The sequence below is a fragment of the Gossypium hirsutum genome, chromosome D13 (assembly GCF_007990345.1).
Source record: "Gossypium hirsutum isolate 1008001.06 chromosome D13, Gossypium_hirsutum_v2.1, whole genome shotgun sequence".
Taxonomy (NCBI): domain Eukaryota; kingdom Viridiplantae; phylum Streptophyta; class Magnoliopsida; order Malvales; family Malvaceae; genus Gossypium; species Gossypium hirsutum.
This window is the reverse complement of record NC_053449.1, coordinates 25,789,925-25,862,013: the sequence shown is the minus strand read 5'-3', so window position 1 is coordinate 25,862,013 and position 72,089 is coordinate 25,789,925. Positions and strand designations below refer to the sequence as shown.

At 34.8% G+C, this 72,089-nt stretch overlaps 1 protein-coding gene and 1 non-coding gene across 2 annotated transcripts; one reads left to right on the top strand and one right to left on the bottom strand.

Moving 5' to 3' along the window:
- Window positions 1-39,951: 39,951 nt before the first annotated feature.
- LOC121225842 (small nucleolar RNA R71) lies at window positions 39,952-40,058 on the bottom strand. Its single transcript, XR_005923746.1, has one exon. It is a non-coding gene; the product is annotated as a small nucleolar RNA R71 (small nucleolar RNA).
- Window positions 40,059-58,192: 18,134 nt separating this feature from the next.
- Window positions 58,193-60,900, top strand: LOC107920595 (lipid phosphate phosphatase gamma). Its single transcript, XM_016850381.2, has 2 exons — window positions 58,193-59,076; window positions 60,588-60,900. The coding sequence occupies exon 1, from the start codon at window positions 58,369-58,371 to the stop codon at window positions 59,056-59,058; it is 690 nt and encodes a 229-aa protein (XP_016705870.2). The 5' UTR covers window positions 58,193-58,368; the 3' UTR covers window positions 59,059-59,076; window positions 60,588-60,900.
- The last annotated feature ends 11,189 nt before the right edge of the window (window positions 60,901-72,089 follow it).

The window sequence follows — 72,089 nt, the reverse complement described above, 5'->3', positions numbered from 1 at the left end:
CCACTCCTACTATTTTTAGTGATTTTTCAATCTCATGACACTGCTGCTGCCAGCATCTGTTACGAAAGTAACTAGGTCCATTTCATGCCTACCCTCGATCCAACTCAATCGAACATTCGTGCCATTTTCGCATGGCTTAAAGTTTACATGCCATAATTCAAACACAACGTACTAGCTTATACATGCCAAAATGATCTTCTAAGCACACTAAGAAGAAAGTACCAAAACTAGCTATCTGGTGTGATGACTTCGTTGACGGCCCGACCCCGTAAAAATTGATGAGTCCAAGCAACCTATAATGGGTGACAAGGAAACACCGGGTGAGTTTATAACTCAGTAAGTCATAAGCAATGCTCTACTATACATCAATAACATTATCACAAGAGGAATAAAATGGAATGAGACAATTTACTCCATCCATACCGAACCATACCATAGTTCCACCAACCTACCGATTCAATTTCATATCAATTCATGCCTTCACAATTCATATACTCATCAATAGGACATTGAAGCATTTTCATAAATCAATTTATTTTCGTTACAATCAAACCACAAAACGGCCTTTCACCCATCCTACGATAAATTTTTATGTACGTGACTTCAAGTATAGTTGTCACATAGGTTCAACTTACCGAGCTCAACACCAAGTATACGCATAGCATATATTAGCCGTGTCCTCAAGACACTTACCCGATCCGCTGTCCGCGATCAGCTCAATAGTGTCGCACACATAGTGTCCATAATGATTCACGAATGTATATTGAGCCCGCACACTCAGTGCTATATAATCAACTCGCACATTTAGTGCCACGTAATCAAATCGCACACTTAGTGCTACATAGTCAAACCCGCACACTTAGTGCCGCATGGTCAATTCGCACACTTAGTGCATCATATTCATTTCGCACACTTAGTGCAACAAAGTAGAATCGCACACTTAGTGCTGTACAATTTAATCCCGCGCACTTAGCACCAATCTCATGGTCATAAATGGTTATCCCGCACATTTAGTGCCGAGATCAACAACTCATTACATCTCACCTCATTTATTTCATTCAACAATTTCATCATCACATACGTACATGCATATATATATGTACATTTATTCATTCCATTCAGCATCAATACACAACATTATGACCATTGAAATAATACCAACTACATGCTTAATGACTTACCTCGTGTTGGGTAAGACGGTTCCAACTCGGCTACTCGATAACCTTTTCTTTGCCTTTGCTCGATTCACCTCCTTTAGCTCCTTGAGCTATATCAATAATTTAACTAGTTTAACCACCTTGCTAAATATTTACAATCCAGTCTCACATGTACATGTATGTTAGTATATTCGGCTAATAATCTCATGCAACTACCAAAGCCGAATCAACTAAATATACTTATGTATACACACATATATCATCATCGAAATCACCTAAGCTTAGACATCGATTTTTAATTTCAAGTAAGTTGCCGAATGCAACCTTACTAAATTCTCATGGATTCAATATACCATTACCATGAAATCAACAACCAAATTCATAGACAATTTAGGAAAATCACATTACAATTCTCATATTCAAGCAAAGACCATGGCCGAATGCACATATGACCTCATAACAAAAATATTGAACCTTTGGTTGCCCAATTAGCTTAACATCCATCAAATTTTTAAATCAAGAAGCTCACCTCATCTATAATCAACTCTCAATGCCCTAAGGCATCAAAAACAACATCAAAGAAATACAACCATCCATGGCCGAATGTCCTAGCCGAATTGTTTTAACCATGAGTAACATAACAAGCATAGATCGTGTTTATGGATATACCGTGGCCGATTCAAGCTAATCACCTCCAAAATCATCAACCATTTTCGTTGCATATAACATATATAAACATGAATAAGTTTCATATAATCCCTTAACACATTAATTTCTTTCATCAACAACCTTTTCCTTGAACACTTTCTCATGACCGATTGCTCATGTTATCAACAAGATTCAAAGTTTAAACATGGGCTATTTAAAACATGCATGCATCTCAAAGACAACATCAAACATACCTTAGTCTAACCACCACCATAGCCGATTTTTCTCAAGCCTTTTTCCCCTTCCTTTCTTTCCTCTATTCGGCCAAGGATGTTTAAGAATGAACTCTTTTTTTTTTTGTTTTCTTTCTTCAATTCACGGCAACAAGGGGGGGGTGAGACCATGTACTTTTTTTTTTTTCTCCATCACCCTTCTTTCATTATTTAATCACCATGCTTATTATTTTATTATTCTTAACATGCATCACTAGCATAACATGTTGGAGACATGTTTCCACCTATAGCATGGCCGGCCACTACATATTAGGGAGGGGGAATTTGACATGCAAGTCCCCTTTTTCTTCCACATGCACTAATAGGTCCTCATGCATTGACCTATCACATTTTAAAATTTTCTCATATAAGTCCTATTGACTAAATTCACATGCAATCGACTAAATCGAAGCTTGAAATTTTTACACATTCATGATTACATATTCTAGACAATAAACATCACATTCAAACCTTTCGGTGACTCGGTTTAGCGGTCCCGAAACCACTTCCCGGCTAGGGTCAATTTTGGGCTGTCACAAATTTCATTTATGGGAAGATGAACCAACCGCCAAACACGCAGAGAAACAGAAGATCATATGATAAAGCTGATGAAAGCTCCGACGAAGAGGACGATCCTAATGAGGCGGACTTATGGAAAAAAAGAAGTATTTTTTTCAAGTTGCCTTATTGGGAGCATCACCTTTTACGACACAATCTTGATGTTATGCACATTGAGAAAAATGTCTGCGAGAACATTGTGGGTACAATTTTGAATGTCGACAGAAAATCGAAAGACAATCTTCAGAGTCGACTTGATTTAGTCCAAATGGGAATCCGACCTGATCTTCATCCCAATCCACTCCCGAATGGGAAATATTGGTTGCCGCCTTCTATTTTTTCAATTCCAAGATGGAGAAAGAAGTGTTCTACACGATGTTGAAGGATATGAAGGTTCCAGATGCGTATGCATCAAATATATCTCGATGTGTTAGTGTTAAAGATCGAAGATTATATTCGCTAAAATCACATGACTATCACATCTTGATGCAAGATTTACTGCCAGTGGCTCTACGATGTTGTATGTCCAAGAAGGTGACGTCTTGTATAATTGAACTATCCAACATAATGAAAGCCATTTGTGGCAAAGTTTTGGATGTTCAAGAACTTCAGAAGGCACAGGATAGAGCTGCTCTGACTTTATGCAACATGGAGAGAATCTTCCCACCCTCCTTCTTCACCATTATGGTTCACTTGATAATCCATCTCCCGCACGAAGCAATTCTTGGCGGACCCGTTTTCTATCGATGGATGTATCCCATTGAAAGGTGTTAATTAAAATTTTTAAAATTTTCACTCATTCACCTCTATGCCTTTAGTTTCAATAATTAAGAAATGTTGTATACTGTGTTTAGGTTCCTATCCAAATTAAAGTCTTACTGCCGCAACAAGCGATATCCAGAAGGATCGATTGCTGAAGGCTACTTGGCAGAGGAATGTATGACCTTCTACTCAAGATATTTGGAAGATGTTGAAACAAGGTTAAACAGACCAAATAGGAATGCTGGACTCACGGACCATAACTTAGCCGATACTTATTTGTTCCAAAGTTTTGGAGAACCAATCGGCAAAGTTGAAATTGCAGAATTAGATCATTTATCGTGGGTACAAGCACATCGATATGTTCTGTTTCACCACGAATCATTGGAACCTTTACGGAAGTAAGTTCTACAACTTTGGTAAATATTTATCAAACTAATAACTATTTATCTTCTAACGCGGTGAACATTTTTTTAAAATAGTGAGTACAAACAAATATTGAGATCTCGTGCGCGCTCCCGAAGAACACAACATCGAGATATCAATAAGATGTTTACAGAATCTTTTTATGAATGGATAAGCCAAATGGTATGCAGTTGGAGCTTCCGCTTACAAATAATAATGTTTTCTCATAACATTTTGAATTACTCAGTTTCCTTTCCGTTCAATAGGTTTGGAGTGGAAAGAACGTAAACGACGAAGTTAAATGGCTCTCCCAAGGTCCAAATCGAGTGGTTAAAAGATACAGTGCGTTCCTCATCAACGGATTCAGATTTCATACAAAATATCGCAAGAGGTTGAGGAGAACGCAAAATTGTGGAATAGTTGTCAATTCTGCAATTACAAGTTATGCTAGTGCTAGGGACAATAATCCTGTCGAGGGAAATGTGGAATATTTCGGACAACTTACTGACATAATTGAGTTGGATTACTACGGCAAATGGAAAGTTGTCTAATTTCGAGGTGATTGGGCCGATGTTAATACAGCTCATGGAATTAAGCAAGATCAATTTGGTTTTACAATGGTGAATTTTGACCGATTGATTCACACAGGACAAAAACTGATAGATGAGCCGTATGTATTCTCATCTCAAGTCAAACAAGTTTTTTACTCTAAAGATCCAACTGATGAGGGTTGGTACGTTGTACTCCGTAACATCCCTAGAGACTTGTTTGACATGGGCAGTGGAAGTAGAGATAACATCGACGACAGATCAGAAACTTTGCCCTTTCCAGCACAAAACTTAAACGACAATATCCCTAGTACTAGTGCACACTTTCAATGGGTTCGTCAGGATACCGATGAAGATATTTATGAATAATGATGTAGTAAGATTTTACGGTTGTTTATTTATATGTATTATATTATAATTTATATCTTGGTCTTATTATATATTTCAACTGTTTTATATGTGCTGATATTGTTGTAATTAGTTATTAAGTTGTCAACTATTTTATGTGTATTGCAGATAAAATACCTAGAAGAAAAATTCTAAAGGGAAGCATTGTTCAACATGATCCTAACTCGACAGACACAAATAGTACTGAACAGTAGACAACAATTGGATCTTCGAATGTTCCGAATACAGTTGAGGATCCTACAGAAGTTCAAAGTAACTTTACGTTTAATTTACATGCGTGTTTCTGTTATAGTTGATTTATTTTTCTAATTCTTATATTATAATATACCATTTGTAGCTGAAAATGGTGGGACGCGCAGAGGTCGAGGACGTACGCTACTTAGAGAACTGTACGAGTTAGATCCAGTCGAGCGTGTCAAAGTTGGATGAAACAGTTTTGGTCAGCCTGTTGGATCAAAAGCTCGACTTTTAGCAGGATACATGGGCATTTTAGCACGAAATCCGAATATGTTGCCTATCAACTATGAGTCATGGCGTGAAATGCCCGATAGCAACAAAAACCAAGCCCTCGATAATATTAAGGTAAGAAAATGTTAATGCCATCTGTAATGCTTGGGAAATTGTTTCATTTATACTTACTTTATTAACTTCTGTTTTTTGTTTTCTGTAGGCGAGTTTTGCTTTAGAGGTCTCCGATGCTTACGTAAAGAAGGCATTGGGAAAAAGATGGAGAGACAATAAAAGTACTTTGAAGAAAAATTATTATAAAACAAAAACAACCCTCGATGAGAAATTGCAAAATGTCCCGCCGGGTATGTTGAGGTACCAATGGGAAGATGCGATTAGATTTTGGCATTCGAAGAAAGGCGAGGTATGATGTACTTCCAAAGTATTGTAATTATTTTGATTTATAGTATTTTCTATTTACGTACTAAAAATTTCATAACGTAGGATCGTGAACAAGTTGGAAAAACCAGCAGGCAGAAACAAAAATTCACCCACACAGCCGGGTCAAGAAGTTTTGCATGTGTAGCTGAGGCGGAGGTATTTTTAATTTTTTTAATATTGTCGAATATGTATAACTTTCTATTAAATAATATTTATACTACCATATTGTAGGAATTGTCGTCCGGTCAAAAAGTTGGACGTCTTCAACTTTTTGAAATTACACATAGGAAGAAAGATGGATCTCCCATGACTCCTGAAGCTGGTGAAATAATGGTACGTTTACTTAATACGATTTGACTTATTTTAGTTATTTTTAGTGTTTATTTTCTAATGGTTTAATTCAGTGCTTGTAATGCGACTATTGTTATGTTGCATATGTTTTTTAATATATAAATTGCGTTCCTAACTATGTGATTTATTTATTAGGAAAAACTGAAGGATAAAAAGGCGGAGTACGAAGCGATTGCTTCTAGCGATTGCTTGTATGGTCGGGTTCGATTTCAAGGATCTTTTGTTAGCCCGACCCAATATTTTGGATCCAGCTCCAACCAATACATGGCTTTGAGGAGTCAAGCTCAAGCTGAAGTTCAGAAGTTGAAAGACCAGATGGCTGAGATGCAAGCGACCACAGTTGAGGTCCAAAAGAAATATGAAGAACTTCGGCAACAACTTAAAGCAGAGGCTGCAGCGAGAGAAGCAGAAGCTGCAGCAAGAGAAGCAGAGCACGCCAAAAAGTACGACGAACTCCAGCAACAGCTTCAGGCTGTGATGAAGATGTTTCAGTCGCCACTTCCGCCTTGATAGTGTATGACATAAATATTTTTATCATTTTAACATTTAACATTTTTGCAAAAATACTATGAATTCACTTTTATTTATTGATATTAATATTATTTTTTTCGTTTCATTTGAAATATTATATAAATTTATTGCTTTTGGCTGGTTTAAATCTGGTTGTTTCTGATTTATTGCTACAGGAGGGCTGAAAAAAATTAAAAATTTAATATAAAAAAATTTCAAAAATAGTGGCGTTTTTACAAAAACGCCGCTAAAGAACATCTTTAGCGGCGCTTAAGAATAAACGCCGCTAAAAGAGCATTGTCTTTAGCGTCGTTTCTTTTTAAAGCGCCACTAAAGAACATTTTTTTAGCGGCATTTCTTTTCTAAGCGCCGCTAAAGAACATGTTCTTTAGCGGCGTTTTGTTCTAAGCGCTGCTAAAGAACATGGTCTTTAGCGGCGCTTTTATTTGAAAACGCTGAAAATGTTTGTGACGTTTTCCTTAGCGGCCTTTTTTGCGGTGCTTTTGGAAGCGCCGCAAATACCTTTAGTGGCGTTACGAAGCGCCGCTAAAGGCCTAAAAAAACGCCGCTAAAGACCTGTTTTGGTGTAGTGTAAGTATGAGTACAACAATTTTCTTTTTAGATATCATTTGAAATGAAATTTTTGCCAAGTTTTGTTTAAAATTATTTTTATTCAAAACATAATATTTTTCATATCAAAATAATTTACAAGTAAAGCTTGGTTCAACAAAAAAAATTGGTAAATTAGGTTTTGAATAAGTTTGCTCCCCCTTTCTAAAAATCATTTTCAAATTAAGACTTAGAAAAAAATTTAGTTCATTATCAAAATTTGGCATTCATTTATAAATTGGTCATTCATTTTCAGTTAAAGACATCTTGAAAACTTGGTCATTAAATTTGCAATTTGGCACAAGCACAAATAATTAATCATTAACCAAAATTAAATTTAGCTTTCTCTTCTTCCCTTTTTTTATATCAAAAGACAACAAGTAAATTTTAAGAGAAAGATATTGTTAGTTCAAGGATAAAGATCAAAAATTGAGAATAAAGAACTAATATTTTCAAAATAAGCATTCAGGTATGTTAAAATACCAAAGAAACATTAAGGTGCAATCACATAGAAATAGGAAAATAAAAATAACTCAAATTATACAATTATATTGGCCATTTCTAATGATTTCATACACCTAATTGTATAGAATTAAAGCGTGATGTATATGAATCATAAAAGAACACAAAATATGCAAAATTGAACATTTACATCAAATAAAGTCTAATTTAGCATACAAAAATGCATCCAAAAATTTGTATACTAGACCAACTAGTTCAAAATAAATTAAACATGCAACATTAACTCCCCCTAACTAATTGCATATAAGAGACATAGAAATTATTTGATCATGCTTTTTCAATCAATTTTAAGTCATAAAACATTTTGAACACAAAATCAAGGAAAGGTAGTAATACTTAGTTCTTTGTTAAGTGTCTCAAATCTTTCATTATCTAATGGTTTAATAAAAATATCAACTAGTTGGTGCAAAGTGTCGATAAATTCTAGAACTACATCTCCTAGTTGGACATGATATTTAATGAAATGTTGTCTAATTTCAATGTGCTTAGTTCTACAGTGTTGGATGGGATTTTTAGTGAGACAAACAGCACTAGTACTGTCACACTTGATAGGAATGGTATCTACATCAATTCCATAGTCTATAAGTTGTTGTTTCATCCATAAAACTTGAGCACAACAACTACTGGTGGAAATGTATTCCACTTCGGTGGTGGATAATGCAAGACTATTTTGTTTCTTTGAAAACCATGATATGAGCATGTTGCATAGGAATTGACAAGTACTAGAGGTGTTTTTCCTATCTAATTTGCAACCTTTAAAATCCGTATCTCAGAATTCATGCAAGCTAAAGAATGAGTCTTTAGGATACCAAAGACCTAAGTTTGGAGTTTCTATAAGGTATCTAAAGATTCTCTTAAGTGCTTGTAAATGTGATTCCTTAGGACATGATTGATATCTAGCACACAAGCAAGCATTAAACATAATATCGGGCCTACTCGTGGTAAGATAAAGCAAAGAGCCAATAATAGACTTATTTAACTTTAAATCTACACATTTATCTTCCTCATATTTGTCAAGTTTTGTAAAAGGGCTCATATGTGTAGCTTGTGGTTTGAGAGTGTTCACCTCAAACTTCTTGAGCATATCCTTTGTGTACTTAGCTTGATTGATGAAGATGACATCATTTCTTTGCTTGATTCTGCTTGATTTAGAGTCCCAGAAAGAAATTTAGTTCTCCCATCATGCTCATCTCAAACTCACTGTAACACCAATACCGTTGCCAGAGTCGAGCTCGAGGCATTACTTTACTTAACTTAAAAATTTGGGGCATAAAATTTTACTTTTGAAATTAATTTCACTATTCACAATAATGTTGTCCACCTGCGCAGCAGTTACTAATTTAGTTATAACTTGAGCTAAAAAATTCAAAATTTAAATCTGTAAATTTTATATGAAACTAGACTCATATTTATTCTTACCATAAATTTTTCAGAAATTTTTGGTTTAGCACCACTTGACTATCCTGACCTCTTGTCACTAAAAATAATCTTTCTCATTGTAGGACTTTCATATGGTGTTCTCACTTGTTTCTACTGAAAATGGACTCAATAAGGAATCTAGAAATATAAACTACAACTCATAACCATTTTTTTAAAATTTTTAATGATTTTCTAAACTCAAAACAGAGGACTCCAAAAATAGTTCTAACCCTATCATACTAAAATTCATATATCTTAAAATATAAAATTCATTTTGCTACACCATTATTTTTTTTTCTAAAAGTAGACTCAATAAGATTTAATTATATATATCATTCACCTTCTAATTCATTTTATACTATCCTAGGTCATTTTTCAAAGTCACGTCACTGTTGCTGCTTGAAATCTATTTCTTTACAAATTTTACTCTTTCATGATTTCTATGCATGATTTATTACCTAAACATTTGTAACAAGAAACACCTTCATACTTAGCCATTTTAACAAAAATTCATCATCAAATACTTACTTATCATTCTTGAGCAAAATCATAAATACAAAAATTCAAAATAACTAAGTCCCTATACATGCCATAACCCAAACATGGTTCATCATAAAATACCGAGTTGTTGTCGTTGATAGTGAGGACGATCTCCGACGTCTTTAAGTTCCCGAAACTAGCTTTACAATACTATAAGAGAAAGAAAAATAAAAGAAGTAAGCATAAGCTTAGTAAGTTTACTAGCAAATAAATAACAACATTTAACACAAATAATTAAACTCAAATGTCAAGATCTCTACTTTACTCTTTATTTAATCTCATTCTCGTTCTCTTGCTGGTTTACTTAGTTAACTCATGATCGTAACTTATTCTTCTCTTGCTGAAACATTGAGTATCAATTGATAATATAGTAAGTTCTTAACTCTTTTAACTCATCTGAGCTTGTCATTTATGCTTTTAAATGAACTTTCATTAACATGATTCGTTTACTAGCCCGTTGAGCCACGTTGGAATAATAAGGATACTTGGGTCTTTTCTGATAATAACATGCCAAAGCCATGTCCCAGACATGGTCTTACATGGGATGTCCTCATCTCGGTGCCAACGCCATGTCCCAGACATGGTCTTACATGGGACCTCTCATCTCGGTGCCAACGCCATGCCCCAGACATGGTCTTACATGGGACCTCTCATCTCGGTGCCAACGACATGTCCCAGACATGGTCTTACATGGGACCTCTCATCTCGGTGCCAACGCCACGTCCCAGACATGGTCTTACATGGGATCTCTTTACCCAAATGTCATGACATTTTTATCCAATACCTTCATTATGTTTCAACGAGGCTTTTTAACACCGATTCTCTGTCATCTCATACTTGAGTCAACATTAAATAAATTCATAAAGTAAATGTATAATTTCTGGAAAATAAAAATATTAATAATAATTATTGAAATATTGTATTTATTTACCGTAAACTTACCTCGGTACAAAATATGATCAAATCTAGGACTTTAGTCCTCAACCTTTTTCTTTCCCCGGTCTAACTCTGAATTTTGTTCTTCTAAATCTATAATAGAAAATTTATCTCATTTAATACTCACATTTATCAAAATAGCCCTCGACTCTAGCTTTGTAAATTTACAATTTTGCCCCTAAACTTTTACATAATTATGCTTTGGCCCCAAAGTTCAGAAATTAAACTTCATCTCATATTCTTATGTTATATAACATGCTGAACATTTTTCTCTTCTATGACAACATCAAATTCTCACTCTAACACTTACTTATGTACATTAGGGATTTTTACCGATTATGTCAACTTACTCGTTTTTGCTTAAAATCGGCTACCAAAAGTTGTTTAACATAATTTCTAGCTTCATATTCTATCATAAAACATCAAAATAAACACTTTTCACCTATGGTATTTTTCCAAATATAAACCCTAGGTTAAATTATTGCTAGAATGAGCTAAATTAAGCTACAGGGATCTCAAAAACGTAAAAAACATTAAAAACGGGACTTGGGATCACATACTATGGAGCTTGGAAGCTTGAAAACCCTTACTATGGCTTCTCCCCTTGATAAATTCGGCCTAATGAAGAAGATGATAAAAAATTGGCTTTTAATTTTGTTTTTAATTCATTTTAATAACTAAATGACTAAAATGCCCTTAATGAAAAACTTTGGAAACATGCCTAACCATGTCCATTTTTGTCAACCAACTTAACCAATGGTCTAATTACCATATAAAGACCTCAAATTTAAAATTTCATAACAATTGGACACCTCTAACATATAGAACTCAACTTTTTTACTTTTTACAATTTAGTCCTTTTGACTAAATTGAGTACCCAAACGTAAAAAATTTTGAACGAAATTTTCACGAGATATTTCCGTGAAATTGTAGGCAATAGAAATATAATAAAAATAAATTTTTCCTTATCGGATTTGTGGTCCCGAAACCACTGTTCCGACTAGGCCCAAAATCAGGATGTTACACTCACCTTGCATTAGCTAAAGGGTAATTATACCAAATTTAGGAGGCCAACTTACTTTTTTCTTCACAACACCATCCATGCACGTAAATATTTCCTACTTCTACTACGACTAGCGTATCCTAAGAACACCAAAACACTAACTGCTTATAAATTAAGCCATTTCTATTAGAAATTTTATATTTTGTTAAAAAGCAAAACTCTCTCAGCTTTTTCATCAATTATTCTGTTATCAAGTTCTAAAGAACCTAAAACTTAGCTCCTAGGATCTAAGGTAAGACTCTATTTTTCCATTGTATGTGGTTTAGAAGGTTTCGTAACAAAGGAAACTAAGTTAGCCAAAATCTTAGCATGTGCGATCCTAGGTTCACTTGTGTTCATGTATGAGTTCTTATGTGCTTTTTCTGTTAGTGACTTGTGTATATTTGTGAAATTGCAAACTTAACAGAACCGTCAACAAGCAAAGATAAGGGAAAAGTGAAACTTGTCTAAAATTTTTCAGCAAATTGGTGAGTGTTCAGGGATCATTACATGTATGCGTGAACCATAATGTCAATCAAAAGCTTAGGGTTTTAACGTAAGTTCTAAGAGTAAGACTTCTCTAAAAACATTTTTTTTGTGATTGTGTTCTGAATATTTGTTTTTATGAACAGTGACATGCGAGCTCTTTATTGTGAGCTTAATATGAACAGTGCTCTGTGAGCTCCTCATGATTTGCGAGCTCTATGTTTTAAGTAAATGTTTTATCAATAAACTTTTGAATTGTTGGAGATAATGACATGCCATAGGATTGTGAGTACTCATACTCATGTTTTTTGTTTTGGGCGAAAAGCCCTAGGATAGGTTGGAGAGATTAGGGAGTGTCGAGCTAAGCTCCACTCAATGGGACATGTTGGTGAGTTGGAAAGTGTTTAACTTTATAATACACTTACGAGACATGTTAAGACTCATAGAGTCATTCTGAGGTGTTCTAAGAAGATCCGCTTATCCAACAGTAAAAGAACATATGAATAAGAAAATATTTTTTGAAATATTTTGTTTTACATTTTTAAGCTAACTGATAGCAAGTATTGGCAAACTAGGTTCCGCAAAAGTATGGTGAACCCAGTTCGCAAGTTTTGAGACTTCGCTAAAGTTTTTGCTTAAACTTATGTTTTGTGCGTGCTTTGTGGTTATTCTTTCATGTATATTCACTAAGTTTGCAAGAACTCAAACATTCATTTTCATTCACTACAGATAGTTAGATCGTAAGGTGAGCAGCAACGAGGCAAGTGATCCAAGCGAAGCATAAATACTAAAAAAGAGTTACAAACAAACTTTGGATTGAAAGCAATGTGGGAATACTATTTGGGTTTAGAAATGTAATTCTATTGACTTCGCCAATTTTTTAGGACTTAGTTACTTATACGTTTTCTTACGTTTTTCTTTATGATTTTATTTGCGAACCAATAATACTTTATAAACACATCTGAATTTCAAATGTATAAATATTATCCCAATTTGATTGATGTTCTCTTAAGTTTACAAGTTCACTCTTAAGTATCAATTCATTACATAGTGTTTGCCATAAGTAATAATAAGAATTATTTAACTTGATAAAACTATACAGAGTTCGCCAAAGTTACTGCGAAGTGACAGTGTGCTAAGTGTGAACCCTAGCGATTGTCGATCTACTAACCATGAACCTTTAATAGATTTCGATATGTGCTATAAGAGAAACCCTGTGAACCATGTTCACAATATCCAAGTGCATAGAGGTAGTTTGCGATACTTACCCCGTTTAAAGAAACTTATCCACGAAAGTCTTAAATTGTGCGAGCTGTAGGGGTGTGCACCCCTATATCTAATAGACAAACAACTGTCTTCTGTAAGGTACACTATTTTTCAAAACTTAGAGCTTGCATGTTCTTAATTCCTTTCTTCAAATACTTATGACTCCAAGAAAAGAGTAAGTTAAATGAAGTAGGTTCGCATGTTATTGCCGCTACATATTATGAAGCAAGCGAAGTGAGCTTGTGAGCTTGTATTTTTCTTAAATCTATTCATGTTTCATGTTTTAATTTGTGGCATGATGGAGGTTAGGTTGGGTGTTAATGGAGAGTCACTTAGGTGGCTAATGTGGCGTTCCATTGCTTGGGTTCAGCGACCGGACCAGGTATGGGGTGTTACAAATGCCTAATATTCATCATTTATTACTTCTTTGATATTTTTTGGCTCAACAATGCATGAGATAAATGCAACATAATTACAAGTATTTCTAAGGTAAGATCCAGTAGTTACCCCTTTGGATGGATTTCCTAAAATCTTACCATCCTTCACATAGTTGCACTCCCTTGAATGATTAACTTCCATTTCTTTTAGAGTAAGCTCCTTTAAAGTATCTTGAGTTTGTTCTTAGATCCTTTTATTTGATGATCGATCAATTTTATCAACATTGTTCTATATTTCTACATCATCATCATCATCATCATCATCATCATCATCATCATCATCACCATCATCACAAGAATCCTTTTTAGGATGGAATTTAGAATATTGAAAACAACATGTATGGACTCTTCAACTACTAAAGATCTTTTATTAAAGATTCAATAAGCTTTAGAGTTTAAGGAATAACCAAGAAAAAAAAATCCTTCATCACTTTTTGCATCAAATTTGCGAAGATTATCTTTTCCATTATTTAAAACAAAACACTTACATCTAAAAGGATAAAAATAGCTAATGTTAGGCTTTTTATTTTTGAAAAGTTCATATAGAGTATTCTTTAAAATGACCTAATCATTACTCGATTTACAATATAGCATGTAGTGTTTGTGGCTTTCGACCAAAAATACTTTGGCAAATTGTTTTCACAAAGCATGGTTCTAGCCATTTGTTCTAAAGTTCTATTTTCCTTTCAAAAGCTCAATTTTGTTGAGGGCTTCTAGGAGTAAAAATATTATGGTTAATACCATTTGAGTTGCAAAAATTATCAAAACCAAGATTATGAAATTTGATTCCATGGTCACTTCTAACACTAAAGATAGAGTAACATTTTTCATTTTGATTAATTTTTGGAAATGTGATGATTTTTTCTAAAATTTCATCTTTAGTACTTAAGAAAAGAACCTAAGTAAATCTAGAGTAATCATCTACAAACACAAAAGCATATTGGTTTCCACCCAAGCTAGTAGTCCTATTTGGTCCAAAAAGATCAATGTGAATTAATTATAGAACTTTACTTGTAGATACATCAACTATAGGTTTAAAAGAAACTCTCTTATGTTTGCCTTTAACACATGAATCAAAAACTTTATCTAAGTCAAAAACAATTTTTGGCAAATCTCTTTCTAAGTCATTTTTGGTTAATTTATGCAATATGCTCATATTAGCATGTCCTAATTTTCTATGCCACAACAAAGAATTATTTTCATTTTTAATCATGAGGCAAATGTTTGAATTATGCAAGTCCTCTAAATGCACCATTGACGCAATTGTAAACTAACGAAATATCTGACTAAGGTAAGTGCACCTATCCATTAATAGTATAGCTACGGTGAGCAAAGATATCATTCCCACGAGGACTAAAATTATTAGTAATTACTATCTTTGCATTATTTAACTGAAAACTTGGAGAGATTGATTAAAACTAAAACTAATTAAATTAATTCACTAAAGAACACAACAAAGAACAAATTAGGAAAACAAATGATTAACAACTAAGAACGAAAACAATACCAAGGAAAGAATCCACCTAGACTTCATCTTTCCTTATCAATCTAAATAACGCAATTTCTTCACTTAGTATCTTGATCCATAGAAATCCCTAAATTATGCTAATATCTTTCTTCAAGACTAACAGCAACTAACTCTAGGTTGATTAATGAAATTTCTTTCTAATTAAAACCCATATTATTGCATTAACTTGATCTATGGATCCTTCTATTATATTTGACTGTAATCCAATAGATTTATATCGTTCTATTTCTAGGATTGCATGCAACTCCACTCAATTACACTAGTTCTACTGTTTAAACAGGGTTTATTCCTCCTTTGATTTAAGCACATCAAACATGGATTAATAGTCTAGAAATATCAAACCAAGAATTAAGCACACATAATTGAGAACAAGATCCAAGTATTTATTGCATAAAAATCAAAAGGCAAAATCCATCATAGGGTTCATCCCCCTAGGTATTTGGGAAATTAGTTCATAATTACAAATAAAAACATCTCAAAGATAGTATAACCACAAGAAATAAAGAAACTTATAATAAACTTCAAAGAATTCAAAAGGAGATCTTCAATCTTGGTGGAAATCTACTCCACAATTGGCTTCAATGGTGTTTTTCGAGTTGTTTTCTTCAATATTCTCTGACGGCTCTTTCCCCTTTTCTTATAATTAGTATATATAGGTCTTAGAATGCCCGAAAAACCTAAAAATTACGTTTTTCCAAATTTCCAGAGTGCAATTCTTTATTTCCACATGGTCTGGCACATGGCTGTGTGCCAGATAGTGTGGCTCACATGACTGTGTGCCTATCCCGTATGGGACAGTCTAACCCGTTGGCCCTTGTAGCTTGCTCTAATTTTTTTATTTTTACTCATTTTTCAGTCCTTTTGCTCCCAAATGCTCTCCTAAATATAGAAACATGAATTTAAAGGTTTAGGAGCAAAAAAATTCACCATTTTACATCAAATATCATCCAAAATGCATTAAGAATGAGATTAAAACATGTTACTTTTAGCACTTATCAAATATCCACACACTTAAGCGTTTGTTTGTCCTCAAGCAAAATCCTCAACCCACATTCAAGTTAAATTTCTCAATTTTTCATTTTCATCAATGTATCAAGATAATTCGCAAATAATCATGCATTGGAAATTCAACCAAAAGGGCACTAAAGATTCAAACAGTCCAAGCTAAAAAATTTCAAAGCACAAAAACATAGGTGTCTCCCCTTATCTAAATAATTACCTTAAATTCAAAATCAACAAGAATTGACATCTTCACTAATGATTCACTAAAAGCACTCAAAGTTTTTAAGGCACAAGTAATATTCACTCAATAGTCAAATAAGAAATGTCATTACCATAGGCTTGCTTAAAAATCAAATTACCACCACTATAAAATGAGATAACACACCAATCAAGAGGACTTTAAAAGGTTGTAACGGGAATTAGGTTAAGGGTATAGAAAAAGGTTAGAAAAGTCAGTTATAATCAAGATCGAGTTGATAAGTTACCAAACTAGAAAAATAATTAGTTTCTGAATTAACAAAATTTACATTAACAAGACTAACCAAGAACAAAAACGAGCTTTTCAACAGAATATGCAACTAACGATTCAAGCTCAATCAAAGTTTTGTTTTCATTTTCATTTATTTTTTTATTTTCTTTCTCTTTTTTTAGAACATAAATAAAATTCAACAATTCAAAAAATGAAACATAGTTAGGCAACTAACCAAATCAAATCTCGACAAAAAGGGAGTCAATAACAAGGACAATTTTACAATATAAATATGGGTTATGGGTTAACATTAACGAGTTAGAAAAAAAATGTGTTAGGATCAAATGGGTTTACTAGGGGTTAATTTAATAGGTAAGCTTTTTACATGTTAAATGGGTTAAATCCTAAGTGCCTTTATCATCTCAGTATATCAAATTAATAGTGTGGTCTTGACATGCATAATCGAAGTAAGTTCTAGAATAACAAATCAATTTGACATACTCACAACCAAAAATAAAAATGAGCATGAAAAATATATGCTCTATAGGGTCAAAAGCTCACAAAAAATAATGGTTTTGGCGTCAAACTTGTAAATTTAAAATTTCAAGATAATTCTTCAATTCAAGGAGACAACCTAAAACATTTATTTCTAAAAAAAAACTACTTATCATGCTTGACTCTCTCGTGTCTTAAAGTATAAGTCACATAATGCACAAAAATCCACAAATTATTCCAAAACCGAATCAATAAAAACTCCAAATTAAAAGAAATTACTTCAATGTTAGGTTCAAGAAAATTACTTAAAAGTTGTTTGAACATCTTATAAGGCATAACATTTATACTAACCCTCAAATCAGCCAACACTCTTTCAACATTTAAACTACCAATGAGACAAGGAAAAGTACTTTAAGTTTATTTGGTAGTTTGTTTTGGAGAATGGCCGAGCAAATTGCATTGAGCTCCACAGTCGACAAGTCGTCTAACTTTATTTTATTTGTTAACAGCTCCTTTAAAAATTTTACGTACTTTGGCATCTATGAAATGGCTTTAACAAATGGTAAGTTAATGTGCAATTTTTTTAAGAGTTCAAGAAATTTACCATATTGTTCTTTTATGTGGTCTCTCTTTAATGCTGCTGGACATGGAACTCAGGGTTTGTAGTTTGTAATTACTGGCTTATCTCTTTCTTACTTTCCTCAACCTCATCAATTTTCACAATAGCTTCTAGCTTCAATTTCTTTTCAAGCTCAACTAACCCTTCCACACTTCGAACAATGATTGCGTGGATTTTCTCCTTTGGGTTAGTTTCAGTGTTGGTAGGTAAGCTACCATGTGGTCTTTCCGAAATAAGTTTGGCAAGTTGTCTAATATAATGTTCAAGCCCTTGAATTGATGCTTTCTAATTTTTCAAAGTTGTCTCATTGTTTTGAAATCGAGTTTCTGCACAGAAATAAATTTAGCCAACATCTCCTCAAGGTTCGGTTTCTTCTCTTGCTGATAGGTTGCTGAAAACCCGAAGGGGGTTGTGACATTTGATTTTCTTGACCTCCCCAATAAAAATTTGGATGGTTCATCCAACCTGGATTATAGTTATTACTATAGTGGTTATTTTAAGGTCTGGAATTGTTACCCATAAAGTTAACTTGCTCATGCCCCATGCTAGAACCGAAGGGTAAACATTCTCAATTAATTATCCCCGCTCCATTCTCTCACTGCCGGATTCACTTGCTTAGAAAAATTCAAACAATTTATTTTCTTACCAAGAGCTTCAACTTGAGTTGCTAACATAGAAACTGCATAAATATTAAAAACACTGGTTGCTTTAATTGATTTTATTCTCATGACTTCCACTAATTGTAATGCCCCAAATTTTGGCCTAGATGGAAATAGGTTTTGAGCGTGGGATCGCATAAAAATTTATACGTGCAAGGAAATGACATAAATGAATGTCTACTTCAGTGGTTAAGTGATTTAGGAAGAGTTGGAGTGTTGGAGAAGTCCTGGGTTCAAACTTGGGCTTTAGCAACATTTTTTATTTTTACTGTTAAGTGAATCTTGGCCTTAGCTTAAAGGCTTTATAAATATTTTTTTGTTAAATCAAAACACAAGATGAGCTTGTAGTCCAGTGGTAGTGGCGTGATTAAGGTGGCAAGGGAGCTTGAGTTTGAGTCTCCTGTTACGCAAGGGAGTATTTATTTTACTTCCTTGCTGCATGAGAAGTGGACTTTGACTAGAACTCTGTAGGTTGGAATTTGAATGAGTCATGGAGAAATTCGAGTTGGAAAAATGGGAGATTTTGATGGTGATTGGTGTGGATTTGGTGGAAAGAAATTGGGAGAAAATAAGGGATTTGATGTTGGAAGTTGTGCAACCAAATTGAAACTCTAATCTTCCATTAGTTTAGATTGAAGGGAAAGTTGGGATCTTTTAGGAGTGGGCAAAGTACCGACTGCTCTTTGTTCATATTCGACATTCTATTGTGTTTTTTTGGGATTATGGTCTCTCGCCTCTTCTTTTCTCTTCTGGACGATTTTGTTGTCTTTTTTTCTTCTTTGGCTGAATAGGCATTTTTATTCTTAGCCCTACTTTGTTTCAATCCCTTTATGTGCCAAAGCTGAACTTTGCTCCTCCTCTTTCTACCTGAGCCTTAATCGTATACTCTTTGAGTGTTCTTAATCTCTCCACATTCTCTGGCCAAATATTTACTCTTCTCTTCTCCTTTCCTCTATTCTACTTCTCCTCTCCTTTCAATAGTTTCTTACATTTTTATTCTCTAACCCTTGTCGAATACTGGACTCTATTCTTTGTCCTTCTCTTTTGGGATACATGGCTGAATATTCTCTTGCTCTCTTAGTGGTATTATCGTATCGGTTTACAAAAGTCTTCTAATAAAAAGGGTAAGTGCTCGTGGTTTTTTCTTCTGGTTTCTCCTTAACGTTAAGGGCCCTTTCTTCTTCTAACATCATATGTTTTCTGCCATTCTCAAATAGAAGTATCGTTGCCCCATTTTATCCCCATCATTCTTAGTACTTTTAGTTTCGGCCCTTAAAGGGGGTGTAGGTCGATTATTTTTTCTGTCTTCAACTATTGACATTGCGTTATCGGTAAGTGAGCACTCGTTTAGCTTAAACTTTTTGCTTGAATGGGTGTTTGATAAGATTTGATTCTTATGCAGGGTTTCCCTAAGGCCTAGTGAATAATCTTTGGCAACGGAATAGGAGTGTGGCCTTTTGTTGATTTATCAAGGTTAGAGCACTTGAGAAACTTGGAGCGGTTGCTTAAACAGGTGTGTACACACACTACTCCAATTGTAGATCGGCAAATGCCAAAATCCCGTAATGTCGAAAAGCTGAAAAGCCAAAAAGCTGAAAGTATGGCTACGGCTATCACACGAGCGCATGAACACGGGTGTGGATAAGTCGATACAATGACAGAGGTCACCACGAGCGATCTCGTGGTCTTAGGCCATTTTTGGGCCAAATGGATCGAACTGGGCTGAGTGGGCCCAATGGGCCCATGGGACCTACACGAGTAAATTTTCTTGGATGGATAGGAAATAATGAGCCGACCATGACGATCGCATGGTCAAGGGCAATTTTGGGCCTCGTTGGGCTGAAATGGGTCATGTGGGCCTAATGGGCTCGTGAGCCCCACACAAATAAAATTCACGTTAAGTGGCAAATTCTGGATTAGGCTATGTGGTTTGTATAGTCATGATTGAAATTGGGCTAAATGGGCCACACGAGCGTGTGGGCCCACTTGGGCCAAATATGGGCCTTAGGCCCATTTGCACCGTTATGACCATTTAGGTTATCTCTAATGCTCGAGGCAACTATAGACCTTCAGAAAGGTTGTTGAATGACCAAAATACCCCTGTAAGGTAAAATGATCGTAATGCCCCTAGAGGGTAAATGATTGATTTGTGCTATGGTACGATTGACTTAACTGTGAACGATATGACTGCTTTTGAGCATGACATACTGCATACACGACATACTACATGGGGTTGGGATCTTGTATTGGAAGAAGTGATTGATATGTGAGGGTCACACGGGTCCCATGAGACGACTGTGGACCCACCGATGGCTTTAAGCAGATTATGTGATTGGCAGCTCTGCTGCAATATTGGTTAGTGCCACAACCGGTGCTACATGAGTGTAGGGATGGGTGGGACGATTTAATCCCCACAAGAGTGTAGGATTGGACAAGAGATGGAGTGTAGGGTTGGTATGGGTATTTATGCATTGCATATATTGTTTCTGATATTGAGATTGTAACACCCCGAACCCGAGACCGTCACCGGAGTCGAATACGAGGTGCTGACAGACTTTTTTTTTTTTTTTAAATTTTCCAGACACTGCCCAGTCTGAGTACTAGTCGCTTCAAAAATCATATCTTGAGTTTCACAACTCGAAAATTAGTTTTGTGATTTTTCCCTGAAACTAGACTCATGTCCCCACCTATGTAATTTTTTTCTAGAATTTTTGGTCGGGCCAATTAGTACAGTTTATTAGTCAAAGTCTCCCATGTTACAGGGGTCGACTACACTGACCTTTTCCCATTACGACTGGGATATCTCTCTGCACAGAGCTTCAATACTAATGCCGTTTGTTTCTATGGAAACTAGACTCAGAGAGGAATCCATACATATATGGTATGACCCCTAATTATCTCTGGTAAATTTATAGTGAATTTCCAAAGGCGGAACAGTGAATCCAGAAACTGTTCTGGCCCTGTTCCACAAGAACCCGAATATCTCTTTCTGTACTGTTCCTATAATTGTTTCGTTACTTCCATATGAAAGTAGATTCATCAAGGTTCGATTACATAATTTATTCACTATTTAATTCCACTCCTACGAATTTATGTGATTTTTCAATTCTACACCACTGTTGCTGTCAAAATCTGTTTTCAAGATAAACTTTACCTATTTTGTGGTTACCATGGACCAACTAGGGTTTGCCATACATAGGTCCACATGTGATCATATTTAGCCATTCCAATGGCTGATCATTAGCCCAACACTTCCATTTCAAACCATAGTCACATCGTGAAACCATATATATACATACATAAACACAAATGGTCTAATGCCATACTCCACTTTTACAAGCCATTTTCGCATGGCTTTACACACATACATCACAAAAGAACTTAAACAACAGGGGGTAGTCCTATACATGCCATATCCAGAGTTCAACTAAAAGAGTACCAAAAGAGCTTGATAGTGTAGATGACTTCGACTTCGCTGACCCCGAATCCGATAGCTAACGAACAAAATCTATAAAACAGAGAGCCAAAGCAACCGGGTAAGCATTTTAAGCTTAGTAAGTCTCAAGTAATGAAATCGGCTTTGACTACAGTATTACATTCACATAGCTAACTAAATCACTTTATTAACACACATTCTCATAATCATACTTACTTCACACTTCATCAACATAGATACACAAGGTATCAACCTTTCTAAAAGCCGAAGATTCGTTAGCCGATCGCACGAATACTATTTAAAACGAACCGACTTTTCCAATGCACATACAAACATACCTTATCATTCGGGTTGGTCAAGCATAATTATTAAATTAGTTACAGCACAAAACGCTCACATTCAAACCCAAGTTTCTTCGGTATTTAACCGAATACAGCCGCACACACATTTGCCTTCGGGTCTTAACCCGGACATATCAACTCGCATAATTGCCTTCGGGTCTTAGCCCGGATATATCATCTCGCATAATTGCCTTCGGGTCACAGCCCGGATATATCAACTCGCATAATTGCCTTCGGGTCTTAGCCCGGATATATCAACTCGCATAATTGCCTTCGGGTCTTAGCCCGGATATATCAACTCGCATAATTGCCTTCGGGTCTTAGCCCGGATATAATCCAATGCTCATGCACACATATATCAATAATCATAACACATCCATATCATTTCTTCGTTACTAAGGCTCAAACACAAAACATTTATTAAACCTTTTAATTTTCGGCTCAGTAGCCACACACAAAGAGCATGATTTCAATTGGCTTTATAAGATAGTCTCTAAGCACATTCGATAATCCGTCATAGTATGACTATTCATTTCAATATAATTCAAGTAGGGTCATTACTCGAAGACTTACCTCAAATGTCGTCGAACGACTTCAACGGCTATTCAATTACTTTTTCCTTCCCTTTATCGGATCTAGTTCCCCTTTGCTCTTGAGCTTAAGTTCAACAAAATTTAAAATAGTCATTAATCGACTATTCAAGTATTACTTTCAGAATAATATATATATATTGATCCGACTTTCACACACATTGATTTTATTAAATAACTTATCAATTTAGCTATTCGATTTAATACATGTATACCATACAATTAAGTACAAATGATGTTATTAACTAGATATTAAACATCATACATATGCTCTACTCATGTTCCAACGAACATAATACTAGCTTAATACCATGCATAATCGAATTTATTTAACATCATTTAGTTTCATATAAATACACATATCGTCCCAAATCGACACAAGAGTCAAATTCATCACTCAAACATTCACACCAATTTATTTTAATATTTTGGCCGAAACCCTCAATTGGCTATCATAGCCTTAATAATTCAATATAAATATGTATACATATATATACAATCTAAATCCCTCACTTAACACATAATCTACTAACTTGGAAATTATTTTCTAACAAATTTTAACTTACACTAAAGCCGAGTGTTACTCAAGCTTTAAGCTCATGTTCTTTCATTATTAAGCAAGTGTTATAACACAAGGATTCATGGCCGAAACCTATGCATAACATTATTCAAGATTTAAACTCTTAAATTAATTTACAAAGCCGAACCTTTTGATTTATATATATAAAATAATCTCTAATTATTTTATTCAAGCACCCAATGGCATTTTCTTTAATTTAACCCTAAGATAAACAAAAGATTTATTCATGCAACTTAATAAGTTCAAGTTCATCTCTTTCACATATAAATACCAACAATTAAGTATTTACTAGTTCAAACTCCATTAAACCGTTAGAACATCAATCTATCCCTTACCATATCTCCCAAAAAAAACGAATGCACAAATATATATAAATGAAAAATAATGTTAAATGTCATTAACAAATAAAGCCATACACACACAACTTATAAGTAAATTCCATCATTGCAAAGCCTATAGTTCACTCGGCCACTCAACCCACAACCTATCGAAACTTCAATTCAAACTCATTAGCCGAATATACATATACTTATAATAAGCACATATGACATCTTCTTCAAGACACATTCGGCTATGGCATAATTTCCTTATAAAACCCAATTAATCAATCCACCATCACATGTATCATTACAAAGCTTCACACTTAGCATGCTAATGACATCAAAACAATCCACCTTAACCGAAACTTAACTCATACAAAACCTATCTTCAAACCATAAAATAGGTAGAAGTTAAACTAATCATCCAAATGGTGCATAAGTTTTCCAAGAATGACATTGAACTTACCTTACTTTAGGTATCCACCTTAGCCGAATTTTCTTCCCCAAAGACTTTTCTTCCTCTTCTTTCTCTAGTTACGGCAATGGAGGAGAAAACATAGGCTAACTTTGGTTTCTCCTCCCACTAACTTGTATTTTATTAACCTTATTCATTATTTCATTTTGTAACATAAACTATTAGCATAAAATAGTTATAATATTCTTTAATCCATAACATGGCCGGCCACTATCTAAAATTTGGCTAATTTGACATGCAAGTACATTTTTTTGACATCATGCACTATTAGATCACTTTTACCTTTGTCTAGCACATTTCTAAATTTTCTCATATAAGTCCTATTTAATAAAATTCACTTACAATTAACAAAATTCAAACATGAAATTTTCACACATGCATATATACATATAATAAGCATCAAATATGACGGTTAATTATTTTTACGACTCGGTTTTTTTTTTTGTGGTCCCGAAACCACTTTCCGACTAGGGTCAACTTTGGGCCGTCACAACTCTCCCCCACTTAAGAAATTTTCGTCCCCGGAAATCTTACCGGTAAATAGGTTTGGGTATCGTTCTTTCATCGAGCTCTCGGTCTCCCAAGTAGCTTCCTCGATCCCGTGTTTGAGCCATAACACCTTTACTAGCGGAACTCTTTTGTTTCGCAACTCCTTTACTTCACGAGCTAGGATACGCATCGGTTCTTCTTCATAGCTCATGTCGACTTGAATTTAACCTCCGATGGGCTAATTATGTGCGATGGATCAGATCGATAGCGTCGAAGCATCGAAACATGAAAGACGTCATGAATCTTTTCAAGCTCTGGGGGCAAAATCAATCTATACGCAACCGGGCCAACTCGTTCGGAGATTTCGTACGGCCCAATGAATCTTGGGCTCAACTTGCCCTTACGGCCGAACCTGAGTATCTTTTTCCAAGGTGAAACCTTAAGGAACACTTTGTCTCCCACCTGATACTCCATGTCTTTTCGTTTCAAATCTGCGTACGATTTCTGACGGTCCGTGGCTATCTTCAGACTTTCACGGATTACCTTTACTTTCTGTTCAGCATCTCTAATCAAATCAACTCCGAAAATTTTACTTTCACCGAGCTCGGTCCAAAACAATGGTGTACGGCATTTACGACCGTACAAAGCCTCGTAGGGTGCCATCTTAATACTTGACTGAAAACTATTGTTGTAAGCGAATTCAATCAAAGGTAAGTACCGTTCCCATGAACTACTGAACTCGAGGATGCAACATCTCAACATATCCTCAAGTATCTGAATTACCCGCTCGGATTGACCATCTGTTTGTGGATGAAAAGCGGTGCTAAAATGCAGCTTGGTACCCAAAGCTTCTTGCAATTTCTTCCAAAATCGCGAGGTGAATCTCAGATCTCTATCCGACACAATAGAAATCGGTACCCCGTGTAATCTCACAATCTGAGAAACATACAATTCAGCTAGTTTATCCAATGAAAAATCCGTACGCACGGGGATAAAGTGAGCCGACTTAGTTAGTCTATCGACAACAACCCATATCGCATCCTTCTTACTTGCTGACAAAGGCAGTCCAGACACAAAGTCCATTGTGACTCGATCCCATTTCCACTCGGGTATCATGATCGGCTGGAGTAATCCTGAAGGCACTTGATGTTCCGCTTTCACTTGTTGACATATTAAACATCTCGAAACAAAGTCGGAGATGTCCCGTTTCATACCATGCCACCAAAATTGACGTTTCAAATCGTTGTACATTTTCGTACTCCCCGGGTGAATTGACATTCGGCTACAATGGGCTTCGTTCAGAATCATCGAAATGAGTTCCGAATTCCTTGGAACACACAAACGATTTTTGAACCTCAAACAATCATCGTCATCAATTTGAAACTCTGATCCCTCGTTCGGAAAACACTTAGCCCGTTTTGCAACCAATTCATCATCGACTTTCTGAGCTTCACGAATTTGGTGAGTCAATAATGGTTTAGCTTTTAATTCAGCTACTAACACACTGTCTGGTAGAATAGACAAATGCACGTTCATCGCTCGTAAAGCAAACAATGACTTCCGGCTTAAGGCGTCCGCAACCACGTTAGCCTTTCCCGGGTGGTAATCAATGACAAGCTCGTAATCTTTCAACAACTCAAGCCAACGTCTTTGTCGCAAATTCAAGTCTCGTTGAGTCATCAAATATTTGAGACTTTTGTGATCCGAAAATACATGGCACTTCTCACCAAACAGATAATGTCGCCATATTTTTAAAGCAAACACGATGGCAGCTAGTTCGAGATCATGGGTCGGATAATTCCTCTCGTGTGGCTTCAATTGTCTCGACGCATAGGCCACGACTCGACCTTCTTGCATCAATACGCAACCCAACCCAAGTAGGGATGCGTCACTATAGATGACAAACTCTTTACCTGATTCGGGTTGCACCAAAATTGGAGCTTCAGTCAAATGAGTTTTCAGTTGGTCGAAACTTTTCTGACATTTCTCCGTCCACTCGAACTTAACATCCTTTTGAAGTAGCTTCGTCATTGGTGTAGCTATCATCGAGAAACCTTTCACAAATCGTCGGTAATAACCGGCGAGCCCCAAAAAGCTCCAAACTTCAGTAACATTTCTCGGAGGTTTCCAGTCAAGTATGGCTGAAATTTTGTTCGGGTCAACTCGAATACCCGACGCGGATACCACATGACCCAAGAAGCTAACCTCTCTTAACCAGAACTCACACTTACTGAACTTAGCATATAACTGCTTATCCCGTAAAATTTGCAACACTAGTCTCAGGTGCTCAGCATGTTCGGTCTCATCTCTTGAATAGACCAAGATGTCATCAATGAACACAACTACGAACCGATCCAAATATGGTCTGAAGATCCGATTCATCAAATCCATAAATACTGCCGGGGCATTAGTGAGCCCAAACGGCATCACTAAGAATTCGTAGTGACCGTACCTCGTTCTGAAAGCAGTTTTGGGTACGTCTGAATCTCGAATCCGCAACTGATAATAACCCGATCTCAAATCTATTTTTGAGAACACTGAGGCCCCCTTTAGTTGATCAAACAAATCATCGATACGCGGTAGTGGATACTTATTCTTTATCGTCACTTTATTCAGTTGACGATAGTCAATGCACAACCTCATGGTTCCGTCCTTCTTTTTCACGAACAATACTGGTGCACCCCAAGGTGAGAAACTTGGCCGAGCGAAACCTCTATCCGTCAATTCTTGCAGCTGAGCTTTCAACTCTTTTAACTCGGTTGGTGCCATACGATACGGAGCTATCGAGATCGGCGTAGTCCCAGGTACAAGCTCAATACCAAACTCTACCTCCCGAACAGGTGGTAAACCCGGTAATTCTTCCAGAAAAACATCCGGGTATTCACAAACCACCGGCACAGATTCGGGTTTCTTTTCTAATTCTTTGTCATCAAGCACATATGCAAGGTATGCTTCGCACCCTTTTCTCACATATTTCTGTGCCAACATTGCTGATATTACAGCTGGTATCCCCTCCAAGTCCGCGGACTCAATTCGGACTACTTCGTTGTTTGCGCACCTCAAATCAATAATCTTGCTCTTGCAATTCACAATCGCATCATGCACGGTCAACCAATCCAACCCAAGGATAACATCAAATTCATCAAACGGCAAAAGCATCAAGTCCGCCGGAAAACAAGAACCTCGAATTCCCAGGGGACATTTCTTACACACTTTGTCGACAAGCACATAACGACCCAAGGGATTTGACACCCGAATTACAAACTCAGTAGACTCAATAGGTAAAGTCTTACTGGATGCTAAGGTTTCACATATGTAAGAATGAGTAGAACCGGGGTCAATCAAAGCAATTACATTAGTATCAAAGAGAGTAAAAGTACCGGTAATAACATCAGGCGAAGAAGCATCCTCGCGGGCACGTATAGCATATGCTCTAGCAGGTGCACGAGCCTCGGATCTGGTCGTAGCATCTCTAGATCCTCTCCGACCACCACTAGCATTGCCCATATTTCTAGATGGTCTACCTCGAGCAGTGGTAGCACCCGGTTTCCCACTCTGATTTACATTCTGTTCGGACAGCCTCGGGCAATCTTTAATGAAGTGGTCCACTGATCCGCACTTGTAACAGGAGCGGTCATGGAATCTACAACTCCCCAAATGCCATTTACCACAATGTCGACATTCCGTTCGGCCTCAACGTTCATTCCCAACACTGGCGACTGAAGTGCCTCGTGTACCCACAGGGGGTCGATCACGATCTCGTCTAAAAAGGCCCGAAGTGCTTTTAGACCGGCCCACATCATCTCGAAATTTCTTCGATGCCTGTTGAAGAGACTTTCCCGAGAATCTTTTACGAAACTCCCCGGTTCCCACATCAACTTTTTGTTTTTCCTTTCTAAGCTCTTCGGCTTTACAAGCTCGCTCGACAAGTACTACGAACTCTCGTATTTCAAGAATGCCAACGAACATTTTTATATCTTCATTCAGCCCATCTTCGAAGCGTTTACACATGACAGCCTCGGACGAAACACATTCCCGAGCGTATCTACTAAGTCTAACAAATTTTTGCTCGTAATCAGTAACTGACATAGAACCTTGCTTAAGCTCGAGAAATTCCTTCCGTTTTTGATCAACAAATCTCTGACTGATATACTTTTTCCGAAACTCAGTTTGGAAAAACTCCCAAGTCACTTGCTCCCGGGGCACAACAGAAGTCAGAGTACTCCACCAATAGTAGGCAGAATCACGTAGCAAAGAGATAGCACACTTTAGGCATTCATCGGGTGTACAAGATAGCTCATCGAGTACCCGGATAGTGTTGTCCAACCAAAATTCAGCTTGCTCGGCATCGTCGCTATCCGTAGCTTTAAATTCAGTAGCCCCATGTTTTCGGATTCGGTCAACTGGGGGCTTATTTGACCTTATTTGGTCAGTTACCGGAGGTATTGTAGGTGCGGGGGTGGTGTTTGTCGGGAATGGAGGTTGTGGAACAGCCGTATTAGTTCGAATGTATTGGTTGAACCAATCATTCATCACGCTATAGAAAGCTTGTCTAGCTTCATCGTTCGGGTTACTCGCATTAGGTTGAGAGTCCACCGGCGCTGTCCCTTGTGCGGGAGCAGGCGCTACACTCTCAAGATCATCAGCTACCGCTCGGTTGGGATCGGGATCCATTACTATAAATAAACACATTTGCAAATGTCAGAAATCACCACACTATCAATTAATCACATAAAATGGCATGTATAGCTAGACCCCAACACATTACGGTAGTCCTAGAATCGACTAAACCGTAGCTCTGATACCAATCAATTGTAACACCCCAAACCCGAGACCGTCACCGGAGTCGAATACGAGGTGCTGACAGACTTTTTTTTTTTTTTTTAAATTTTCCAGACACTGCCCAGTCTGAGTACTAGTCGCTTCAAAAATCATATCTTGAGTTTCACAACTCGAAAATTAGTTTTGTGATTTTTACCTGAAACTAGACTCATGTCCCCACCTATGTAATTTTTTTCTAGAATTTTTGGTCGGGCCAATTAGTACAGTTTATTAGTCAAAGTCTCCCATGTTACAGGGGTCGACTACACTGACCTTTTCCCATTACGACTGGGATATCTCTCTGCACAGAGCTTCAATACTAATGCCGTTTGTTTCTATGGAAACTAGACTCAGAGAGGAATCCATACATATATGGTATGACCCCTAATTATCTCTGGTAAATTTATAGTGAATTTCCAAAGGCGGAACAGTGAATCCAGAAACTGTTCTGGCCCTGTTCCACAAGAACCCGAATATCTCTTTCTGTACTGTTCCTATAATTGTTTCGTTACTTCCATATGAAAGTAGATTCATCAAGGTTCGATTACATAATTTATTCACTATTTAATTCCACTCCTACGAATTTATGTGATTTTTCAATTCTACACCACTGTTGCTGTCAAAATCTGTTTTCAAGATAAACTTTACCTATTTTGTGGTTACCATGGACCAACTAGGGTTTGCCATACATAGGTCCACATGTGATCATATTTAGCCATTCCAATGGCTGATCATTAGCCCAACACTTCCATTTCAAACCATAGTCACATCGTGAAACCATATATATACATACATAAACACAAATGGTCTAATGCCATACTCCACTTTTACAAGCCATTTTCGCATGGCTTTACACACATACATCACAAAAGAACTTAAACAACAGGGGGTAGTCCTATACATGCCATATCCAGAGTTCAACTAAAAGAGTACCAAAAGAGCTTGATAGTGTAGATGACTTCGACTTCGCTGACCCCGAATCCGATAGCTAACGAACAAAATCTATAAAACAGAGAGCCAAAGCAACCGGGTAAGCATTTTAAGCTTAGTAAGTCTCAAGTAATGAAATCGGCTTTGACTACAGTATTACATTCACATAGCTAACTAAATCACTTTATTAACACACATTCTCATAATCATACTTACTTCACACTTCATCAACATAGATACACAAGGTATCAACCTTTCTAAAAGCCGAAGATTCGTTAGCCGATCGCACGAATACTATTTAAAACGAACCGACTTTTCCAATGCACATACAAACATACCTTATCATTCGGGTTGGTCAAGCATAATTATTAAATTAGTTACAGCACAAAACGCTCACATTCAAACCCAAGTTTCTTCGGTATTTAACCGAATACAGCCGCACACACATTTGCCTTCGGGTCTTAACCCGGACATATCAACTCGCATAATTGCCTTTGGGTCTTAGCCCGGATATATCATCTCGCATAATTGCCTTCGGGTCACAGCCCGGATATATCAACTCGCATAATTGCCTTCGGGTCTTAGCCCGGATATATCAACTCGCATAATTGCCTTCGGGTCTTAGCCCGGATATATCAACTCGCATAATTGCCTTCGGGTCTTAGCCCGGATATAATCCAATGCTCATGCACACATATATCAATAATCATAACACATCCATATCATTTCTTCGTTACTAAGGCTCAAACACAAAACATTTATTAAACCTTTTAATTTTCGGCTCAGTAGCCACACACAAAGAGCATGATTTCAATTGGCTTTATAAGATAGTCTCTAAGCACATTCGACAATCCGTCATAGTATGACTATTCATTTCAATATAATTCAAGTAGGGTCATTACTCGAAGACTTACCTCAAATGTCGTCGAACGACTTCAACGGCTATTCAATTACTTTTTCCTTCCCTTTATCGGATCTAGTTCCCCTTTGCTCTTGAGCTTAAGTTCAACAAAATTTAAAATAGTCATTAATCGACTATTCAAGTATTACTTTCAGAATAATATATATATATTGATCCGACTTTCACACACATTGATTTTATTAAATAACTTATCAATTTAGCTATTCGATTTAATACATGTATACCATACAATTAAGTACAAATGATGTTATTAACTAGATATTAAACATCATACATATGCTCTACTCATGTTCCAACGAACATAATACTAGCTTAATACCATGCATAATCGAATTTATTTAACATCATTTAGTTTCATATAAATACACATATCGTCCCAAATCGACACAAGAGTCAAATTCATCACTCAAACATTCACACCAATTTATTTTAATATTTTGGCCGAAACCCTCAATTGGCTATCATAGCCTTAATAATTCAATATAAATATGTATACATATATATACAATCTAAATCCCTCACTTAACACATAATCTACTAACTTGGAAATTATTTTCTAACAAATTTTAACTTACACTAAAGCCGAGTGTTACTCAAGCTTTAAGCTCATGTTCTTTCATTATTAAGCAAGTGTTATAACACAAGGATTCATGGCCGAAACCTATGCATAACATTATTCAAGATTTAAACTCTTAAATTAATTTACAAAGCCGAACCTTTTGATTTATATATATAAAATAATCTCTAATTATTTTATTCAAGCACCCAATGGCATTTTCTTTAATTTAACCCTAAGATAAACAAAAGATTTATTCATGCAACTTAATAAGTTCAAGTTCATCTCTTTCACATATAAATACCAACAATTAAGTATTTACTAGTTCAAACTCCATTAAACCGTTAGAACATCAATCTATCCCTTACCATATCTCCCAAAAAAAAACGAATGCACAAATATATATAAATGAAAAATAATGTTAAATGTCATTAACAAATAAAGCCATACACACACAACTTATAAGTAAATTCCATCATTGCAAAGCCTATAGTTCACTCGGCCACTCAACCCGCAACCTATCGAAACTTCAATTCAAACTCATTAGCCGAATATACATATACTTATAATAAGCACATATGACATCTTCTTCAAGACACATTCGGCTATGGCATAATTTCCTTATAAAACCCAATTAATCAATCCACCATCACATGTATCATTACAAAGCTTCACACTTAGCATGCTAATGACATCAAAACAATCCACCTTAACCGAAACTTAACTCATACAAAACCTATCTTCAAACCATAAAATAGGTAGAAGTTAAACTAATCATCCAAATGGTGCATAAGTTTTCCAAGAATGACATTGAACTTACCTTACTTTAGGTATCCACCTTAGCCGAATTTTCTTCCCCAAAGACTTTTCTTCCTCTTCTTTCTCTAGTTACGGCAATGGAGGAGAAAACATAGGCTAACTTTGGTTTCTCCTCCCACTAACTTGTATTTTATTAACCTTATTCATTATTTCATTTTGTAACATAAACTATTAGCATAAAATAGTTATAATATTCTTTAATCCATAACATGGCCGGCCACTATCTAAAATTTGGCTAATTTGACATGCAAGTACATTTTTTTGACATCATGCACTATTAGATCACTTTTACCTTTGTCTAGCACATTTCTAAATTTTCTCATATAAGTCCTATTTAATAAAATTCACTTACAATTAACAAAATTCAAACATGAAATTTTCACACATGCATATATACATATAATAAGCATCAAATATGACGGTTAATTATTTTTACGACTCGGTTTTTTTTTTTGTGGTCCCGAAACCACTTTCCGACTAGGGTCAACTTTGGGCCGTCACAGAGATGGGCTTAGGCCCAGATATATGTGATATGTTCCATTTGATATGGGCTTAAGCCCAACCGAGGCTGATAGGGGCTAAGGCCCAATTGCAACCGTTACATTAATGGGCTTAGGCCCAGATTGATATGATGCATGCTTTATGATCAATGAGGGTTGCACACACTGAGTTTTCGTACACTCATTCCATATTCTTTTTTTTTCAGGTAATCCTTAGTAAGCGGTTTGACGTACTAGAGGACTCAGAGGTGGCCACATTACGAGCAACTTTAAATTTTAGTATTTTATTTTACCTTACTTTAACTTTTTTTTTATTATTTGGGTTGTAATTAGGCCTCTTTTAATTTTTGGTCTTTAATTTGGGATTTTCTGTTTATTATGTTTTCTACCTGTTAAAAGTAGATCCTGGTTTTCCAAAATAATAACTGTTTTCAAAACACTACACTTTCACAACTCAATCTTTAAACATCATGTTTTCGTAAATCAGTTTCTTTTAAACTTAGCTTCCGTAACTGAAAAGAAAATTTGGGAATAAATTTAATAATTTTTCTATGTACCACATTTTAATTAAATAAATAAACTAACATAACTGGGATTTTACTCAAGCTTATAATTAAGAAGTGTTTCCAAGGAGAAAATGGTTTTCAAAAGACATTTCAATACAACACGTCAGATTTGGGCTTAACTTCTAGGCCGGGTTTGGGGTGTTACATTTAATGGTATCAGAGCCAGGTTGTAAAATTCGGGCTGTGAAATAGGCTTTAGTTTTACTTTAAAGATGTTTACAAATGATTTTGAGGTAGTTTTGACAGATTTTTTTGTGTGGCACACCGAGTCCCCGGCGTCAAACCAAGTAAGTTCTCTTGATATTGAAATCTGTTTTAAACTGTTATACTGTAAATAGTACTAGACTTACTTTAGATGAGAGGTTATACTGAGACTCTTTAGCTAGAGTAAACTGAGAAACTATAGGAAACTAAAACTGTAGTGAGCTTGTGATTGCGAAAACAACTCTTAACTACAACTTCCATAAAACATCTGATTAATTATTGAAACTATGAGCTAAATTCATAAAATTTCTAATTCAGATAATACGCAAAGCGATAATGAGCACTAGAAAGGGTGCAAGAGGTCGCGGCAGAGGCCGTGGAAGTGCTAGGGCTGGATCTTCAACATCAGGCCATATGCCCAACGTTGAAGCGAGAGAGGTTCCGGCTTCACTGGTACCCGAGACAGGGTCGTTTGATCGAGCGACTGGGGACGACGCATTGTCCTAAGCAATGTTGAGGATTCTAGAAAGGGTTGCAGGTACTGCTGGGTTGAATACCGTTACTGTGGGCTACGGGGCAGTTATAGAAAGAATTCGGTCAAATGGAGCAGAGATCTTTAGGGGAGTTTCTGGGGTGGCTCCAAGTATGGCAGAATACTGGTTGGAGGCCACCGAAAGAATTATGGATGACCTCGACTGTACATCGAAACAAAAGCTAAAGGGTGTTGTGTCCCTACTTAGAGATGAAGCCTATCAGTGGTGGCTTACGGTAAAAGAAGGTACTCCATCTGATCGATTGACCTGGGAATTCTTTAAGTCCATAATTCAGGGAAAGTATGTGGGCGCCAGCTATGTCGACGCTCATAGGAAAGAATTTCTGAATTTGGTTCAAGGTGACAGATTTATGGCAGAACACGAGGTAGAGTTTCTACGACTCAATCGGTAGGCTAAAGGAAATTAGGCTAAATGGGCCACACGAGCGTGTGGGCCCACTTGGGCCGAATATGGGTCTTGGGCCCATTTGCACCGTTATGACCATTTAGGTTATCTATCGCTCGAGGCAACTGTAGACCTTCGAAAAGGTTGTTGAATGACTTAAAAACCCCTGTAAGGTAAAATAAGCGTAATGCCCCTAGAGGTTAAATGACTGATTTGTGCTATGATATGATTGACTTAACTGTGAACAATATGACTGATTTTAAGCATGGCATACTACATACACGACATACTGCATGGGGTTGGGATCTTGTATTGGAGGAAGTGATTGATATGTGAGGGTCGCACGGGCCGCATGAGACAACTGTGGACCCACCGATGGCTTTAAGCCGATTATGTGATTTGCAGCTCTGCTACAATATTGGTTAGTGCCGCAACCGGTGCTACATAAGGAGTGTAGGGATGGGTGGTTCGATTTAATCCCCACAAGAGTGTAGGGTTGGACACTAGACGGAGTGCATGGTTGGTATGGGTATTTATGCATTGCATATATTGTTTCTGATATTGAGATGAGCTTAGGCCCAGATATATATGATATGTGCCATTTGATATGAGCTCAGGCCCAACCGAGGCTAATGGGGGCTAAGGCCCAATTGCCACCATTACTGTAATGGGCTTAGGCCCAGATTGATGTGATGCATGGTTTATGATCAATGAAGGTTGTACACACTGAGTTTTTGTAAACTCACTCCCTATTCTTATTTTTTTTAGGTAATCCTCAGTAAGCGGTTTGACGTACTGGAGAACTTAGAGGTTGCCACACTACGAATAGCTTTAAATTTTAGTATTTTATTTTACCTTACTTTAATCGTTTTTGTATTATTTGGGTTGTAATTAGGCCTCTTTTAATTTCTAGTCTTTAATTTGGGATTTTCAGTTTATTACATTTTCTATCTTTTAAAAGTATATTACGGTTTTCCAAAACAATAACTATTTTCAAAACACTACGCTTTCACAATTCAACCTTTAAACATCACGTTTTCGTAAATCGGTTTCTTTTAAACCTAGCTTTCACAACTGAAAAGAAAATTTAGGAATAAATTTAATTATGTCATCTTGATTAAAATCATATTTTGAAATCGTGCATTTGAGATTTATTTATTTAGTCCACTTAGTTTAAAATCTTAGTTTTTAATCACCCTATTCAAACAAAATACTTTTCTTCACCAAAGTGTTTTAAATAGCATTCATAAATAATTCTTTTCACAGTCCCTCTGGGTACGATAACTCGACATTTACTAGTCATTTTATTACTTGTTGCTGTAACATCCCGAAATAGGGCCTAAATGGAATAGTGGTTGTGAAACCACGAATCTGAGATAGAAAATTTATTGTGATTAATTTTTAGGATTTACCGATTGATTGGATGCATGTGTTAGAATACCCATAAGAAATTTCAGCGATTGCATGTCTGAATTGCATATTAGGGTTTAATTGCAAAAGTGGGTAAATATGAGCTTTAGATGATAAAACATTTAATTGAAGTGCATAATTGAAGTAGAGGTCCTTAAATGGAAATTAGACCATTAGATTTTCATGGACAGAAATGGGCATGCATAGATAAAAATAACTAAAGCGTTAATGAAGGGCATTTTAGTCATTTGGTAATAAAAAGAATTAGAAGGGAAAAGATGGCAAAATGTGCTCATCTTCTACCATAAGGGACAAAACTTCAAGGAACCCCATAGCTAGGTTTTCTTCACTTTCTCAAGCTCATAATAAGTGTATCCAAGCCCCATTTTTAATGTTTTTTACGTTTTTGGAATCCTCGTAGCTCGGTTTAGCTTATTCTACCATTAATTCATGTTAGGGTTCATATTTGGAAAAATACTCATAGGTTAAATGTGTTTACTTTGATGTTTTATGGTAGAATATGAAGTTTTAAATTATGTTAAACAACTTTTGCTAGGCGATTTTAAGTGAAAAAGAGTAAAACGACATAATCGATAAAAATACCTAATGTTCATAAGTAAATGTTAGAGTGGGAATTTGATGTTGCCATAGAAGGGAAAGATGTTCATCATGTCATAAACATAAGAATAAGGGATGAAGTTTCATTTTCGAGCTTTGGGGTAAAAGTGCAAATATACAAAAGTTTAGAGGTAAAATTATAATTTTTCCATAGTTTGAGTCAAGGACTGTTTTGATGAATGTGAGTATTAAATAAGCTAAATTTGCTATTATAGATTAAGAGGAACGAAATCCGAAGTTAGACGGGGTGAAAAAAGGTTGAGGACTAAGTTGCTAGATATGATCGTATTTTGTACCGAGGTAAGTTTACGATAAATAAATGCAATATTTCAATAATTATTATTAATGTTGTTATTTTTCAACAATCATGTACTTATTTCATGAAATTATTTAATGTTGACTCAAGTATGAGATCATAAAGAATCAATGTTAAAAAGTCTCGTTGAAACATTAGGAATGTATTATATACAAATGTCATGACATTGGGGGAATGAGATCCCATGTAAGACCATGTCTGGGACATGGCATTGGCATTATTGAGGTTATGAGAGGTCCCACATAAGACCATGTTTGGGACATTGCGTTGGTACCGAGATGAGAGGTCCCCCGTAAGACCACGTCTAGGACATGGCATGGGCACCGATATGAGAACTCTCATGTGAGACCATATCTGGGATATGACATTTGTAGTACAAGAAACATCCCATGTAAGACCATGTCTAGGACATGGCTTTGGCATTTTATTATTAGATAGGAGACCCGAGTATCCTTAGTATTCCAAGTGGTTCAACGGGCTAGTAAATAGACTATGTTACATGAAAGTTCAGGTAAAAGCATAATAAATAGATTCAGGTGACTTATAAGGGTTAAGAATATCTCAGTTATGAGTTGAGAAGAAAATTTCAGCAAAGGAGGAGTAAGTTATAATCATGAGTTATTTAAATAAGCAAGTAAGTAAACAAATAAGAGAGTAAATAAAGAAGAAAGTAAAGATCATGTTACTTGATGATAATTTATGAGTATAATTATTTATGATAAATGTTGTTGTTTATTTGCTTGTAAACTTACTAAGCTTTATGCTTACTTCTTTTATTTTTCTTCTTTTTATAGTATCGCCAAGCCAATTCGAGGATCGTAAGGGCGTCGGAGATCGTTTCACACTATCAACAGACCATATCGGTATTTTGTAATTCGAAACGTTTTAAGTTATGGAATGTATAGGGACTTAGTCATTTTGTGTGTTCTTATGATATGGCTAATAATTATTATGTAAATACTCGATAATGATTAGCTATTTAAATGACTATTTAAGAACATGTTTTGGTGTTATGTATGCCTAAATGATAGTTAATACAAAGAAATTATAAAAGAGTAAAAATTTGCAATGGAACAGTTATTGGACAGCAGCACTGACGTGATGTTGAAAAATCACCAAGGATAGTAGAAATGGAATTAGAGAATGAATGAGATATAGAATTAATGTTTATCGAGTCTATTTTCACATGAAAGAAACAGTGTAGGTAAAGAAATTTTATATTTATTTGAATTTTAGTGAGACAGGTTCAGAATGGTTTTTGAAGTCCCCTGATATGACTTTAGGAAATCATAAAAATTGTACAGAAAGAATTATGAGTCATAATTTATATGTCTAGATCCCTTAGCAAGTCTATTTTCAATAGAAATAAGCGGAAGCACCATATGAGGCCCGTACAATGAGATAATTGATTTCTAGTGAATAAGGGTTAGAACCGTCAGACAGTGAAATAGGGGAGACTTTAACAAATTAAATGTACTATTTGGCTAACCCAAAAATTCTAGAAATTTTATGATAAGAAGATATAGGACTCTAGTTTCAGCAAAAATTTACGGATCTAAATTTCGAGTTTCGTTACTCGAGTTATAATTAAATTAGTGACTGTCATGCAAGTGGACAGTTTTATTGTGATTAGGGAAATAAATTATTTTGATTTGTTTAAGTATTCAGAAAATTTTTAATTTTTCCAATTTGGACCCAAACCGTTTTCTATTGCATGTTTTAGGTTCTCGAGGGCCCTTTTTAGGGACATATTAATTGAATGTGAGCGAATTAATTTTAAAAGCAAATTTTTATGCTCCGAACTAGTAAGTTAACTGAGGTAACGCCTCATGCTCGACTCTGGCAATGGTGTCTGGTAAGGGGTGTTATAGTTGCGATTGTGTACACTTGAACATTTTCGTTGTTCCAAGTTTTTGGCGTCGTTGCCGGGGACTGTGTTTTAAAAACGTCATTATTTGTAAAGTTGTTAGTTTTGCATTTTGGTTTATTTTTCTATTTAAATTTTCACTTAGTTAATTTTTTTGTGATTATTTCAGGTGTTTATGAGTATTGACCGAATCATCGATTTACTCCCTGTAGACCCTGAGATTGAACAAACTTTTCGACAATGAAGAAGACAAGCAAGCTAGAGAAGGACTGAAGAGATGAACTTCGAAAATCTGAATTAAGGAAACGGAGCAAACCTTTTTCAAAATCCTATCCTTATTTCTAATAATAGGGATAGAGCTTTGAGATAGTATCCGTGCTAGTATTTCATGATCTTAATCTGGGTATTAGGAGACCTAAAATTGAGGCACAGCAGTTCGAGTTAAAGCCAGTCATGTTCCAGATGCTTCAGACAGGGGGCCAATTTAGTGGAATGTCTACTGAAGATCCTCACCTACACTTAAGACTATTTATAGAGGTGAGCGATTCTTTCAAGTTAGCTGGAGTACCCGAATATGCATTACAATTGAATCTATTCCCATATTCACTAAGGGATAGAGCTCGAGCTTGGTTGAACTCATTACCACCAAACTCAATTTCAACATGGCAAGAGTTAGTAGAAAAATTCCTTATGAAGTATTTACCGCCTAGCAAGAATGCTAAGTTGAGGAAAGAGATCACTGCTTTCCAACAAATGGATGATGAGTCATTGTATGAGGCATGGGAAAGGTACAAAGAATTATTACGAAAGTGCCCTCATCACGGAATCCCACATTGCATACAACTTGAGACATTTTATAATGGTCTCAATGCTCACACGAGGATGGTAGAGGATACTTCTGCTAATGGTGCTCTCCTTTCTAAGTCTTATAATGAGGCTTATGAAATCATTGAGAGGATTACCAGCAACAATTATAAATGGCCAACCAATCGAGCAACGTCAGGAAGACAAGTAGCTGGAATACATGAAGTAGACGCTTTTACTTCACTCGCATCTCAAGTATCATCAATATCCTCAATGTTAAAAAATCTTACTACTAATGGGTGTAATAGTTTTGCAGCACAGTCACTTAATCAATTTGAAAATGTAGCCTGTGTTTATTGTGGAAAGGACATTTGTTCGAAGAATTTCCATCAAACCCAGAATCTGTGCATTACATGGGTAACCAAAACCAAAATCGAGGAAGGCAAGGGCTACAATCCAATTTCTATAACCCATCATGGCGAAACCAACCAAATTTTTCCTAGAGTAACCAAGGGGCAGGAACCAGTAACAATTATGTCCAACCTAGATAGACCCAGCCACCTAGTTTTTCCCAACAAGCTCAGAAACCAAGCCAAGCTGAACCATCCAATAGCCTAGAGAATTTATTGAAGGCATACATGGCAAAAAATGATGCCTCTCTAAGGAATTTGGAAAATCAAGTGGGTCAACTTGCAACTAAACTCAAAAACTGACCACAAGGTGCTTTACCTAGTGATACTGAGAATCCGAGGAATCTAGGGAATGAGCATTGTAAAGCGTTAACATTGAGGACCGAAAAGACTTTAGAGCCCAATTCCGTCAAAGTTGAGAATGAGCCAGCTGACGCTCAAGACTCAAAGGAAGTTCAACCGAGTGTTAAAATTCCAGTTTCACCAAAAATTGAATCTACAAAATTCGATAAGGTAACTTCTAAACCAACTAATTCTAATCAACTAAGAACTCTGCTAGATGCAAAATTGCCACAGAAAATGAATCAACCAGTTCCAGTAAAAAAACCTCCACCACCCTACCCTCATAGACTTCAGAAGCAGAAGCAGGAAATTCAATTCAAGAAGTTCCTAGACGTACTCAAGCAACTTCATATCAACATCCTGTTGGTTAAAGCACTTGAACAAATGTCAAACTATGTCAAATTCATAAAGGACAACCTATCTAAAAAATAAAGGCTTGGAGAATTTAAGACGGTAGCCCTAACGAAGGAATACAGTGCATATCTTCAAGACAAATTACCCCCAAAATTGAAGGATCCTGGATGTTTTACCATACCTAGCAATATTGGAGCAACATATTGTGGTAAGGCACTATGTGACTTGGGTGCGAGTATCAACTTGATGCCCATGTCAATATTTAGGAAGTTAGGGATAGGTGAAGTTAGACTTACTATGGTTATACTTCAATTAGTAGATCGATCCTAAGCACATCTAGAAGGAAAAATCGATGACGTATTGGTAAGAGTAGACAAATTTATCTTTCCTGCTGACTTTGTGATTCTAGACTTTGAAGAAGACAAAGAGGTGTCAATCATCCTAGGAAGACCATTCTTAGCAACCGAAAGGACCCTTATTGAAGTGCAGAAGGGCGAGCTTATTATGCGTGTTTAGGATGATCAGGTAAAATTTAACATTTTTAAGCCCATGCGATTTCCTGACACAATTGATGATTGTTCAATAGTTTCTGATTTAGAGGATTTAATCATGGATAATGAACTCAATTATGTTGATGACACATTGGAACAAATTTTGACATCAGATCCTCCAAATGATGAAGAGGAGGATGAATACATAGCTTTGTTAGAAGCTAATTAAAAGGGATTTAATCCACAATCCCGCTTTGAATCTTTGGAGTAAGAGAAATGGGATTATGCCCAACCAAAAGCATCAATCGATGAGCCACCTAAATTAGAACTGAAGGTACTTTCCTCACATTTGAAATATGTTTTCTTAGGTAACTCTTCTACTCTATCTGTGATTGTTTTAGCAGAATTAACTACTAAGCAATAAGAGAAACTCATTTTGGTGTTGAAACAATTCAAGAAAACTATCGGATAAACCATAGCTTATATTCGTGGAATTAGTCCATCTGTATGCAAGCATAAGATTATCTTAGAAGATGGTGAAAAGGGACTATTGATGGACAACGGAGATTGAACCACATCATAAAGGACGTAGTCAAGAAAGAAATCATCAAGTGGTTAGATGCGGGTATAATTTACCCCATCTCAGATAGTTCATGGGTAAGTCTAGTCCGATGCGTGCCAAAGAAAAGAGGTATCACAGTCATTGAAAATGAGAATAACGAGTTGATACTAACTAGGACAGTTACGGGATGGAGAATTTGCATCGATTACCGGAAGCTGAACAAGGCAACTTGGAAAGATCACTTTCCTTTATCGTTTTTGGACCAAATGTTGGATAGACTCACAGGGCGAGACTATTACTATTTTCTCGATGGACACTCGGGGTATAATCAGATTATAGTAGCACCAGAAGATCAGCACAAGGCAACATTCACCTATCTGTACGGTACATTTGCATTTAGGCGCATGCCACCTACTACATTTCAAAGATGTATGATGTCTATTTTTACTGACATGGTTGAGAAATATTTGGAAGTTTTTATGTATGACTTTTCAATATTCGAATATACATATGATGATTGCCTAGCCAATCTAGCCAAGGTACAAAGGCGATGCAAAGAAACAAACCTTGTACTTAACTGGGAAAAGTGTCATTTCATGGTACAAGAAGGTATTGTTCTAAGGCATCAGATAACAAGACATGAAATCAAGGTAGATAAAGAAAAGGTAAATGTTATTGAGAAAATCCCACCTCCAATATTTGTTAAGGGTGTTAGGAGCTTTTTGGGCCACGCCGGTTTCTATCGAAGATTCATCAAGAACTTCTCCAAAGTTGCTAGACCCTTATGCAAATTATTGGAGAAGGACACGGTGTTTAAATTTGATGAGGAGTTCTTAAGAGCTTTCAACGATTTGAAGAGTCGGTTAGTCTCGGCACCCATAATAGTCACACCAGACTGGGATTTACCATTTGAATTGATGTGTGATGCAAGTTACTTCACGATCGGAGCTGTCATGGGTCATCGAAGGAACAAAGTTTTTCATCCCATCTCCTATGCGAGTCGGACTCTGATAGGAGCTCAACTGAATTGGACGGTAAAAGAAAAAGAGTTACTTGCTATTGTGTTTGCTTTTGACAAGTTTTGATCTTATCTTGTAGGTACCAAAGTGACTGTTTATACGGAGTTGTTGAACATCAAGGTAAGGGAGGTAATTTTCTAGTTAGTGCTCAACGCTTGAAACATTACTGGGGAGATAAAATTGAATGGAATCAAATCTCGTTCATTTTATCAGATATTTAATTTTTCTTGTTCTTCTACTTGAATAAATGATTTAGGGTATATTTTCGGGATTAGTATGTTTAAATAAATTCTATCTAAGAGATTGGAACTTAAGCGGAACCACTTGTGACCCTCCAATCTTTCTTGGGAATTCATTTTAACATAATTTCCCAATAAATTATTCCCTAAATGACAAAATAAATTTTTAGTTTTTCATATAAAAGGGTCAATTTTGATCCAAGTTTTACGTTGTAACTCAATTTTGAATTTTCATTAAGTCTAGGAACTTAATAGAATTGTGTTTAAATTTGGTTGCTCTTTTTGTAAATATTAAAAATTAGATGCCTCTTTTTGTAAATATTTTCCAAAAGCATCTAGAATAAATGTTTTTAGTTCAATAAAAAAAAGAAAAAAAAGATGATAATTATTAATATATAATTATATCCATTACAATATATATTAATTATTATAAACTTTATTTAGAGTTAGGATTAGTTGTAATTTAATCATATTTTTTTCAATAAGTTTTTATCTTAATAAATTAATAGCAAATAATAATTTAATATGCATTATATTAATTATTAATTGTTATTTACTTTGAGTAGAATTAGAACTTAGAATTTTTAAGAATTCTACTCTAGCTCCTACTCCTTTCACTAGAAATTCCACCCATCTATTCTTTTTTTTTTCATTCATACACCATTCCCTCCAAAAACCCAAAACCCTTAAATGTCGAAACCTCCTAACAATTCCCTAGCCACACCATCGCCCAGTTGATCGGTCAGCAGCACCCCGCGCGTGCCCACACCAAGCCTGCTCAACGATTCGCACACTGTCACATCCATCCCCTACTGCGCGTTGCAGCCTTGCATACCCAAGTGGCATACCACCCTTTCACCCATCCTTAGCCAAAAACCCCTCAACCTATTTTAATTTGTCATCTTTTGATTCAAAATTATTTTTCTTAAGAGCTCTTAATTTTGACAAAAAAGATGGTAAGACCAATTTTTCTCCTAAATTTTAATTTAATTATCTAATTTTTCAATTTATTGTTATATTAATTAAATTTTTGAGAAATAATTGTTACCATCTTATGATCAGGTTAATCATGCCTCGCAAGAGAACTCGGGCATCTGCCCAAATTGATGAATCACAAAACAAGTTCCACTGTGAAGACGCCAAAGCAAGATACGAGAGTATCTTCAAGAATCAACAGATGCATCCAGAGAAAGGTTTCACATTTAAAGAAAGCAACTATATTGGTTTTGTGGCGCGTATTCGTCAGGTTGCTGAAACTCTTAATTGGGACTTGTTTTGTGAGAAGAGACCTAGTGTGGATGAGGAGTTAGTACATGAATTCTATGTGAATTTAACCTCAAGCGAGTTGACGGAAGTTCCAGTTTGCGGAATCAAGATACCAATAACTTCAAACGCTATTAATGAGTTCTTTGAATTGCCTGATTTTGAAAACGACGAATATTCATCCTTGATGAGCAATATAGAGTCTAAAAATTTACAAAAAGTTCTCGAGGAACTTACAGTTTTAGGTTCTAAGTGGACTGTGTCAAAGCAAGGAATCCACACTTGTGGAAGAGAATATTTGACACCACTCGCAAAGGTATGGTTCTACTTCATCCGATTCAGTCTTATGCCTAGCTCACATAGGACTACAATCTCATTAGAGCGAATGGTCTTATTATACTCGATTTTAACTGGAAAGACCATTGATGTGGGAAAAATCATCCTGAGGGAAATGCGGAATTGTACCGTTAGACGTTCACATTCTGGCCCAGCTTACTTTCCCTTTACGATAACAATTCTATGCTTGAAAGATAAAATTCTTGCAAACGTAAAGGAGACAAGCTATAGCCAGGGCACAATCACATATTGGGACCTCTATCGAATAGCTGGAGACTCTGTTCTACAGCAATGAATTGAAGAAAGTGAGGATCCCAAAAAAGAAGAAGAAAAAGATCCCACAGAGATCGAGCCAGTGTAATCGGTTGAAGTCCCTGATAAGGTGGAACCAATGGAACCAGAAGTTGAACCTAATATCGAGACTTCAATGTTCAGAGCTCAACAGCCTCACCCGAATCTTCGAGATGAGCTGACAAAGTTGATGGACATAATGCAACATATGCAGTGGCAGCAACAAGCTTACTGGAAATACTAAAAAATAAGGGATGACTTGATGAGAAATGCTCTTACGAAAATTTACAATGACCCATTTATTTTTGTGCTTGAGTTTCCAGATTACATACTTGAACCATGGAGCCCATTATCGAAAAAGGAGTGAAGCAATTCATGCAAAGACAATAATGATAGAGCAAAAGATTAGTCAAATTCGGAAAGATCTGCAAATAAATAATGGGGGGATCTCGACTTTATTTTATTTATGATCTTAGGTTATTTTAGGATAAAGTTAATTAGGAATTTTTGCATAATAAAACAAGATATGGAAATCATTAATAAAATTAAACAAGTCGCGAAGTATAAAGTGTGGCAATAGATATATACATGTCTAGGATTGGATTTAGAAAGAGCTTGGTACTTAAGCAGTCAAATTGACTCACCTCCTCTTTTCTAGAATCATACCTGGTGCATAGTATCTATTCACTTTAAACAATGAGGACATTGTTCATTTTAAGTTGGGGGACCTAAAATTGAAATTATTTCCACTCAGAATAATTAGTTCTTTTAATTATGATTAGGAATTTTCAGAAACAATGAGGACAATGAGGACCCTAAATGACAAAATAAATTTTTAGTTTTTCATATAAAAGGGTCAATTTTGATCCAAGTTTTACGTTGTAACTCAATTTTGAATTTTCATTAAGTCTAGGAACTTAATAGAATTGTGTTTAAATTTGGTTGCTCTTTTTGTAAATATTAAAAATTAGATGCCTCTTTTTGTAAATATTTTCCAAAAGCATCTAGAATAAATGTTTTTAGTTCAATAAAAAAAAGAAAAAAAAAGATGATAATTATTAATATATAATTTATCCATTACAATATATATTAATTATTATAAACTTTATTTAGAGTTAGGATTAGTCGTAATTTAATCATATTTTTTTCAATAAGTTTTTATCTTAATAAATTAATAGCAAATAATAATTTAATATGCATTATATTAATTATTAATTGTTATTTACTTTGAGTAGAATTAGAACTTAGAATTTTTAAGAATTCTACTCTAGCTCCTACTCCTTTCACTAGCAATTCCACCCATCTATTCTTTTTTTTTTTCATTCATACACCATTCCCTCCAAAAACCCAAAACCCTTAAGTGTCGAAACCTCCTAACAATTCCCTAGCCACACCATCGCCCAGTTGATCGGTCAGCAGCACCCCGCGCGTGCCCACACCAAGCCTGCTCAACGATTCGCACACTGTCACATCCATCCCCTACTGCACGTTGCAGCCTTGCATACCCGAGTGGCATACCACCCTTTCACCCATCCTTAGCCAAAAACCCCTCAACCTATTTTAATTTGTCATCTTTTGATTCAAAATTATTTTTCTTAAGAGCTCTTAATTTTGACAAAAAAGATGGTAAGACCAATTTTTCTCCTAAATTTTAATTTAATTATCTAATTTTTCAATTTATTGTTATATTAATTAAATTTTTGAGAAATAATTGTTACCATCTTATGATCAGGTTAATCATGCCTCGCAAGAGAACTCGAGCATCTGCCCAAATTGATGAATCACAAAACAAGTTCCACTGTGAAGACGCCAAAGCAAGATACGAGAGTATCTTCAAGAATCAACAGATGCATCCAGAGAAAGGTTTCACATTTAAAGAAAGCAACTATATTGGTTTTGTGGCGCGTATTCGTCAGGTTGCTGAAACTCTTAATTGGGACTTGTTTTGTGAGAAGAGACCTAGTGTGGATGAGGAGTTAGTACATGAATTCTATGTGAATTTAACCTCAAGCGAGTTGACGGAAGTTCCAATTTGCGGAATCAAGATACCAATAACTTCAAACGCTATTAATGAGTTCTTTGAATTGCCTGATTTTGAAAACGACGAATATTCATCCTTGATGAGCAATATAGAGTCTAAAAATTTACAAAAAGTTCTCGAGGAACTTACAGTTTTAGGTTCTAAGTGGACTGTGTCAAAGCAAGGAATCCACACTTGTGGAAGAGAATATTTGACACCACTCGCAAAGGTATGGTTCTACTTTATCCGATTCAGTCTTATGCCTAGCTCACATAGGACTACAATCTCATTAGAGCGAATGGTCTTATTATACTCGATTTTAACTGGAAAGACCATTGATGTGGGAAAAATCATCCTGAGGGTAATGCGGAATTGTACCGTTAGACGTTCACATTCTGGCCCAGCTTACTTTCCCTTTACGATAACAATTCTATGCTTGAAAGATAAAATTCTTGCAAACGTAAAGGAGACAAGCTATAGCCAGGGCACAATCACATATTGGGACCTCTATCGAATAGCTGGAGACTCTGTTCTACAGCAATGAATTGAAGAAAGTGAGGATCCCAAAAAAGAAGAAGAAAAAGATCCCACAGAGGTCGAGCCAGTGTAATCGGTTGAAGTCCCTGATAAGGTGGAACCAATGGAACCAGAAGTTGAACCTAATATCGAGACTTCAATGTTCAGAGCTCAACAGCCTCACCCGAATCTTCGAGATGAGCTGACAAAGTTGATGGACATAATGCAACATATGCAGTGGCAGCAACAAGCTTACTGGAAATACTAAAAAATAAGGGATGACTTGATGAGAAATGCTCTTACGAAAATTTACAATGACCCATTTATTTTTGTGCTTGAGTTTCCAGATTACATACTTGAACCATGGAGCCCATTATCGAAAAAGGAGTGAAGCAATTCACGCAAAGACAATAATGATAGAGCAAAAGATTAGTCAAATTCGGAAAGATCTGCAAATAAATAATGGGGGGATCTCGACTTTATTTTATTTATGATCTTAGGTTATTTTAGGATAAAGTTAATTAGGAATTTTTGCATAATAAAACAAGATATGGAAATCATTAATAAAATTAAACAAGTCGCGAAGTATAAAGTGTGGCAATAGATATATACATGTCTAGGATTGGATTTAGAAAGAGCTTGGTACTTAAGCAGTCAAATTGACTCACCTCCTCTTTTCTAGAATCATACCTGGTGCATAGTATCTATTCACTTTAAACAATGAGGACATTGTTCATTTTAAGTAGGGGGACCTAAAATTGAAATTATTTCCACTCAGAATAATTAGTTCTTTTAATTATGATTAGGAATTTTCAGAAACAATGAGGACAATGAGGACCCTAAATGACAAAATAAATTTTTAGTTTTTCATATAAAAGGGTCAATTTTGATCCAAGTTTTACGTTGTAACTCAATTTTGAATTTTCATTAAGTCTAGGAACTTAATAGAATTGTGTTTAAATTTGGTTGCTCTTTTTGTAAATATTAAAAATTAGATGCCTCTTTTTGTAAATATTTTCCAAAAGCATCTAGAATAAATGTTTTTAGTTCAATAAAAAAAGAAAAAAAAAGATGATAATTATTAATATATAATTATATCCATTACAATATATATTAATTATTATAAACTTTATTTAGAGTTAGGATTAGTTGTAATTTAATCATATTTTTTCAATAAGTTTTTATCTTAATAAATTAATAGCAAATAATAATTTAATATGCATTATATTAATTATTAATTGTTATTTACTTTGAGTAGAATTAGAACTTAGAATTTTTAAGAATTCTACTCTAGCTCCTACTCCTTTCACTAGAAATTCCACCCATCTATTCTTTTTTTTTCATTCATACACCATTCCCTCCAAAAACCCAAAACCCTTAAGTGCCGAAACCTCCTAACAATTCCCTAGCCACAGCATCGCCCAGCTGATCGGTCAGCAGCACCCCGTGCGCGCCCACACCAAGCCTGCTCAACGATTCGCACACTGTCACATCCATCCCCTACTTACTTTCCTCAACCTTATCACCTTTCATAATAGCTTCTAGCTTCGATTTCTTTTCAAGCTCGACTAACCCTTCCACATTTCGAACAGTGATTGCGTGGATTTTCTCTTTTAGGTTAGTTTCAGTGTTGCTAGGCAAGCTACCTTGTGGTCTTTTCGAAATAAGTTTGGCAAGTTGTCCAATCTAATTTTCAAGTTCTTTTATTGAAGCTTTCTAATTTTTCAAAGTTGTCTCATTGTTTTGAAATCAAGTTTCTGACACCGAAATAAATTTAGCCAACATCTCCTCAAGGTTCGATTTCTTCTCTTGCTGATAGGTTGCTGAAAACCCGAAGGGGGTTGTGACATTTGATTTTCTTAACCTCCCCAAGAGAAATTTCGATGGTTCATCTAACCTGGATTATAGTTATTACTATAGGGTTATTTTGAGGTCTAGAATTATTACCCATAAAGTTAACTTGCTCATGCCCCATGCTAGAACCGAAGGGTAAACATTCTGAATTAATCATCCCCGCTCCATTCGCATCACATTACACTGCCGGATTCACTTGCTTAGAAAAATTCAAACCATTTATTTTCTTACCAAGAGCTTCAAATTGATTTGCTAACATAGAAACTGCATCAATATTAAAAACAGTAGCTGCTTTAATTGATTTTGTTCTCATGACTTGCCACTAATAGTTATTCAATGTCATTTCCTCAATGAATTCTTGAGCTACCTCAGGTGTTTTATTATTTAGTGTTCCAACAGATGCTACATCATTTAATTTTCTGGTCGAGGGATTCAAACCATTGTAGAAGGTTTGAACTTGCAAACACAAAGGTAACCCATAATGAGGGCACCTTCTCAATAGATCCTTAAATCTCTCTCAGGCATCATATAATGTCCCCAAATCAATTTGAGCAAAAAAAATAGATGTTGTTCCTCAACTTAGTTGTTTTAGCTGGTGGGAAATACTTCAATAGAAACTTCTCGGTCATCTGAACCCAAGTCGTGATAGAACCTCTTGGCAATGAATTTAACTATTGTTTTATCTTGCTTTTCAAAAAGAATGGGAACAACTGTAAGCATATGACATCATCAGTAACGCCATTGATCTTGAAAGTGTTGTAAATCTCTAGAAAGTTAGCCAAAAAACTGAACATATTGTTGCACCATTTTTATTGTGTTCGGCTTTAGCTTAAAATTGTGTACAGTAGTAGTCAGTCTAATGATAGTCCATTTAGCCCCAATTAGAGTAGGCTTAGCATATTTAAACATAGTACGAGGAACAGGACGTTCAAGAGCCTGCTGATTATTTTTATTATCATCCATCTCCACAACCTGTCAAAATCAAACAAAAGAAAATTAAAATGTGACAATTAAATTAAAAACAAAAAATAAAATAAAAATGGCTAAATTAATAGAAATAAAGTTTTACTAATATTTTAGTCCCCGATAATAGTGCTAAAAATTTGATGCAGTCGTAAACTAACTAAAAATCTAACTAAGGCAATGCACCAATCAATTAATCAACCAAGAAAGAATCCACCTAGACTTCATCTATCACTATCAATCTAAATTACACAATTTCTTCACTTAGTATCTTGATCCGTAGAAACCCCTAAATTATGCTAATATCTCTCTTCAAGACTAAGAGCAATTGACTCTAGGTTGATTAATTGAAATTTGTTTCTAATTAAAACCCTTATTATTGCATTAACTCGATCTATGGATCCCCCTATTATATTTTACTATAATCTGGTAGATTTATGTCATCCTATTTCTAGGATTGCATAAAACTCTACTCAATTATGCTAGTTCTACTCTTAAACAGGGTATATTCCTCCTTTGATTTAAGCACACCAAAAATGGATTCATAGTCTAGAAATATCAAACCAAGAATTAACCACACATAATTGAGAACAAGATCCAAAAATTTATTGCGTAAAAAAAAAAGAAATCAAAAGACAATCTATCATAGGGTTCATCCTCCTAGGTATTTGGGAAATTAGTTCATAATCGCAAATAAAAACATCTCATAGACAATATAACCATAAGAAATAAAGAAACTCATAATTAACTTCAAAGAATTCAAAAGGAGATCTTTAATATTGATGAAAATCCACTCTAGAGTCGACTTCAATAGTGTTTTTTTAAGTTGTTTTCTTCAATATTCTCTTACGCCTCTTTCCCTTCATCTTATATTTGGTATATAAAGGTTTTAGAATGTCTGAAAAACCTAAAAATTATACTTTTTCACATTTTCGGAGTGCAGTTCACGATTTTCACATGGTCTGACACATAGTTGTGTGTCAGCTTGTGTGACCCCTGTACCTTACTCTAATTTTTTAGTTTTTGCTCGTTTTTTGCTTCTTTTTCTCTCAAATGCTCTCTTAAATGTAGAAAAATAAATTTAAAGGATTAGGAGCATAAAATTCAACATTTTATATCAAATAATCATCCAACAATGCATTAAGAATGAGATTAAAACATGTTACGTTTAACACTTATCAATCATGTAAATATTTCCTATTCTATGACCAACAAGCATAATCTTATTAGACACAATGTCAATGAATTTACATCCATTAGACTCAAATATGACATTGAGACCTTTATCACATAATTGACTAATACTCAAAAGATTATGCTTAAGATCGTTTAAATATAGAACAATTTCAACAAAAATTGAAGAGTTTTTACCAATAGAGCTAATTCCTTCAATGAAACCTTTAGAGTTGTCACCAATAGTAACTTCTCCTCCACTTTTCAGCTTTATCTCAATGACGTGACTCTTGTCACTAGTCATATGCCTTTAGCATCCACTATTTAGGTACCATGAGTTTCCACTTGAATTCTTCACCTTGAAACAATGCTCTTTTTCCTACAAACATAAAAGTAAGCTTTGATTTTTGGTACCCAATTTCTTTTGGGTCCATAAGCTAATTTTTGAATTTCTAGTCTCTTTGGGTACCCATTTAGAAAGGATATCATTGTCTTAAGTGGTATTTAGTTCTTTAGCGACCCATACACTTTTAACAAATTTTCTTTTGTAAAACCTTGGGGGACCTTTATGTTTATAATAATTAAAGCTTGATTTAACAAAGTTTGCCTATCAATTTTCTACCTTTTCAAATCTTTTTGGAAAGGCTTTGTTAGATAAAGCTTTTTCTTTTTTAAGCAATTCAAGTTATTTTATATGATCCTCATGAAAATTTGAAAGTAAAGTATGCAAGTCGGAATTTTTTCTCTCAAATTCATCAATAATTCCTTGCATTTTATTTACTTTCTCCTCAAGTTCATGATTGGTTTTAGAAAGTAAGTCATTTTCAATTTTCAATTTTGAAACATTTTTCTTATGCTTTGAAATCATGACTTCAAATTCAAAACCTAACTCATCATAGGCATCTTGTAACTCATCAAATGAATAAGAAATTAAACTAGATGAGTGGAAACACGAAAATTTACACATTTTTACATACCCTTTTTAACTTAAAATCATACAATTTCGATAAAATTCTTCTCCAAAAATAATTAATTTTTACAAAATAATTAAAGTGCACTTAAAATATGAAAATTTTGAATTTTAGTTAATTTTATAATTAATTTTGATGAATTTTGGTTATTTTCAATAGATTTGCACAAAGGGAGAAAATGGCTCGGCAGACACTACTAGAAGCGCAAAATTGAGAAGCAATTTGAAGTATTGAGGCGAAGTAAATTTCAGCCTAAGACGGTCAAAAATTATTTGTATTAATTCATAATATAATTAATTTTAATTTATATCCAATTTAATTTAGGTTAATAAATTATTATTAATTAATTATGAAAAAGTCGTCCAGTTGAACTGAACCGAGTGAACCGAACCGACCAAGAAATGGATAGCCCAAAAACTGTCCCAAGAGCTGACCCAAATCAGCTTATTAGCTGATTATTTAAGCTTGCAAAGAAGCCCTTGAAGAGTTGTTCAAGTTGCATTCAAACCCCTCCACAATTGGTGGCTTTATAGATTTGCCCCAAGCCTAAATTAGTAAAGTTGAAACTATCAGCCTTGCCACATGTGTGGCTGGCCAAGGGAGGGCTCTTTGGCTGATAATTTTAGCTATTTTTATTAGCCCTCTTCAGCTATAAAAACCCCTTTAGGTTGGTCATTTTAAAAACATACCTCAAGAATTCACATTTTTCCTCTCTTCTCTCCACTTTCTCTCTTCTTTTCCATTCCAAAATTCCCTTGCTCTCTTGCCGATTTCTCCTCTTGGTAAAGGGGCATTCATCAGCTATTTGGAGCAGCAATTAAGTGTTCATAGCAGCCTTGGTCGATGAGGACAACGGAGAAGGAAGAACGGAGCAACTAGTCATGCCACGGAAAAACACCGGATTTGATTCTTGTTCCCTATCTTTTTAATTTTTGTATTTTTTATGCTAAACATATCTATGAATATTTATGTTTTTGGAATGGTTAATTTAATCAATTTAACTTGAATTTAATTTGTGTTAGGTTGGTTGCATTTCGTTTGTTGAAATTATTAAAATTGTGTTATGTTGTTATAGGCCTCGGTAAGATGTTTGATTAAGTAAAATCATGACTAAGTTAATATTACATTACAATTGTTAGGTAACTAATAAATTAATTCTTTAAACGGATTGAAATTGTAATTAATGGACATAGTACTTAATTAGTGCATGTTTAATCATCTAAGGTAGCTGAGGGTTTGATTTGCAACGGTATCTGACGATACATTTGCCTTGCATAACTTGCAAGATTATTGTGATTAAACTGTTTCATGGTAAGGATACTTTGTTACCTCACATAGTCTTTTATGTGCTTATTAAATCGAGTTAATTGTTTGAATTGACATAGGGATATGTACAAGAGATTATTTCGATTTAATAAGTATGTATGTGTAATAACATATTTGCTATTAAGATTTGTTTAATCGGTTGAATTGACATAGGGATATAGTCAAGAGATAAATGGATTTTGGTAGGTGGGTATGTTCATAAGTTAGCAAATTACCGAGTTGCTGTGAACTTATTCGTAACAATATAAACACGAGTTTAATAATTCTAAGTTTAGAAATGTAATTAATCTAACACAATTATGTTATCTTGATTAAAATTGTATTTTGAAATCGTGCATTTGAGATTTATTTATTTAGTTCACTTAGTTTAAAATCTTAGTTTTTAACCACCCTCTTCAAACAAAATATTTTTCTTCACCAAAGTGTTTTAAATAGCATTCATAAATAATTCTTTTCATAGTCCCTGTGGGCACGATAACTCGACACTTACTTGTCACTTTATTACTTGTTACGATTGTGTACACTTGTACATTTCCGTCATTCCAATGAGTTAGAAGTTACTTTAGAGTCATTAATGGTCATAAGGAAAAAATAAACTTCTTCTTGTTCTTCATGAGTGACCTCAAGCTTTTTTCATATCTCTTTGGCACAAAAACAAGAAAACACCCTATTGTACTTTTCTAGACCAAGTGCACAAAATAGAATGTGCATGGCCTTAGCATTGAGTTATATATTCCTTTTATTTTCTTTACTTCATTCTTTTTTACTCTTTGAAACTAATTGCTCTTCTTGTTTTTGAGAAATAGAGGAACCATCCATGATGATTTGTCAAACTGCAAGATCATTTGCTTGAATGAAAAGCATTTTTCTTGTATTCCAATAAGAGTAATTTGCTCCATTGAAGTATGGAGGCTTTGAGATGGACTGATATTCTTCATAAAAATATGATTCGAAAATGGATGTCATTGTTGTAGAATGTGTTGATGATCATTTGAGCTTATCTGAGGATCTTCTTTTGGTTATTAAATCGTCTTTAGATACTAGCTCTGATACCAATCATTAGCTAATTGATCACCGAAAATAACCAAGATGATGGGTGAATTGGCCTTTTAGAATTTTTGGAAGCAAAAGTAAAGAATATGAAACAATGAACGCAATGATTTACAGTGGTTCAACCCTAATTTCCTACTCCACTACCTTAGCTTTCCACAACTAAGGATTTTCTCAAATTCACTAATTGAATCAACAATTGAAGACAATGTTTAACCTTACAACTCCATTAAGATTTCTATCCAAATCTTAAGACACAAACTGTCTCAAAGAGAAACAAATAAGCAAACAATGAAATAATACTCACAAGATTAGGATATTTGCTAATTAAGCACAATTACAAGGAAAACACTTGAGCAGATAGAAAATACAATGAATGCTCACAAGTGTTTACAAGAAGAAGGTAAAGAATTGAAGCACAAAGTGATTGGTAATGAATTTTTGATGTATCTTAAAGCACTTGATTTATTGTAATCTTATTGTTGAACCTTTGGAAAATGGTATTTATAGTCTCAAATTGATTTACAACTGTTGTGGTTGTTCTGGAAATGAATAGAGTCGTTGGGTATGAAAATACAACTGCATTAATGTCACATGCAATAATAGGTATCGATACTTTTTCTACGAGTATCGGTGCCATGAACATTTAATGCCTATTTTAGTGACCGTTGGAACCATCAATATCAATACTAGGGTAATTCTATCGATACCAAATATAAGGTATCAATACTGTATTGATACTTGAAAAGTCCGTTGGAAGTCAGAATGTCAATTTCGTATCGGTACTGAAAAATGTATCGATAAAAGTATACCACTATCGATACTAGAAGAAATTTATCAATACCTAGAAAAAAGTATTGATACTGTATCGATACTTGGTAAACACTTTGGAAAACAAAATGCCATTTTGGTATTGATACTGAAAAATCTATCGATAAAATCTTGATCTATTAATACTCAACTAAAACTATCGATACTTGAATAAAGGTATCGATACTAGATCGATACTTTTTGGCCTAGAGCAATTTTAACAAGGTTTGAAAAATGTTTGAAAGTTTGTTTAACAACTTGGCCTTAAAATATTTTCTAAGTATGAGTTCAACAATTTTCTTTTTAAATATCATTTGAAATGAGAGTTTTTCCAAGTTTTGTTTAAAATGATTTTTATTCAAAATATAATATTTGGTATATCAAAATAATTTATAAGTAAAGCTTCATCCAACAATAACCAATGTCATCTAGCCACATACATGGTATCAAACACCTTTCATCATGGCCACTTTTCCCTAGATATTGTCACATTTATGATGAAACTTCTAGAATAAATGTAATAACTCTTCATTTTTCCTAGAAAGAAGAAGTGTTTCAAATCGTCCTTTAGCATTTACACAGATGAATGTCTCATAGAAGGCCACTATATAATCTCTCATTCGACTTGGGGGGACTATTGTTATATCCTTCCGCTACCACAACACTTGTTAGCAAGGTATAAGGTATTGACGTTCCCTTTGACTTCACTTTAAGCAGTGTCTTAGTTGACCACCTGTCCAGACTAGAGGAGCCACACACTTTTATTATCAAGACCATCTGCTAGACAAGAACCCCTAGTGAGGCCTTTCACTTTTTGATAATGAGATGAACACTCGCTTCTACGTGTAAACACGCTTTCAATGTAATAAGGTATCCATTTAGGCGTAACAACCTCATATTGATTGAATGCATAACATAATGGGTCCCACAATGCACGTTCTTCACGTTCGTTAACATCGTTTACGCATTTTGTGTGATCGATTATTTATCATGCCGTGTCACATTAGTGAAGAATAGGACCTCTCCTATAAATACCCTTCTAGAGATGGAGAATGGATCATCTTTTTCAACCCTAAAGTTACTTTGAGCAAATCCTTCCCCTCTCTTTCAATCAGCCTGTCCTTTTGTTCCTTTTTGTCACTCCGCTGTTTTAGGTGAACTAGCCTCCACAAAACCACCACTATCTCCTCTTTACTCTCCTCCCTTGTTGCACTTTGTATCAACAATATTTACTATAATGATATTTGTAAATAATATTTAAGTAAATTTATATAATGATACATGATACATGATACATGAAATATTTAAATAATTTAATATAACCATAGATAAAATATAAATTGATATAAAATTTTAAATATATTTTAAATAGTTAATATATAAATTAATCTAAAATTTTAAATGCATTGTAAATAGTTATTATAAATAAATATATTTTGATAATTTAAACTTTAAAACGTAAAAGTATCTTAACCTCAACTTTTGCGTTCCACCGTATTTTCAATTCCAAAAGCGAAATATTTGGTATTATTTATGGGGTTGAAAAATACTTTTTAGCTCATAAGCAATTCCTTGAAAAGAAATTTAAAATTTAATATACAAAATATATCTAAAATTAAATGCATAGCAAATTGTGGAACTTTAAATTTTCATTTATAAAAATTTTAGATCATCCACGTAGAAATAATTGTTTAAAACTTTTTATTTTAAATATTATATATAATATTAAATTGGATTAGACTTCTGTTCATTCTCTGATTTCCAACATGCACAGGATTTTCGTTAAAAATCAACAATAATTAAATTTATTTAATTTAATTTTTAAAATTTAATTAAAACTCTCCATTTAAAATAAAAATTTAATTTAATCTTTAAAATTAAATTGGAATTTAATTTAGTTTAAGATTAACTTAAAAATTCAATTAGATCTGAAATTTTGTATAAAACCAATCACAATGGAAATTCTTTCTGATGATTACATCCAGAACAAACTAGGTTGAAGGCTTAATGCAACATTTTCGGAAAAATAATCACAAAACACATTTATTTTGAGAAATTAATTTAAAAATTAATAATAATTTAATATAAAAAAGCCGAATTAAGATTTTAAAAAAAATACTAATTTTGTGTGAGTTTCTTATTCCCACGTGTAGCCAACTCAATGGGTGTTCCTTTCCAGTTACTTCCTTGGACTTTCATCCTTTTTGGCTTTTAATTTCACGGCAGTTTCCCCTCAAACAAACATTGAAAACGCCGGATTTGACCCAACTCTCCCAAACTAAATCCCATCTTAAAGTTAAGTTTGATCCCAACTTCTCCAAAAACCCAGATCGAAATCCCACCATGACATATACTGCACTAAAAGCGGTAAGTTTAACTCATGTAAGGTATCAAAGAGGTGACCAACTAGGCCATTTCTTAGCCTGGGTTTCTTTAGTTCCCGTTTTCATTTCCCTTGGTGGCTTCGTTTCTCATTTCATCTTCCGTAGAGAGCTTCAAAGCATGTTCTTTGCATTAGGCCTAGTAATATCACAGTTCATCAATGAATTCATCAAAAAATCCGTTCAACAAGCCCGCCCTGAAACCTGTGCTCTTTTAGAAATGTGTGATTCTCACGGCTGGCCTTCAAGTCACTCTCAATACATGTTCTTTTTCGCTGTTTATTTCACCCTTTTGACATGCAAAGGGATCGGTGGGATTTGGAATGTTAGAACCAAGTGGGCTGCTTTGTTTTTACCTTGGTCTTTGGCTGTCTTGACTATGTATTCTAGGGTTTATTTGGGTTACCATACGGTGGCCCAGGTTCTTGCTGGAGCTTCTTTGGGGATTTTGCTTGGTGGGCTCTGGTTTTGGGTGGTGAATTCTATGCTCTTCTGTTATTTCCCTTTGATTGAAGAGAGTTCCTTTGGGAGGTTTTTTTATGTTAAGGATACTTCTCACATATCAGATGTGTTGAAGTTTGAGTATGATAATGCAAGGGCTGCTAGGAATACTATGGCTGCCAGAAAAGCCATGGCTTCCAAGAGCAGTTGATTAACACAAACTTATCAGGTATGAAATATATACATATATAGTTTCATATGTTCAATCTTTTGTTACATTTCGAGTATGAAACTTATTTGGTTATTGTGCATCGTTGATAATGTGAAAATTTTCCTTGAACATTTTTGTTTCGGTAATAATAAATTACACTTGTTGGGATCCTAATTCCAAGCTTAGTAGCTGTTACATTCTAAGGATGGTTGTATGAAGTGACCGAGCAAGCACCTTTTATTTGCTGGTAGGAATAGGTAGGGTTAGTGTTGCACATATTGGAATTTGAATTAAAAACTAATGAATGTCACCTCTTAAGGATATTTGTATGAAGCAGTTCACCTAAGCTTTGGGTTCGTGGATTAAGTACTTTTTGTTGACCCTGCATTAAACAGTGATTCATTCCTTTGTGTCATTTAGAATAAATTCCCAGTCTTCACAATAATAGAAAATGAAGTAAAACCCCCTTTTGTGATTCTTGGACATTCCTTGTAGTGAAAACCGAACCATGTATTTGTCTTCACTAAGAGGAGATGTTTTGCTTCAAATTTGCTTTGTTAGCTTATTATTGAATAGTCATTGTTGAAGCCGTCACATTTGATAATATGTCTTGTATGTCTTGAATGTTCAAGGTACCTAAGGTATGCCTGTATTAGGAGTGCGATCTCTAGAATATGGAGAAATGAGATGAATGCAGAAAGAATATATGTATTGTGCTGGGTTATGGTTATCAGGATTGCGTAACAGACAAGGTGTAGTGAATAGTTTTAGTATGTGCAATAAATTGATTAGTAACCTATAGGAAAGGTGAAAGCTTTTTTATATTTCGAGTTAATCACAAAATGCTGTAGCTGGAAAATGGACTTTGGATCTGATAAGTAATTTCAGGTTCGAATTTGACAGGGAAAGATGATTGGTACCAAAATAGCTTGTATGTAGTTTGGAGGTTCAAATTGTCATCTTTGAGCATGATTTGCAAAAACATAGTATATTTATCTTCAAATTTCATTAGGAACACAAGAACTATTTGCCTTTTTGTGCTTAAGATGGAACTGCCTCACTGGAAAATGTATTTCAAGCATCATCTTTAAAATTTCCCATAAAATTGAGTTAGATCAAAATATGCCTTCAGTCCCGTACTTTGGCAGAGTTTGAAATTGAGTCATAGTACTGAAAAAGTTAAAAATTAAATCTTCTAAATCTTTAATTTAAAGATTCTAGTCCAACCGTTCTTTTAGTATTTAATTTTCAAAATTTTGCTCACTGTAAGTTCTACTTGCTGAGTTCATGATGATTTCTAGAGTATTGATGGAAAATACTAATATTGTAAACAATTGACCTAGGATTTTAAATTGAAAACGTAAGAGCACTTAGTAAGAACGTGAACTAAATCTCGAACTTCATTCAAGTATAGAGATTGGCAGCATAATTTGACCATTGAATTTTGTTGTCAACCGTACTGTAACTCCCTCATTCTTCTCATTAAGAACTAATCTTTGACTATAAAACGCTCTTCTTTCACTTTGCAGGTCATATTCTTGATACCAATGTTTCAAGATCCAACTTCTGTGCCAATGGATGATTGAATGAGAAATCAAAACGGGGCATTGATGTTTGAGGATGCTGTATGTGTGTGTCAGTTAAGAACATGTTTCTGTGTTTTTTTGTTATATCACGATGAAAGAAACATCATTGCAAAACACAAATACATACATATCATTTACAATCTTCTATTTTGTTACACTTTTGGTTATAATCAGTTGGTTTAACAAACAGGTGCTAACTTGCATCTAATGAAAGATGTGCAATGTTTCAATGTTGACTATGGAAATTTGGAGTTTATTTCTTCCATCTTCATTGGTAGTCCCATAGTTTTCTTGTTGAAATTTACATGCGGCTTTTTTATAAAATTGACCCAAATATATTTATAAAAATAACCCACTTTAAAAATCATGTATGTAAGTGACCCGTTTTAAACAGTAAATGTCGGTGACACTATAGCCCTTGGCATCACCACCTATCATTATCATCCAATCAGTGGTTGGAGGGCATAAAAAATATATTTTTGGGTCACATTAATGCTTTTGGCATCACCAATATTTATACACATCTAAAATATATGAATACCAAAAAAATAAAATATTTTTTTAATGGGTGGTGTCATAGGCATTGGTGTCACCAATTTTGATTTTTTTTTATGGTGCCATAGCCTTTGGTATCATGAATGTGTTAGGGAATACTAGCAATTTTATTGTTTGGGTGGTGGCACAGGCATTGGCGTCACCTGTGAAATTTTCTGGTAGTGTTGACATTTGTGGCACCAAAAGGTTATATATACCCATGGCCTAATGAACGATCAGTGTAAGGTGATTTTTTTTTTTTGAATTTTATTATGTAGAAGGATGAAGGGGAGGAATATTTTTTTTTGATTAGTTGTAGGGGAGAGAAGAGAGAAATTTTTAGTGTTGAGAAAACGTAGAGATCATGATCGATTTTTTTTCCTGCTATTTAGAAAAAAATTATAATTTGAAGGTATATTTTATTTAACGGTGATACGGTGGAGTTCAAACACCAACAAATTTAATTTGCCTTTTCAAGAATGAAAATTTGATTCTTTAATTTCATATGCGGTGACGATTTTAGGTAAAAATAGGGGTCTTGATTACCAGTGATTTATGCGGTAATAGGTTCAAATTGGTTGTATAGGGCTATTCATTGGCTGTGGTAGGACCATAGCGGGTTCAAATTGATTATGCAGCCAACGAGTAGGATTATCTTGGATTCTCTAGGTTAGGGGGATGTTTGAAGGTTTGAATAGAATCCCAATTGTGAAAATACGAGTGAGATTGGTCTTTTTCAGTTTGTAAGACATAATGCTGTTGCCCTTGAACAAAATCAAATTCATTGTTTAATTTTGTTTTATTAGTATTGAGAAACTTACTCGTATTACTGTTAAACATGGTCTTTTTCAGTTTGTAAGACAATACTATCTGTCTCGAACAAAATATAATTTATCGTTTATTTTTTATTGTATTTTTTATGTTTCAATTTTGAGTCTTCTTTTTTTTTAATGTATCAAAATTGAAAATATTATTTTGTAATGTTGCCAATGTCAAATATTATTTTTGTAAAATGTTGACTTTAAATTATGTAAATTAGTAGTTATTTGAGATGTTGCCAATATAAAACATTTTCTATTTAAATTATTTACACAATGTGAATTAATAGTTTAATTGTACATTAAAAAAATCGAGATTATAAATAAAATGCAATGCATGTTATAATTAACAAAGGGGAAAAAAGAATCGGGTGCGTAACTTAAAAAATAGAAAGATAAGGGGAGGAATTTTAATTAGAGGAGAAAATCCTAAAAAAACACACCGTCAGGCGCGTCAGCATCCTGTCATCGATAGTAATTTGACTTCTCACAATTTTATTTTTTTTACCGTTGCTACTTTTTTTATTTTTTATTTTTCGTTCATTTCGCCCAAAAATTTCTCCCCTCCCACAACCATTATAAAATTGACGGCAGTGGGGTTGTTGGTCCCCGCATTGGTGGTATTTAGAGCCCGACGGCCCACCCAAAATATAAGAGAGTTCGAGTAAAAATATAGGCGCGAAATATGGGTTTGGAGAAAAAAATGAACGGGTCTCGGGCACTACTTTTTTAGCCTGGGCTCGGCCCGGCCTGGCCCGAATATAATAAATATATATATTTATTTTTTAATATTTTCAAAATATTTTTAAAATATTTTTTTTATTTTTTTATTTTTAAAATAAAATTGTGTTTATTAAAAAAATCGGCCGGGTCGGGATCGGGCTTAGGAATTTTTTCTCGGGCTAGGCTTGGACAAAATTTCAGGCCCATATTTCGGGCTGGGCTGGGCCCGGGCCTAGGACGATGGCCGAAATTTTTTTGGGCCTCGCCCGACCCATGGACACCTCTAGTGCTATTGAAAAGGAAAAAGGAGAATTTGAAAGTTTTTTTTGTTTGTTTTTTTTTTGTTTTGGTGTTATATGAGTTTTTTAAGATTAAGGTATGTAAGATATTTGTTGTGATGTACGTATATTATATTAAAGTAAGTATTATAATGTAATATTTAATTATATTAATTTATTAAGTTGTGCTTAATTTTTTTTAAAATTATGTAGATATTAAAATATCTTTTTTACTCCAAGTTGTCGATCATAGTGCATTCAGGATAAACGAAATAGTAAAATACCGATATATTTATTATTGAAGATTATATGTATATTTATATAGTTGCAGTATGATTTATTTTTAGTCAGTTGATTTTAAAAAATCGGTTATATGATATGGACAGGATGAGTATTGGGTGTTCAGGTCACGAGTTCACTTTCTGAGGTGTCGTCCAGACGAACGAATCATGCTATACCGGATGTTCGACTTGAAGGTGGGCATAATATCCACCTTGGTTGAGCGGTGGTGTCCTGAGGCCCACACTTTCCATCTTTCGTGCAGGGAATGTACGATCGATCACCTTATAAGATGTTACGATGCAACTTGAGCTACCAGTTGACGGTGATATGGTCACAGGTCCAAGCAAACTGGCGCAACATTCGGCCTTATGTTACCAGCTGCTTGGATAGTCCCCTAGTGATAGGGAAAACAACTTCACCTCTTTGAAATTCTCATGGTTGAATGAGAAATTCAAACACTTATCCAGCACCGCCGCTGAGTAGGAGCTGATGTACGCTGCTCGAGTGTATATATTAAGCTAATAAGGGGCACCTATGCCGGACGCAACATCCAATAAGGTCCACATAATGTACTTTGCCTCGATTGGCGAATTTGTACTGTGCTCGTACTTATATTTGGCGATCAGCAATATTGGCGACCTTGTATCAAAAGATTTTTCGGGCGACAAAGCACAAGGAACAAGATATAGCTGGTTGTTTGATATTGTTGCAGTCCTAAGTGTTGTATAGGATGCAATTTTTGGCATAAGTGGGTCACCAACCACGTACGTGGCCATTTGTAAATAGGTAAAAAAATCTATACTTAACATTAAACAAAAAAGTATTTGTTATTTCTTTTTTGGATTATGTGCTAACAAGTTTGCTTCGTTTTCAGATGGGTAACGTCTCCAGCTATTGGCGCTTGTAAGACACTAATAGTGTACCGCCAGATGATAGAGGCGTCCGCCGACAACTAAGTAATATATATAATTTTAATTAATTTGTATTGATTTAATTTATTAATTTCCACCATGTTATTTGATTCATGTAACTAACATCATGTTAAATAATGTGCAGTTTATGTGGATGCCATATTTCGCACCGGATGTTGTGCCCTTCATGCCACAGTAGGTTCACGCCCATGCAAATGTGTGGTGCATCAATACGCTGGTTCTGAACTTCTCAACAGTTGAGTGGTACAACGTCGATCGAGTTATGCAATAGTTTGGATGCATACAATATGTTTCGGGCGTTCCACATAGATTAAATGATGTCCATGGGATGATCAAGAAGGGAAAAGAAAAAGAAGAATTGGGTTTTGGAACATCAACAATATATAGCACTGTGGAACACTTGGTTCGAGAGGCGGCTTCGGATGCAATCCTGTTGGTTTGACTTCAGGCCCTCGGTCGAGTACCAAAGTTGGTACATGGAGAATGGGTTGTCTTATTTATATGGTCGCAGGGACGAAGCCAGAAAATTTTTTTGGGGGGTCGAAATTAAATTTTATTGTTTACGATAGTACAAATACAATTTTACCATTTTAATAGCCTATATCTTTATAATTTTAAAAATATTAAATCAAAATTTCATCATTTTTGGGGGCTAAAGTGCAATTTTACCATTACAAATTTAAAATTTTAAAGGCCTTGAAGGGAAAATTCCATTTTAGGGGGGCGAGTCCCTTGCTAGCCACTTTGGATTCGCCATTGTATGGTGGACAACTCATGGTAGTACTGGATCACGAGTCTAGACGGGGGACTCAACTCGTGGCTAAATAATGCCATTGTCGAGGCCACCCGTCTCATGCTTCCCAACCTGTGGTGGAGCCCAATCCGGAGCCTTAACCTCCAAACCCACACATTTCATCGGTGACTCCTTCTTCCCGCTCAGAGTTGCGGGTTGACACGTTTTGAGAGTGATCCTAGAACTACGAATATCACCTGAATATGGCTGGTTGCAGTTTAAATTACTAGCGACTACAATCATCAATGATGGTTGATATGTTTGGATCGACACCCCCGTATTTTATGTAGTCCACCTTGCCTGACCAAAGCTTCGACCAGGCGTACGCTTTTTCTTATGTGTTGAATACACCTCAAGGGTCATACATGAATAATGACCAGCACTGGTTGGGGGAGGAGGAAATGGACCGTAACCAACAACCATACTACCGACGGAGGCCGCCCCAATGGTACACCCCCCGAGACGATATAACTTTTGGTTCCCACCAGTTTTGATAATTGTAAATTTCATATGTAATATGAATTTGTACCACTACAATTTTTTATTTGTTGAATAAATTTATACTTCCAAATTCATTCGGCTTATTATTAGAAAAATTAATTTTTATGATTAAAAAAACATGCAGAAATATGTGAAAATTTTTATTATTTTTGGGGGTGAAAGTGCAATTTTTTCTTTGATTATAAACAAACAATTTAAAATTTGATGTTTCTAGATGTTGGAATTTTTTTTAAACATAATAAAAATAAAAATTTGTTGAATTGTTGGTCTTCAATATTGAGACTTTCAATAATTAAACAATATGAATTCGAGCACATTTAAAAGTATATGTTATTTTATAATAAAAACTTAAGATAAAGACTTTAGAAAAATTTAAATCCGAAGTGTTGAATCAAATTAAAAAAAAAATTCTTACATTGTAATTTGTAACTGTGAAATAACACATTATTCTATCCATATATTTACAAATTTAAATTTAAAAAAAATAAAAGAATCAAACATAATTACAAATTTAAATTTCAAAAAATAAAAGAACATCGAGGTACATCATTCAATTTCCTCCCGGTTATGAAGATTGCCCAACATGGTAGTTTCGATGAGGGCACTTGTTTTGACCATGGCCGACTATTTTGCATAGCTTGTAATGCTTTGATTCAACGTCTCTCTGACGTCAATGTCACTCGTCTCTGGTCGACCTTTGAGTTTCCTATGTAGGGACTAGTCTGGCAACATCTTGAACGCAAGTGGAGGCATTTCCCATGTCGAGACATTCCGCAGTACAGGGAACTCGTTATCCCAAATATGCAATGTGCGTTGCAGTGTGTACATGTAGTCGATATATTTTTCGAAATTCAAATTGTGTAACACCTCTAGCCTGTATCCGTCGCCAGATTAGGGCTACAGGGCATTACCGAGGCATAACGTCATACAATGAACAATTTATTACCATAAACAAATCACAAGTTAAATCATAGCAACAGAAGTAAAAAACATACATACGGTCCCTTTTACTAGCCCTCAAGGCCCTAAAAAGAAATTAGAAATGATTCGGGACTAAATCGAAAACCTATGAAATTTTTCAAAAAAAGGAAAAACTTTTCAAATTGCAGGGGTTACACGGCTGTGTGGCCAGGCCGTGTGACTCACACGGCCAATAGACAGGCCCGTGTCTTAAGCTGTGTGGACATTCGAAACAGGGACACACGACCGTGTCCCAGCCCGTGTCCATACCCATGTAACTCGCTGACTTGGGTCACATGGCCAAGCCACACGCTTGTGTACTAGGCCGTGTACCTTTCGAAATAACCTCACACGCCTGTTTGCTAGACCGTGTGGTAGGCCGTGTAACAACCTGACTTACGACCTTTTACAAGCTACAAGGGACACATGGCCGTGTCGCCTGGCCATGTGTCACACACGGTTGTGGCACACGCCCGTGTCTTTGCCTGTGTGGACGAAAAATAGGCCATTTCCAAGCCAATTTTCTCACCCAAACTCACACCTCATGCACAAGCCATTTGCACCTAAAATAAAGCATTCAAAACACACTTTTCATATGCATATCCCAGCTTACACAACATAGTAACTATCTATTCAACCAATATGCCAAAATGACACCTCCATTTCAACTATCAAACTTACCTAAACACCTAACCAATTCCTTCACTAATTTAACTACCAATTGAACAAAATTCACTATCACATTTTCCATAATGATCATATACCAAAAACTCATGTACAACCAATACAAAATGACCATTTTCCCAACTAACATATACCATAACCAATTTGACCCCAAAGATGATCACTTCCAAACTACCAAAACTAGCCATTTTCAACATTATGCTACATTCATTCCATACCAACCATTCATTCTTACCATACCATTTCCATCAACATTTCCTTACCATCATCTTAACCAACACAACATCAAATTAACAACCACACAAAATACTATATAATCTTAATAGCATACCAACTAATTCATCAACCAAGATAACATATATACAAGCCACACATAATGACTAAATTCATTAAAAAAAACACCTATACATACCATTATAACCATGACTCAAAATCATCAAAATCATCAAAATCTACCGATTTAGTCTATGGATAGTGTGATGGATCTCCGACTACCTTCCAACCCGTACGAGCTTCTGATTAACTAGAAACACAAAGAAATTAACATGAAGTAAGCATGTAATGCTTAGTAAGTTTGTAATTCATAAACAAAGCTTACCATTTCAATTTATAAGCATAAAAACAATTTGAGATAATCCAATATGATTTGCCATTAGCCTAAGCAACAACAACCTCTCAAGTTAGATAATCTCATAGCTTAGCAAATCATCTCAATAACATCATACTTTTATATACACTACTTATAAGCATTCATACTTTCACGCATACGGCTATGCATATTTCAAACATCATCAACTCATACCTTTTCATACTTTCATAGCATCACTTATTGAAGCATTTGTCAAACCTTCCCTTTTTCATACCCATTGAACCACTAGAATAATATCGGATACTCAGGAATCTCGCACACCATGTGCCAACATGTGGTCGAAACTACTACTATCTCATATCTCGTATCAATGCTCTCTCTTGAGCCATAAATGGGTCTACTCACACAAGTTGCCAGTTAGGACGTAGCTTAACGATGTTACTCACAAAAGCTTCCATGCAACTACAACACGTTGAAAACTCAACCACTGGTAAGACGTACAGGACCAGCACTCACAACATGGTAACCTTTAATGACATGCCATTTGTATCCGATATATTCCTAAGGTTCAAACGAGATAGGAAAGTCGCTGAAACTCCGTTGGATATTTCCATAGAGTCATAATATCAAAATATATAACACGGATGTATTTAATTTGAACATAATTCAATGCTAATTAAATATGCGAACTTACCTCAAACACGAACGGAGAATTACGATCGATTAATCCAATACTTTTTCTTTTCCCTGTCTAATTCCATATGTTTCTTTTCTTGATGTTTATAATCAAATATAACTCTTTTAAACTTCGTTCTATTCAATTTAATCCGAAAATCATATTTTGGAAAAATTACAATTTTGCCCCTATAATTTTAAATTCATTTCAATTTAGTCTTTAGCTCATAAAAATGAAAATTCATGCAATTTAGTCTACAACTATGCTAGCCGAATATTAATTTGGTGCCTAGCAATCCCCATATTTCATTTATTTCACATTTTTACCATGAACATTTTTCTATTTTTCAATTAAATACTTAAATGACAAATTCATCAAAAATTCCTTTACAAAAGTTGCTTAACTATCATCAAATATTCATTTTCATCCATAAAACATAAAAAAAACCAATATAAATTCATGGTAAAACCCTAGACTCTTAACAATTTTGCAAATTAGTCCCCGGGCTAACTAGATTAAGCTACAACGACTTCAAAATCATAGAAATCATTAAAAATAGGATGAAAAATACTCACATGCATAAGGGTAAAGATTGGATGAATTTTTGAGTGTTCAACAATGGTGATTTGTTCCTTGAAATTTCGGCTACAAGAGATGGACAAGGTAAATTTGGTTTTTGTTTTATTTATTTTGTTATTTAATTACTCAATTACTTATATAACATTACTAAATCCCATTAATGATATCCAAACTTGTCCACTAATTAAATTAATGGTCTAATTACCATTTAAGGCCACTCATGTTTCACTTTCATAGCAAATTGACACCTTTTTAAATTTTGCAAATTAGTCCCCGGGCTAACTAGATTAAGCTACAACGACTTCAAAATCATAGAAATCATTAAAAATAGGATGAAAAATACTCACATGCATAAGGGTAAAGATTGGATGAATTTTGAGTGTTCAACAATGGTGATTTGTTCCTTGAAATTTCGGCTACAAGAGATGGACAAGGTAAATTTGGTTTTTGTTTTATTTATTTTGTTATTTAATTACTCAATTACTTATATAACATTACTAAATCCCATTAATGATGTCCAAACTTGTCCACTAATTAAATTAATGGTCTAATTACCATTTAAGGCCACTCATGTTTCACTTTCATAGCAAATTGACACCTTTTTCTAATAGAACACAAATTTTGCACTTTACGCTATTTAGTCTTTTTTTTTTATCAAATTAAGCTTGTAAATGATAAAATTTCTTCACAAAATTTTTATACGAAACTACTAACATGATGTAAAAATTAAAATAATATTAAAATAAATTAATTGACATTAGATTTGTGGTCCCGGAATGTAACAGCCCGATTTTAGTTAAATCAGAACAGTTGTTTTGGAACCACAAATCCGAAGTCATAAAATTATTTTAATATTATTTTATGTGTTTATAGCATGTGAATTAATATGTGTGAAAGTTTTGTGATATAATTTTATCGATTGGTTGTTTAATTTTATAAAAGGACTTAATCGTGTAAAATGCAAAAGTAGCATGTTATATGTTAAAGTGCTTAATTGCTTTAATTAATTATTTATAAGGTCCTTATGTTGTGATTTGGCCATTGAATAATGGTGTGGACGGTTATGGGTTTATAATAAGTGATTTTATAATGTATAAATGATGGATAAAATTGTAAATTTTATATTATTATGTAAATAAATAAAACAAAACATAAAATGCATGTATTATCATCTTTGTTGGCCGAATGCACCAAAGCAAAAGAAGCCATTTTTGAAGCTTTAAGTTCAGCACTTAGGGGACTTGATTTAGGTATGTTCTTTCCTCGGTTATTTATAATTTTTACATTTTTGAGATCGTTGCTTCGTATACTAGCTAGCCCATGCTTAAATTTTTGAATTGGTTGATGGATTCATGAAATGCCATTGATGAGTAATAAGCTTTTTGTTGTTTGATGATGGATTATGAGAGTTTGATGTTAGATTATCATGTGTTACTAAGTAATTTTTGATAAAAATGCTTATTAAGGATTAAAATGTGAAATTTGTAAATTTAGGGGTTTAAATGTAAAATAAATGGAATTAATGGGCTGCTAGGGACCTAAGGAATATTTGGCCAAACATGGGTTAAATGAAATTTTGAGTATTTTGTGTTGTTTTAAAATAAGGACTAAATTGTAAAAATGTGAAATGTTAGAGGTAAAAGTGAAAAATGCCCATTTATGTGTTTTTGGATGAAATTGAATGAATATGTCTTTAAATAATTTAAATTTGTATTTATTTAGATCAAGAAAGAAAGAAATTAGATTTGAATCGGGGAAAGTCAAAAGTTGTTGAATAGTCGTTCCGATCCGTTCGTTTCCGTACAAGGTAAGTTCATAGGTAATTAAATGTTTTTAAATTCAAATGTGTATATATATTGTATTTAGCCGAATTGAATTGTATGTATTGATATATATATTGCCGAATTGATTTGAGCATTGGATGACTAGTTTTGAGCATGAATTGATTTAATCACAAAGTCAAAAGCCCGAACGAACCTTAGGACATGTATAGGATACTGATGTCATGACATAAGGACTTCTGAGATGTGATTTCGTGTAAGACCATGTATGGGACATTGGCATCGAAGTAAGAGATCGTGTAAGACCATGTCTGGGACATTGACATCGTATATGAGTCGTATAAGACCCTGTCTGGGATAGTGGCACCGAACTGTGTTAACATGTAAGACCATATCCGAGATATGGCATTGTACGAGATTTATATGATTTCCGTGTATCCTTAACAATTTTGAATGGTTCATCGGGCATTGACAAAATGAGACCAAAGATGAAATTGAGCTAAATGGTTCAAGTATGTGAGAAGTTTATATATTCATGAAAGATCAAGGTAAGTGTAATATTTAATGTGGTAATATGTAATTATATAAGTAAGATGGTTTTATATATGTATGAGATTGATTAAATTGGGCCTATTTGAATTGAACTATTAATTTTCTTGTGATAATTTAATTGCTTATGACTTACTAAGCTTTCAAAGCTTACTTTGTGTGTCTTTTCATTGTTTTATAGATTTTGAAAGCTAGTTTCGAGCTCATGGATCGTCAAAGATCATCGTCACACTATCAATTGCTATTTCAGTACTTTAAAAGTTTGTACTTTTGACGTATGGCATGTATAGGCTAGTTTTATTATGGTTGGTTTTGATTTGTATATATATAGCCATGTGAATTGGCTTGAAAGTGATGTGAATTCGGCTTTATAATTAGCTCATTTTGGAAGTGTGTTATATGGTAAATATTGTGCGATGTATGATTTTATGAGCCAGTTTGAGTGATGTCAATATAGTTGATGGATGTGTTTATGAGTTGTGGTTTTATCCATGCGAGTTGGTTAGTAAATGGTGTAATTGTTGGAAGTTACTTTGACTATATAAATGAGCTTATTTTGTGCATTGATAAATGATAGATGATGTCTATAATCTATCTTGTGATTCGAAAAATTTGATATATTCATGTGGTTAATTATTCGGTTAAATGTTAATGTTGGTATGTCTTCGTATTTGCTATGTGATGATTATGCTATGCCATGTGAATTTGGCTATTTGATGTGGCTTATTAGTGACCTATGTATTGATGTATAAATTGCCTTGTAAGT

Excerpts from the sequence above, each read along its gene's own strand:
- LOC107920595 (XM_016850381.2), top strand. The coding sequence starts at position 58,369 with ATGACATATACTGCACTAAAAGCGGTAAGTTTAACTCATGTAAGGTAT.